The 72,089-nt window shown below is 36.9% G+C and overlaps 1 long non-coding RNA gene across 1 annotated transcript; it reads right to left on the bottom strand.

The window, feature by feature from the left end:
• Positions 1-35,407: 35,407 nt before the first annotated feature.
• LOC149822407 (uncharacterized) lies at positions 35,408-52,621 on the bottom strand. The gene is made up of 3 exons (XR_016425981.1): positions 52,035-52,621; positions 49,718-49,849; positions 35,408-35,680 (listed from the first exon to the last, which is right to left on the bottom strand). It is a non-coding gene; the product is annotated as an uncharacterized LOC149822407 (long non-coding RNA).
• Between the last annotated feature and the right edge of the window lie 19,468 nt (positions 52,622-72,089).

Here is a 72,089-nt window from a genome sequence, read left to right as displayed (position 1 = left end):
CTCAAAACTCGATGTGGGCCCACTCAGTTGGCACCATATCCAGAGGAGTTATGACTTGGTTAGAACCCTATGCCATTTCAAAAATTCTAATTTTAAGATTGCTTTTGAAAATCATTTTGAAAACTCCTTCAATTTCAAGTTTTAAAATCGCTTCTTGAAAAACTCAAGTAGGGCCCACTCGGGGTGGCGCCATATTCGAGTAAGTCAGGGCTAGACTAGGGTTAGTCAGTGTCTTGGTTAGTGTTAGGGGTTTAGAAGAGTTAATATCATTTTGAAAACCCATTTTGAAGTTTAGTTTTTAAAGGTTTTTAAAGGTTTTTAAAAAACCAAATGTGGAAGATGCCAAGTGGCATCACATTTGGGGGTTTTCTAAGTTTAGTTAGGGGCTAATTAGGGATTAATTAGAGTACCACCTAGGCTATAATTCTCCAAAAAATCATTTACCTTAGTGGATTTATTAGAAAGAATCCTGAAAAAATGAAAAACCTCTTAATTAACCCTAATTAAGGAGGTTTTGAAAACCTATAAATAGGGGACTTCAAGAGGTCAAAAGGGGCTCTTTTTCTCTCAAATTTTCGTGGCCTCTCTCTCCTCTCCAGCACCTCCACCTTCCTCCATTGCAGCTGCAGCCCCAAGGTGAGTTTATTTAATATTATTTTATTATTATTTTATTAGTTTTTATGATTTTTCAATAGATTTCACCATGGAAACTCTTGTGTTCATGGATTTAACCATGGATTTCATCCAAGAACCCCAAAATCGACCCAAGAAGATGATCTAACTCAGTTTGAGGGTGATTTCAAGGATTCTAATCCATTAGAATTGATGAGAGGTATGTTTTTCATGTTCTTAACCGACGAAACGTGAGATTTACCCGTTAAATGGGTTAAATCCATGATTTCAAAGGTGAAAGCAAATTCCAGCCATTGATTCCCTGTATTTTATTTATTTATTTTTTTTATCCATGTTTATTACACGTTTTCCAGCATAGAAATCATTTGTATTTACTGTTTTATGGTTTATTTTATTGTTTTACATTAATTAATGCATAGTTTTTATAGTTTCTTAGATTTCTGTGTGTTTTAGGTTTAGAACAGTAAAGATAATGTTATTTAGGATTTAAATACTTGTTGTTTATTTCTGGTTTTTTTATATGTGAAGAATGCATATGTGATTGATCTACTGTAAAAAAATCAGAGATTTTGGACTTCGGGAACCCTGTCAGAAAAATCAGACATCAAGTCGGGTTTTTAAAACTTTAAAATCGTTGTTAAAATCAGGAAGGTAACTTGTTGTGATGATATTTTTCTCATCCTATAGCCGATTTTAGATCTGTAAAATGCCATGGATTCACATTGATTAGATATGTCTACTGTGAAATTTTCAAAATTTTGTATTATTGTTTAGTATTTTTCCTCTGTCAGAGACTCTGATTTTCAATTTAAAACTCGTTAGGGTTTTCCAAAACCCTAATCAGACTTGTGTTGTTTATAAATCCCAAACTACAGATCCGATTCATGATCTGTAAAAAGTGAGTATTGTTATTTTTTTGTCAACTGTGCATTGTTAAAATCTCAAATATTTTAAATGAGTACTGATATTTAGCCCAGAATTTTCAATTGAAAGTATCAGTTAGGACCAAAGTTAAAATCAATATATTCAAGTCTGGATTGTCGGATGGGTATCTCCCTGGTTTTAAACGATTTTTCAGATCTGTAAAAAGGAAAAGTTCTGTTTTTCTGTCTATTTAGTCTTTGTAAAATTTCATAGATTTCCATGAAAATTTGAGCTCTGGTTCGGGTCTTGGACTGAGACTGGTTGGTGAACTAGGTCAAAAATAGCATATTTTTAGGGTTTGATGCTATTTTCGGATTAATTTAATGCCAAAAAAAAATAATTTATAATTCTAATTTGATATTAGGGTTATAACAAGTGCAGGTACCAATTTTGAGGATTTTTGGAATCTGATTGATGGCTGAATTAAGCAAATTGCAAAACAGGGCACCCGAAGAATTCCAAAACACTGCAAAAATCACAAAATTTGTGATATTCTTGGATTTTCGTGTATAAGCATATATTTTTAGGGTTTAATCATGTTCATAATCATATTAGGATACTTTAGGTTAAATTTGATGTTAATTTGATTTCATTTAGTCCTTAAAACCCAAGTTTTTACCAAAATCTATTTCAGAAAACCCTGATTTCAAGGCCATAGTCTTGCTATCAGGGGAAATTTGGTCATTTGACCTCAATTTCGAAATCCCTAACCTTAGTTTTCATGTGTTAAAGTATGTCATATCATATTTTAGCCTAGTTTATTTGCATTTGAATTTCAAAACTTGCATTTTACCAAATATCTTTCTGAAAGCCCTAATTTCAAGGCCATAGTCTTGTTATTAGGGGTATTTTGGTCATTTTGACCCCAATTTCGAAATTTCATATCTTATCTTCCTTATTCATTCATATTTATTTCATACTTTATCATTTTGATTTAAGGGAATCATGGCAAAAAGGCTTATATCTAGCAAAATCCAGCAATTTCCTGATATTGCTGGATAAATCTAGAAAAGCCAACATATCATCACTAACAAAGTTTTCTAGTTTTGCAGATACATTGAAGACTTTATTTTTCATGTATTTAAATTTCAATAGTGATGTAAACTAAATTAAACTTTGGAATAAGAATTTACATTTCCTGCTTAGCTTAGGCAGCATTGCATATAGTTTGTTTTTTTAAATAATGTTAATGTGTGATGGATGATGATTCATGCATATTCAAACTCACTATGGTCTACACGAATGGCACATACACTAGCTTTTATGAAGTTTATAAACTTGGTGGAATTTGTATTTATGGCCATAGTCAGAATACGAATGATACCCAGATTTATGATTTTCACATTAGCCACATTCAGCCTACACTCTTAGGCTAATTTCAAAATGCACTGCATTTCTCAAAAATACAAAAAGTTTTTCCAAATTCCTCAAAATCATATTCATTCATTTCATGAATTTGACAATTCCAATTCCAATTCAAGTTCCAAGTCAAAGGAATCAAATTCTTCAAAATTTCCTAAGTCTTATTCAAAATCGATTTTCTCAAAATATGGATTTGCCAATGATATTTCAAGTATTTCCCAAGTTCCAAATTCGATTTTCTAAGTTAGATTTTCAATTTCAAAGTTTGAATTCAAAGAAATCGAGTTTTTCAAAGTTATTTCACATTTCTCAAAATCGATTTTCACAAAATCCTTATATTTCTTCAGACGTCGATTTTCACTTTCTCAAATACAGCATCTCAAAAATAATTCACAATTTTCAAAGAGTTTATTTTCCAAGAATCTTCCAAATATTTTCCAATCTTTGAAGCAAACATCATGTTTTCAAATGTGCATTTTTAGAAATTCATAGCACATGCCTGATTCTTTGTGCATTTAGGAATTAGAATATGGTTTAGACAAGTTGAACAAAGCAAAGCATTTGATTGATCCTTGGTTCAATTACCCCTGGTAAAGGCGCCAGGAACGGTTGAATCTCGTACCGACAGGCGAGTCCCATTCTTCGGAATAATCCCACATTTTAAAAACGGAGGCGAGTTATTTTCAAAATCTTTTTCAAAGGTCAGTTTGATTTGCAAAAGTAAAATTTTGCGATGATAATAGGTTTGGCGACCGTGATGGGACCTGTCTTCGTCTGATCAATCTAATGCTTTGCTTAGTTCAAATTGTCAAAATCGTGTTCCATGGAATGTCAGCTTTGCTTTATGATATCATGTGAACCTAGGAGCCTAGACCTGAACCTAGCTGACATGGAATGCATATAGACTAGGTATGGTTTGGTAGGACCATATTGAGGAGAATTATTCATGCTCACATAGACTTAGGTCTAATACAACACTCCTCAATTTAGGAATTGTATGAAAACAATGTTTGCCTCTTCAAATATTTCAAAATTCTATCTCTTTAGGACTTAGAGCCTTCTGTTTGATTGCATGTGCTCATGTTTTCAAAAACCACCCCCACCTATATTGTCCCGGTCTTCACGTTGCTAGGCTTTCTTCCAGAACAATAGTTCGGGACAAGGCCTCACAACTGGGCCACCTATTTGGGTGAAAACCCCCCTGCCATGTACCAAGGGCCATAGTCCAACGTATATCGGCAAGTGCTCAAGGATGTTGGAAAACTTGAACCTAGAACCGGAGGAATTGATTTTATGCCACGTACATCGAGCCTTGGCTTGAGTATATAGGCATAGCATGATTGGACACAGATGATCTGAACCTTAGAGTTAGGATTAAAGTTCTACAGCTATTTCAAAATTTGTGCATCTAGAGTCAGCTTTTAGGGAATGTTGTATGTGCATACTTGTTGTAATTGAATGTGTTATAGTCATTTCTTTGTTATTTTCCCAATTTTCTAAAATACTGGACGATTTCCAATCCATGTCCATATACTGTCCATGTTTTAAACCCTGGACGATTTTCAAATGCTCCATTTTATGAAATATTTCTTTATATTTCATTAAACCCTGGACGATTTTCCAAATTTCCCTTAATTTCCTTCAAAACCCCAGGTGATTTTTCATCCTTTTCTCTCTTCTGGATCTTGAATTTCTGCTTCATTTTATCCTGCCTGCATTTTCAAAATCTCTATATTTTCCCAAGTCTTATTCCAATTTTCTATGTCTTCCAGTCTGATGGCATCCAGTCAGCTTGATTCAGTCTTCCCTGAGGGTCACATCTCCTACGAGGTGCGACAAAGTCTCCCAGAACATCGAGTCCTCAGCATCGGATCCTTCTTTCCCCGGTGGTACTATTCATGGCTCAAGAACTTCTATCGTATGTTTTCGGACCATTTGGATGATTGTGGATTGGAACTAGCGTCCGCAGTGGGAAAGCAGACAGTCAACGACAATTTGATCCATGCACTAGCAGAGCGGTGGAATCCGAGCACTTCTACCTTCTGGTTTCCATGGAGCGAGATGACGTTGTTGATAGATGAATTTTCAGAAATTATGGGATTACCTGAGCCAACTGGACAGCCTGGAGATCCATTGGAGAAGCAGTTTCTGATTAATGTCAAGGGTCTGGACCCTAAAGATGCTTTAGATCGCATTACAGGACGTAAGTCTTGGTCTTTGATTGAAGAAGATGGAAATGAATATGTGAGCCTGCTCAAAATCTACAAACAGTATGGGACATTTGTGGAAGTCAGTTCCTTATCTCGAACAACTCGAGATAGAATTCAACATGCGATGGTTCTGTGCACGGTGGGATTAGCTTTCCTTCCCGATGGACGGAATTATATGGATAGCAGAATAGTTCAGCTTCTAAGGAGATGGGGAAGTCAACAGACCAACCGCCTCTCGATAGCCATGGCCGCACTCGCTTTTCTATACCGAGGGTTGACCCGTTTCACACTCGAAGAATCTATTCTAGTCGAAGGGTGCACTTATGCATTCCAATCCTGGTTCCTCCGGCATGTGCCAGCTCGAGCCAGCTCATTCAGATATAATGGTGAAAAGCTTCTCCCAGTTGCTCGTTACCGGTTCTTGATCGACAACCTTCAGGAGGAAGAAGTCGTATGGGACTACTTTGATCGTCAGGAATCACCACCCAGATACATATACACTTATGACAAGCGGTTCAGGCTACTTGGCCCCTTCTTCTGCGCATACTACCATCCAGAGCGGTGAGTCAAGCAGTTCTCTCAGAGACAAAAACGTGTAGAGATTCGTCCACTATCAGGGGTCTTGCCAGAGTTCGATCTCACATCAGATCAGTGGTCCGGAGCATACCATTCTGCCAGACATGGTTGGGATTCTTTTGTTACTCTCACTATTTTTCCTGGTCCTCGTGTGTCCTCTGATTATCAGGAGTGGTGGAAAATTGTTCGCCCCCCTCCCCTTTGTCAAGTTTATTATTAATAAAATCATGTCTTTTTCCTTCAATAAAATTCCTTTAATTTTCATCTTATATTGGTTTGACGACCTCGCCTAGGTAACAAGGCATATTTTTCAGTTGTTTATTTTTGCAAAGAAATGACAACACAATTGTCATAATCCCAACGACGACTCAATCCCTAGTAATGGGATACTCTTTCAATTGTCTACCAAAATTCTCAATAAATATTTTCCCCAATCAGAATTTCTTTCAGAAGCCTAACCATCAATTCTGCCCTGCAGAGAGCGTTAGTGACAATTCAGAGAGCATCTGCATCCTTACATGGTTCAGAAAAAGGTCCGGCAGAAAAATTACACCCGTTCAGCGTATCAGTTACTCACCAGCCTCAGAACAGGAAATGGCCTCTTCAAGATCTGTCAGAAACAAAAATCAGCAAGGCAATGATGATGTTGATCCCCAGATGTATGTCATGTTTCAAAAGATGATGAGTAAAATGATGGTCGAGAAAGCAGAGGTCAATTCTGGTAAAATATCTAGCAAGAAGAAGGCTAAGGGCCAAACACTGAAGAAGCAGTCGATGATATCCAAGAAACATATCCAACCTAAAGATACATCTGATGAATCAGGATCGGTAGGTGACACCGATGAAGAGTATGAAGTTCAGCAAGCACTTCAAAGATTCCCTCATAGACAAGGGACATCCTATAAATTGAAAAATCAAGCAATGGATCCAGTCCGAATACAGCTGAAGGAAATGGCCAAGATGATTAAAGATTTGCAAGCTCATGACAAGGGAAAGAAGGTCTTCAGGAGCAAAGATTTCCATGATGGCATCACCTCCGTCTAGAATAATCAAGATTCAGAAAAGAAGACAAAACTCACCTTCTTCGTTGATGCCAATCGCAGTGATTGCAAAAATAACAAAGGCAATCATACAAGTCAGAAAGAGAAATCTTTAAAGCAGAGTGAAAATTTGAGTCAACAGAAAGAGAAGAAAAAGCATGACGGTTGGGGTTACGATCGCGAATTCACTCCTCTAGATCAGCCTCTCGAAGAGGTCCTTGAATACATGCTGAGCAAAGGAATGGTTAAGCTTCCAAGAATTGCTAATCCTCTGGTCGCCCTAGGGAAATGGAAAGACCGCTTCTACAAATTCCACCAAACAATGGGGCACGATATTGAACATTGTTTCGTCTTTAAGAATATCGTCCAAGATTATATCGACAAGAATTTCTTTGTTAAGGGTGAGAAAGAATACCAGTCGACTGTCTTTGCCAAGTCCCAACAGAAATCAAGCACTCGGCAAGAGGTACAACATGATGATCGAAATCAGGACCGCAAGATGGCCCCTTTGGATCAAATATTTGAAAGTTTTTTGGAATACATGCTCGCAAAAGATACAGTAAGATCTCCGAAGACTCATTCCACATTTTCTACTAATTCCACCAGAAATAGCAATGGACACAACAAAAGAGGGGATAGAAAAAATCATGCGGGAGGCTCAGGAAACCCAAACCCAGAGAGAAATGACCTCGCGAGTCGAAAGGATAAAATGGATAAGCGAAATGGCAACTCTTCCTCAAGTGTCCAATTAGAATTAAAATTCCAAGGAAAATCAAAGCATGATGGTTGGGGATACGATCGCAATTTTACTCCCTTAGAACAGCCACTGGAGCAAGTTTTGGAATATATGATAGCTAAAGGGACGGTTAGACTCCCCAAGATAGCGGATCCTGCTGTGACCATGGGAAGGTTTAAAGATCAGTTCTGCAAATTTCACCGGACAATGGGTCACGACACCGAGTACTGCTTTGTCTTTAAAAATATTGTTCAAGACGGCATTGACAAGAATCTCCTCGTTGAAGATGGAAAGAAGGACCAATCATCCTGATCATGCTTTCCCTCAATCATTCCAGAAATTGATAACATTAGTGCTTTTCCAATTTATTGTCTTGTTTTTATGGGAGGATACAATCCCGTTTGTCTTTCCTTGATTTGTCACTTTCCTTCAATGCATCAATAAAGCTGTCTATTTTTCCCGCAAGCTCGGTGCCACCTTTTATTCTTCTTCTCTGTAAAATGTTCTTTCATGAAGAATGATCTCTTCAGAGTCTCTCCTAAATCAATCAAAAGTCAGTTGTCTTGTCACCTTCAGAGAACGTTCTTCGAACATTAATCATTTATCCTTTTGTTCAAAATCTTCTTCCCCCATTACACTGGGGCATTATTTTGAAAATTGGCTTCAAAACTCTCTGTATGCAGGCAGGATCAAATAAATCTCTCATTTTGCATGCATGCACATCCATTTACATCATTTTGCATTCATTTGCATTTGCATGCATTCATTCACATTCATCTGTATTCGTCTGCATCAATTTGCATTGAACCACCCATTCAGGATAAGGGATAAATCCTGAGACCCCGGCAAGTCGTCCAAGTCATCGTCAATTGATGACCCTTCAAAACCCAGTGCTCGTACTGGTAATCTTTTAAAACCCAGTGCTCGTACTGGTAACCTTTTAAAACCCAGTGCTCGTACCGGTAATCTTTTAAGATCCAATGCTCGTACTGGTAATCTTTTAAAACCCAGTGCTCGTACTGGTAACCTTTTAAGACCCAGTGCTCGTACTGGTAACCTTTTAAAACCCAGTGCTCATACTGGTAATCTTTTAAAACCCAGTGCTTGTACTGGTAATCTTTTAAAACCCAGTGCTCGTACTGGTGATCTTTTAAAACCCAGTGCTCGTATTGGTAATCTTTTAAAACCCAGTACTCGTGCTAGTAATCTTTTAAAAACCTAGTGCTCGTACTGGTAATCTTTTAAAACCCAGTGTTCGTACTGGTAATCTTCCAAAATCCAGTGCTCGTACTGGTACTCTTCCAAAATCTGATGCTCGTACTAGTTGAACTAGTCCCAAATGTCATTTTTATACTTATCAACTTTTCTTTCCTTTAAATGTCTTGAATTGGTCTAGAAGATTCGAGTTTCGATTCAAATCTTCTTCCAAATCCAATTTAGAATTTGTCTAGAAAATCCAAGTCCCGACTTGAATTTTCTTACAAATCCAATTCGTATAATTTTCTTTCCTCCAGATTCTAGACTTGGTCTAGAAGAGTGAAGTTCTGATTCGAATCTTCTTCCAAATCCAATTCAGAATTGGTCTAGAAAATCAGAGTTCCGACTCGAATTTTCTTTCAAATCCAATTCACTTGGCTTTCCTTTAAAAGTTTGAACTTCTACTCAAACTTTCCTGCAAATTTGGCAATTGGTCTAGAAGATCCGAGTTCCGACCCGAACTCTCTTTCAAAATCCAATTCATCTAGTTTTTCCTTAGAGACTTGAATTTCGATCTTCCCTCAAACCCAGTTTAGCACCTGGTCCATTCAAAGCTCACAAGTTTAATGATTCCTTCTTAAACTATGATCCTTAGGTTAAATCCCTAAGGAATTGATAGTTCGTAGGTCAAACCCTTGCGAAACCAATATGATTTGTAGGCTGAACGCCTGTCAAACCAATATGACTCATAGGTTGAACCCCTTTGTGAACCAAAAGTTCTTCTCAACCCAGTGGTTCTTAGGTTGAACCCCTTTCGAACCAGTCTCATTCTCAAAAATTTGATTTGTAGGTTGAATTCCTATTGATCCCCAGTTCTTAGGTTGAACCCCTTTGGAGCAAATCTCACTTTCAAAAATTTGATCTGTAGGTTGAAGTCTTCCTGATCCAATATTCTTTACAGTCCTTAGGTCGAACCCCTTTCAGATTGGTATTTTTCATAAATGTGATTTGTAGGTTGAAGTCCTCCTGATCCGCGTTCTTAGGCTGAATCCCTATTGAACCCATGTCATTCCCAGTGAACCAATGTCGTTCTCAATAGAACCAATGTCGTTCTTAGGCTGAATCCCTATTGAACCCATGTCGTTCCCAGTGAACCAATGCCGTTCTCAATTGAACCAATGTCGTTCTTAGGCTGAATCCCTATTGAACCCATGTCGTTTCCAGTGAACCAATGCCGTTCTCAATTGAACCAATGTCGTTCTTAGGCTGAATCCCTATTGAACTAATGTCGTTCTTAGGCTGAATCCCTATTGAACCCATGTCGTTCCCAGTGAACCAATGCCGTTCTCAATTGAACCAATGTCGTTCTTAGGCTGAATCCCTATTGAACCCATGTCGTTCCCAGTGAACCAATGCCCTTCTCAATTGAACCAATGTCGTTCTTAGGCTGAATCCCTATTGAACCCATGTCGTTCCCAGTGAACCAATGTCGTTCTCAATTGAACCAATGTCGTTCTTAGGCTGAATCCCTATTGAACTAATGTCGTTCTCAATCGAACCAATGTCTTTCTCAATCGAACCAATGTCGTTCTTAGGATGAATCCCTACGGAACCCATGTCGCTCCCAGTAAACCAATTCTCAATTTCGATCTCCAGGTCATCCAATATCCTATTTCCAATTTCTGAGTCTCTATTTTGGGGAAAGAAGAGGAGAATCTAGCCACGGATGTGTCATTTAGATCTCAAGTGATTTCTTTCACCAAGGATTTCAGGAATATTTTGCCAATTTGTCATGAAAAATAGTTGTTGATCTCAAAATCTTTACTGCATAAAATTGTACCTCAGAATACCTTTAGTATTACTTCTAAAAGGACAAAGCTTTTGTGAAAAAGGATTCAAAATTCAGAATCTTTCTATTGGCCAACCAAAAGGATGAAGAATAAATCTGCGATATGGCCAGCAAAGAAAATTCAATGTTGTTGCAAAGCCATGAGTGATTGATATTGATCGCAGTCAATGGCACACTTTTTAAGATCATTCTTGGAAAATAAAAGCAGTCGAAATATCCTGAGTGATACAGAAAAATTCACTCAATCTCCATGTCTCCTCAATCACCTAAGCTGCAATTAAATATCTGCAAAAGGGATCTCTCAACTGTCGTCAAGATGAAGGCGAATTAGATGAGTCGACCCCCGGGGCCAAAGAAGATTTGGATCATCTCCAAGATGACGGAGTTTGTGACAGATCCTTCCAGGGAAAGTCCAGATCATCGTCGAGATGAAGGCGAGTGTGATGGACCTACCGACAAATCCTAAAAGATATTTAATTTCTGCTATCATCAAGAGATTCCCAACCAATGAGCCAATAACCGTCAATATAATCCCTAAGAGAAAAGAAGGATCAGAACATCTCTGAGATGAAGGAGTTTCTGACGTACCCTTCCAAAAAAATAAAGAGAGAAAAAGCTAGGACATCTCCAAAATGAAGGATGATGTAATTCTCGAAAAATCCAAGAGAGCTCCAATTCTGTTAAAAAGAGAGTGCAGAAAGATCATCATGAGAAAAGAATCCCAGGATATCAGACTGCCGAATCTATCAAGAATCTTCTTTAACTTTGTGAAATTCTTTTATCAATATTCTTTCACCAATAGCTCTCGCAATATCAAGAATACTTTCTTTTCCGTCCATATCAAGGAAATTGATAGCTTCCTTGAAAGAAAGCCAATCACAAGCAATTTGAATTTGAATCTTGATTCTACGGAGTTAAGCCCAGTCGGAGGTAATACTTCAGGTAGAAAAGAGGGAATACTTTCAAAACAATGTGCATCATTTTCAATTATTTTTGAATCAACAACAATTTTCAACATTTTGACAATATTTTCTAGCTATCCTGACATGAAGTGAGAACTTGATGTTTATTTTGATGTATCCAGGCGTTGTTGTTATCCCTTTTAGGATCGGATGATGGGAGTTGTCCAAGATCCTTTCCTTCTTGTTTTAATCTGAGTGCCTGGGCTCTCAGATTTGCACACTTCCCTGTGCTCCCCACTGTCCCACCATAGACAGTTCCCGTTCAGGTTAAGGGTTAAACCTGAATTTTTTGCAAAAAGGTCATCTGTCTTAAAAGTCATTCAGTCTCAGCGATGAGACGTCCAAGATCAATCCCTTTTCAAGCTTTAGGGAACCCCCCTTTCTTCCTTTTGCAAACCCCTCTCGGATTTATTGTGCAAAATTCGAAGGTCCCATCATGGTTTCTTCATTCGAGGACTCCGTATATCGTCCCCTTTCAGGTTAAGGGTTAATCCTGAGCCTCATTTTTCCACGAGGTATCGTCCCCTTTTAGGTTAAGGGTTAAGCCTGAGCCTCGTTTTTCCATGAGGTATCATCCCCTTTCAGGTTAAGGGTTAAGCCTGAGCCTCGTTTTTCCACGAGGTATCGTCCCCTTTCAGGTTAAGGGTTAAGCCTGAGTCTCATTTTTCCACGAGGTATCGTCCCCTTTCAGGTTAAGGGTTAAGCCTGAGCCTCGTTTTTCCACGAGGTATCGTCCCCTTTCAGGTTAAGGGTTAAGCCTGAGCCTCGTTTTTCCACGAGGTATCGTCCTCTTTCAGGTTAAGGGTTAAGCCTGAGCCTCGTTTTTCCACGAGGTATCGTCCCCTTTCAGGTCAAGGGGTTAAACCTGAGCCTCATTCTGATGAGGTATTTCATTTGTCGTCCCATCCAGGTTAAGGGCTAAGCCTGAGCCTCATTTTGATGAGGTGAATCTTCTTCTTTATTCTTTATGCTATATCTACCACCATCATTTGAACTAATTCTTTCATACCCAGTCAAATTCATCTAACTGAGGCATGTTTATAGTCTGAATTTGGTGTGTTTTTCTTTGCCACTAAGCTCGACTTACAACCAGCTTAGTAGCAAAGAGGGGCATCTGTAAACACCCCAAATTTTCACCCTTATCTAGTGCTTACATTTCATGTGTCATTGCTTATCATTGCATGAATTCAGCATATCATTGCATTGCATAGCATAGCATTGCATGTCATTACATCTCATCTTCGAGATCCAACACTCCTGTTTTCAAAACATTCAATCCAGAGTTGAATTTTAAAACTTTTCTTTCAAAAATCAATTTTAAAACCTGTGTTTTTAATCAACATTGTGTCATTTGCCAACCCCCAGGACCTTATATTTTGAAGTATTTTCTCAGAAAACAATCTGGATTCATTTCAAACTCAATTTCAATTGATTTCAATTCTCAGATGAGACCCATTTAGGTGGTGTCGCTTCTGGATTCCTTCACTTATCAAAAATCTTAGAGTCCTAATTGAATCAGGACTCTTTTTTCAGAGTCTTAGTCGGATCAAAACTCTACTTTTCACTACTTTTTTACCTGTCTTTGAAGAAAACCTTTTAAAAATCTTCTGTTTTGGCCAAAATCTCAGAGTCCTGGTTGGATCAGGACTCTTCTTCAAGAGTCCAGTCGGATCAGGACTCTTCTTCAGAGTTTCAATTGGATTGGGACTCTAATCTTTTACAGCTATTTTTATCTATTTTCAATCAAATCTTTTAAAATCTTTCAAAATGAGTCAGAAACTCAGAGTTTTAGTCAAAACAGGACTTTGTTCAGAGAGTCCTAGTTGGATCAAGACTCTGATCCTGATTTCAATTTTGAGAGAATCTTTCAAAAATCTTTCAATCTACCAAAACTATTACACTTTTATCAATAAATTTCAAAATTCTGAGGTTTTATCTCAGAGTCCTGATCAAATCAGGACTCTACCCCAGAGTCCTGATCGAAGTAGGACTCTATCCAAAATTGATTTTCTCACTTCATTTTCACTAGTTTTAAAAAAGCTTTGCTTAAATTTCATCATTTACTTATCAGAAAACCAAAATTTTTTAGAGTTCTGATCGAATCAGGACTTTTTCTCAGAGTCCTAATCAGAACAGGACTCTGAACCAAAACTTCAATTTCATCCCATTTTAACTGTTTTCCAAAATTCTCTCATTTGTTTTATTAGAAAATCCAAAAATCTGAGAGTCCTAGTTCAATCAGGACTCTGTTCTCAGAGTCTCAGTTGAATCAGAACTCTGTTCTATTTCAATACTTGTCATTGTTTACATTGTTCTTTCGTCTGTTTTTCAGAAAATACCAAAAAATCTAGAGTTTCAGTCCGATCAGGACTCTGTCCCAGAGTCCTAGTCCAGTCAGGAGTCTGTTTTGAAGTTTGTTTTTACTCCATTTTTTTTATTTATTTCCATTTGTTTTCAAAAATTAGGTCATTTTGTAGAGTCCAGTTAATCCAGGACTCTATTTCAGAGTCCTGATTGAGTTAGGAGTCTAACCCTGACAGTATTTTCTGACTTATTTCATCATTTTTGATAAAATCTTTTCAGAAACTTCTTCATTTGGCTTTTAAAAACCAAAATCACAGAGTCCTAAAAATTCAGGACTCTAACCCAGAGTTCCAGTTCGCTTGAGACTCTATTTTCAAAAGTCTTGAATTTCAAATACTGATTTTAACCCCTTTTCAAAACCATTTTCAGTGTTTATTTCAAAATTTTTCAAAACTCGATGTGGGCCCACTCAGTTGGCACCATATCCAGAGGAGTTATGACTTGGTTAGAACACTATGCCATTTCAAAAATTCTAATTTTAAGATTGCTTTTGAAAATCCTTTTGAAAATTCCTTCAATTTCAAGTTTTAAAATTGCTTTTTGAAAAACTCAAGTAGGGCCCACTCGGGGTGGCGCCATATTCGAGTAAGTCAGGGCTAGACTAGGGTTAGTCAGTGTCTTGGTTAGTGTTAGGGGTTTAGAAGAGTTAATATCATTTTGAAAACCCATTTTGAAGTTTAGTTTTTAAAACTAGTGTTTTTAAAGGTTTTTAAAGGTTTTTAAAGGTTTTTAAAAAACCAAATGTGGAAGATGCCAAGTGGCATAACATTTGGGGGTTTTCTAGGTTTAGTTAGGGGCTAATTAGGGATTAATTAGAGTACCATCTAGGCTATAATTCTCCAAAAAATCATTTCCCTTAGTGGATTTATTAGAAAGAGTCCTGAAAAAATGAAAAACCTCTTAATTAACCCTAATTAAGGAGGTTTTGAAAACCTATAAATAGGGGACTTCAAGAGGTCAAAAGGGGCTCTTTTTCTCTCAAATTTTCGTGGCCTCTCTCTCCTCTTCAGCACCTCCACCTTCCTCCATTGCAGCTGCAGCCCCAAGGTGAGTTTATTTAATATTATTTTATTATTATTTTATTAGTTTTTATGATTTTTCAATAGATTTCACCATGGAAACTCTTGTGTTCATGGATTTAACCATGGATTTCATCCAAGAACCCCAAAATCGACCCAAGAAGATGATCTAACTCAGTTTGAGGGTGATTTCAAGGATTCTAATCCATTAGAATTGATGAGAGGTACATTTTTCATGTTCTTAACCGACGAAACGTGAAATTTACCCGTTAAATGGGTTAAATCCATGATTTCAAAAGTGAAAGCAAATTCCAGCCATTGATTCCCTGTATTTTATTTATTTATTTTTTTTATCCATGTTTATTACACGTTTTCCAGCATAGAAATCATTTGTATTTACTGTTTTATGGTTTATTTTATTGTTTTACATTAATTAATGCATAGTTTTTATAGTTTCTTAGATTTCTGTGTGTTTTAGGTTTAGAACAGTAAAGATAATGTTATTTAGGATTTAAATACTTGTTGTTTATTTCTGGTTTTTTTATATGTGAAGCATGCATATGTGATTGATCTACTGTAAAAAAATCAGAGATTTTGGATTTCGGGAACCCTGTCAGAAAAATCAGACATCAAGTCGAGTTTTTAAAACTTTAAAATCGTTGTTAAAATCAGGAAGGTAACTTGTTGTGATGATATTTTTCTCATCCTATATCCGATTTTAGATCTGTAAAATGCCATGGATTCACATTGATTAGATCTGTCTACTGTGAAATTTTCAAAATTTTGTATTACTGTTTAGTATTTTTCCTCTGTCAGAGACTCTGATTTTCAATTTAAAACTCGTTAGGGTTTTCCAAAACCCTAATCAGACTTGTGTTGTTTATAAATCCCAAACTACAGATCCGATTCATGATCTGTAAAAAGTGAGTATTGTTATTTTTTGTCAACTGTGCATTGTTAAAATCTCAAATATTTTGAATGAGTACTGATATTTAGCCCAGAATTTTCAATTGAAAGTATCAGTTAGGACCAAAGTTAAAATCAATATATTCAAGTCCGGATTGTCGGATGGGTATCTCCCTGGTTTTAAACGATTTTTCAGATCTGTAAAAAGGAAAAGTTCTGTTTTCCTGTCTATTTAGTCTTTGTAAAATTTCATAGATTTCCATGAAAATTTGAGCTCTGGTTCGGGTCTTGGACTGAGACTGGTTGGTGAACTAGGTCAAAAATAGCATATTTTTAGGGTTTGATGCTATTTTCGGATTAATTTAATGCCAAAAAAAATAAATTATAATTCTAATTTGATATTAGGGTTATAACAAGTGCAGGTACCAATTTTGAGGATTTTTGGAATCTGATTGATGGCTGAATTAAGCAAATTGCAAAACAGGACACCCGAAGAATTCCAAAACACTGCAAAAATCACAAAATTTGTGATATTCTTGGATTTTCGTGTATAAGCATATATTTTTAGGGTTTAATCATGTTCATAATCATATTAGGATACTTTAGGTTAAATTTGATGTTAATTTGATTTCATTTAATCCTTAAAACCCAAGTTTTTACCAAAATCTATTTCAGAAAACCCTGATTTCAAGGCCATAGTCTTGCTATCAGGGGCAATTTGGTCATTTGACCTCAATTTCGAAATCCCTAACCTTAGTTTTCATGTGTTAAAGTATGTCATATCATATTTTAGCCTAGTTTATTTGCATTTGAATTTCAAAACTTGCATTTTACCAAATATCTTTCTGAAAGCCCTAATTTCAAGGCCATAGTCTTGTTATTAGGGGTATTTTGGTCATTTTGACCCCAATTTCGAAATTTCATATCTTATCTTCCTTATTCATTCATATTTATTTCATACTTTATCATTTTGATTTAAGGGAATCATGGCAAAAAGGCTTATATCTAGCAAAATCCAGCAATTTCCTGATATTGTTGGATAAATCTAGAAAAGCTAACATATCATCACTAACAAAGTTTTCTAGTTTTGCAGGTACATTGAAGACTTTATTTTTCATGTATTTAAATTTCAATAGTGATGTAAACTAAATTAAACTTTGGAATAAGAATTTACATTTCCTGCTTAGCTTAGGCAGCATTGCATATAGTTTGTTTTTTTAAATAATGTTAATGTGTGATGGATGATGATTCATGCATATTCAAACTCACTATGATCTACACGAATGACACATACACTAGCTTTTATGAAGTTTATAAACTTGGTGGAATTTGTATTTATGGCCATAGTCAGAATACGAATGATACCCAGATTTATGATCTTCACATTAGCCACATTCAGCCTACACTCTTAGGCTAATTTCAAAATGCACTGCATTTCTCAAAAATACAAAGAGTTTTTCCCAATTCCTCAAAATCATATTCATTCATTTCATGAACTTTCCAATTCCAATTCCAATTCAAGTTCCAAGTCAAAGGAATCAAATTCTTCAAAATTTCCTAAGTCTTATTCAAAATCGATTTTCTCAAAATATGGATTTGCCAATGATATTTCAAGTATTTCCCAAGTTCCAAATTCGATTTTCTAAGTTAGATTTTCAATTTCAAAGTTTGAATTCAAAGAAATCGAGTTTTTCAAAGTTATTTCACATTTCTCAAAATCGATTTTCACAAAATCCTTATATTTCTTTAGAAATCGATTTTCACTTTCTCAAATACAGCATCTCAAAAATAATTCACAATTTTCAAAGAGTTTATTTTCCAAGAATCTTCCAAATATTTTCCAATCTTTGAAGCAAACATCATGTTTTCAAATGTGCATTTTTAGAAATTCATAGCACATGCCTGATTCTTTGTGCATTTAGGAATTAGAATATGGTTTAGACAAGTTGAACAAAGCAAAGCATTTGATTGATCATTGGTTCAATTACCCCTGGTAAAGGCGCCAGGAACGGTTGAATCTCGTACCGACAGGCGAGTCCCATTCTTCGGAATAATCCCGCATTTTAAAAACGGAGGCGAGTTATTTTCAAAATCTTTTTCAAAGGTCAGTTTGATTTGCAAAAGTAAAATTTTGCGATGATAACAAGACTCCAAGTTAGTTGAGCATCGCCTTGTATTGAAGCCAGATTGCAAACCAATCAAGCAGAAATTGAGAAAGATGGATCCTCGAGTGGCACCGCAAGTTAAAGAAGGACTTGAAGAATTATTAAAAGCGGGATTCATTCAGACCATTGAATATCCAGACTGGTTGGCGAACATCGTGGCAGTTCCCAAAAAGAATGGCAAAGTCCGGATTTGTATTGACTTCAGAGATCTAAACAAAGCCACCCCAAAAGATGATTATCCACTCCCCAACATCGATCTTCTGATCGATAGCACGGCAGGCCATGCCATGTTCTCCTTTATGGATGGATACTCAGGCTATAATCAGATCAAATTGGCCGCTCGTGACCAATCCAAAACTTCCTTCACCATGCCTTGGGGTACGTTTTGCTATACGGTCATGCCATTTGGGCTCAAGAATGCTGGGGCGACCTATCAGAGGGCCATGGCAGTTATCTTTCATGACCAGATACACAAGAACATGGATGCCTATGTAGATGATATTTTGGTCAAATCCAAAGAGGGAGAGGATCATCTTGATGCTCTCGGCCAAGTCTTTGAAAGACTTATTCTATACAAATTAAGACTCAATCCACAAAAATGCATCTTCGGAGTGGAGTCAGGCAAGCTGCTTGGTTACATGATCAGTAAGAAAGGCATAGAAGTGGATCCTGCCAAGGCAAAGGCGATCATTGATATGCCGCCTCCCACTAATCTTAAAGAGCTGCGAAGTCTTCAAGGTCGTATTCAGTCAATTCGACGTTTTATCTCCAATTTGGCCATGAGGTGCGAACCCTTCAATCACTTGCTGAGAAAAGAAGTGAAGTTTGAGTGGGGACCAGAATGTCAGCTCTCATTTGAGCGCATCAAGCAGTATCTTCTCAATCCACCAGTTCTGAAGCCACCAAAACTGGGAAAGCCGCTTCTCTTGTATATCTCTGTCAACTATAATCCTTGCGGAGGATTTCTTGCACAGTACGAGGAAGGCAGCCGGATAGAGCATGCCATCTACTACATCAGCAAGACCTTCATCGATTATGAGAAAAGATATTCTCAGATAGAGAAGACATGTCTAGCCTTAGTATGGATGTGTGTGATCATCGCAAAAATTTTCCTCTCTTGTGGTTTCTCTCTCTTCCTTCTCTTTTCCTTTTCCAACCTCTATTTTCCTCCTTTTTGAAGGGAGAAGAATAAAAGAAAGAAAAAGAAAGAGAAAAGAAAAGAAAAGAAAGAGAGAGAGAAGAGGAACTTTTTTGCGGGTTTTCACTTGACCTTAATTTGAAAAATATTTAAAAATTTAACTCGCCTCCGTTTTTGAAAATGTGCGGGAAAAATGAAGAGATGGGATTCGCTCGTCGGTACGAGGTTTGATCGTTCCTGGCGCCTTTACCAGGGGTAATCGAACCAAGGATCGAATCTATGCCTTTTGCTTTGCCTAAATATAATCTAAGAATTTATCCTAACTCTAAATGCACAAAGAATCATACTTGTGCAATGCAAGAATGTATGCTCTTTTGAAAATTGATTTAGAAATTTTCAAGTATTCTGAGATGAACTTGGTAAAGGAGTGAAGAAATGATTTAATCTAACTTAGAACTTGAGATAGATCAGAGGAGTTCTAAGTTTTTGAAGTAAATCAGGATTGGAAGAATAAATGAGAAAGAATGACTTGAAGCTTTGAAATGAAAGGAAATGAAATTTCAAAGTAAAAAATGGACTTTGAATTTGAATTTGAATTTGAATTTAGGAAAGAAAATGAATACTTGAGATGGAATTGAATTTGGATTTTTAAGTTTGGAATGGATCTGAGATAATCAAATGGTATTTAAGAATAAAAATGGATTTAGGAAGTTCAGATGAGATGTGAAAATGGATTTGGATTTTGAATGGAATTTGGAAATCAAGATGGAATTTGAATTCAAAGTCTGAATCTTTAAATAGGGTTTGAATCTGAAATCTGAGATTGGAATTGGATTCGAAATTTGGAAATTGAAATCTAAGATGGATTTAAATTCTGAATCCTAGAATAGATCTTGGATCTGAAATCTGAGATAATTGGGTTCTGGATCCTAGAATGGATTTGGATCTGAAGTCTGAGATCCAAAGTGAAATTGGATTCTGGATCTTAAAATAGATTTGGATCTGAAGTCTGAGATCCAAGGTAGAATTGGACTCTGGATCCTAGAATGGATTTGGATCCGAAGTCTGAGATCCAAGGTGAAATTGGATTCTGGATCCTATAAGGAAATTGGATCTAAAGTTTAAGATCCACAGTGAAATTGGAGTCTGGATCCTAAGGGGGAATTGGATCTGAAGTCTAAGATCCAATTTGAGTGTTGAATCCTGGATCCTAAAATGGATTTGGAGTTAAATTCAGAAGATGAATCAAGAACTTCCAAGTTTAATTTGAACTTGAAAAATGAAATTTAGAATTTGAATATACAAACGAATTTCAAAGTCAAATTAGACCTTGAATTTTTTAATTTGGAATTTAGAAGATGAATCAAGAGTCTCAAAGCTAAAATTGAACTTTGAGTTTGATTAGAGTTTTGAATACAAAATGAATTTGGAATTTCAAAGTCAAATTGAACTTTGAAATTTGTTTTGAATTTGAATACAAAAATGACTTTGAAATCTCAAAGTTAAATTGAACTTTGAGATTGAAAATGAAATTGAATTTGAAAATGAAAGGATGAATTGGATTTTTATAAGAATTGAAGATAGATAAAGGAAGATATTTACATCACTTGGAGTTTTTGAAAAAGGAATTTTGAAAATATGATGCAGTTTTATCTAAAATGATGAATGAACTTGAATTTTTTGAAATTTGGATTTTGAAAAGCTATTTCATTCTTTAAATGAATTAAAATAAGATTGAAAATATAACACATCCTTGACTATGGTCATTGAATGTATTATATAATAATCTATATTTGAATTCAGGTGAAGAATAAAACACATTTGGTGCTTTTATAGAATTTAAAATAAAATTAATTCTCAATATTCCCTGACTATGGTCATTGGTATATATTTTGGATTAATTTTAAGTTAAATTCTAATAAAAGAAGAAAATATTTAAGGAAAATGTGATGAATTTTGAAAACAGATCCAATGTGGATCCAGTGTTATTTCATAAAAGATAAGAATGCTAAGTCTTGTTTACATCCTGACTATGGCCATTGATGTAAATCATCCACTCAGAATTAATTATCTTTTATAAAATGATGCACGTGCCATTCGTGTTTCATCATTGTGAGATTTAAAAAAAAAAAAGCATGAAAATAAACAGTTTATGATATTTACAATGTTCATTTATTCTATCTAAAACAGGAAAAGCAAATTTTCATTAATATATAATTATTACAAATTTTTAGATAAAAAGCTCCTAACAATCGCTATGTATTCCTGCAAAGACAAGGTTAATATAGAATAACATGCTAAGAAGGTGGAAGATATTATGGTAGAATTGGCATACTTATAACTGAGTGTGACATCTACTTCTAATGAAAGAAATATACATATATGCATACTAGTGAGATAAATACACACGAATATGCATATCAAAACAGGAAAACATGTATGGAAAGAGCATTTACAAGCAATACTTATACTAATGGGATGGTGTGCATGTATGTCTAAGCCTGATGTGAATGCCTTATGTTAGATGGAATGTGATAGGAGAAACCAATGGGAATAGGACGCTGATATACACTACCTACCAATGCCTATACTGACCCATCGTGCATGCAACTGATATTCTGATTTCAATAGACAATACATGCTAAACTCATGCACCGACACTACCTTACCCAACATTGATGCACTGTTAGTCCAGATTTACTGACATAATCTTACCCCTTAATTATATCTATTTGAACTCTCTAATGCATAATATCTAATGTAGACTAATACATGTTGCTTGATCAATGACTTATCTATGCACTGATGCAGACTTGCTAACCCACTGACTATTAATACAGATTAACCGTTATACACTACATGATGCCAACACACTAACTGTTAATGTATAGGCTGACTGCAAGAGGCCACCCAACACAATCTGTATCAACCTTCAATGCTTAGCACTGATTCGTTTATTCACAGGCATGCAGGTTACTTAATGCTCTACTTCCTAACTTAGAGAAATCATAATGGGGGTCATATATGATAAAAAATATTAGATATCAAAACACAGATATAACACATTACAAATCTGCTACCAAACTCAAACGCAGCCATTCCTTGTAGCAACTGCCATATGCTCCATTGGAAGCCAGTTACCAAATTCCTTTTGGAAAGGCCATGCATTTATATGAAGTTCAGTAATAATTGGATTGTTTTAACAATGGTCATTGATGATTCCTGTAACTAAATAATCATGTCCCTTGAATGAAAATTTATAGAAGTATCCATGGTGATGTTCAAGAGAATATTACATACCATATTTACATTTCTGGACTTGCTGCAGCCCATGCTAAAGATTGGTTGTACTGACCTTCCTCAGATGAAATCCTTGAATTAGAGTACTCGATAATGAACTTGCCACCTTTTATGCTTGTAACGTCAACACAGTAAATCGTATTCTGCTCTTCCTGATTTTGAAGAGAACCAGCATCGAATATAGACAAGATAACAAGGTGATCTTCGAAAGCTCCTCTTTGAAATTCCCTTCAACACCTAGATGGCGATGTGGCGGATGTTATGATTCCTTTCCCACTACCCGATGTGGGTCCCAGTTATATAATCCCCATTCTGGACCAAACCTGTGTGCACCCAGAAATTATCACTCCCCAAATCATAAGAAAAAAAAGAAAAGAAAAGATGTACAGGAGGATAAACAAGATGATGAGTGACTCTGAGACTCCTTCATTTCAGCATTGGAATTCCTAAAGGGTTAGCTCCAACAATGCCTCACATCTTGCTGATATGGCTACTGGAGTAACTTTAGCAGCAGGTTCCTTGTATTTTTGTCATTCTCACTTGTTCTCCCAGAATTCAAAATAAATCAGCAGCGGCTGGAGCATTGCTTATCAAAGTATGTAGCAGGGGGAGGAATGATACATATATAGGTGAAAACATTGTGGTGTAACAGGGGAACAAATGCAATAAAAAAAAATATGTAGAGATGTAGAATGAAGTGCTAGTATGACAGTGGATGGATGCCATTCGGTTGGGTGATATAGTATATAGAAAATGAAGCACAAAGAATATAGATTAACGTGCAAGCACAAAGAAAAGACCTGCTGAAGCCAATGTCCCTGTAGTATGAGCAACATATGCTAATTTAGCTGATTGACTGAATGACAATCGCTGGAACCAATTCAGAAGAGCCCACTAGATTTGTGGGTTGATTTTAGCAATCACAAGCAATTTAATATTTCAACCAGCATGACAGATGATGAGGCGAATGGGTATATGCTTAGATGGGTTGCTAGTGAGATGGAAACTATACATTATGAAGGTATGGCAGCTAGTTAAACAAAGATGTAACGACAATTAAATAAAATAAAAAAATGGTGAGGTGTAAGTGGTGAGGGCCAGATAGCAAGTAGACATAGGGAATATCAGCTAAACCCAGATACAATATTCAATTATTCCATAAAAACACACCAGATATGGAAATCAATCACCTGATCTATTCAAACACTCGACCTGTCAATTGATAAAAAAAAAAATGCACCAGATATGCTAAATTTTCTCAACAAAACTTGCTAGATATCAGAAGATTACCTGAGGACCAGCCAATGAAAAATGCATCAATCAACGCAATTGATCCGCTGTAGATATTCATTGACATATAACCTGAATGTGCTTAAACGACATCACCTGTATAGTCCTTCGTAACAGTCCACTGATGAATGATTTTCTGGCAACAGTGAATCGACTTATTCACAGCAGATAGACTGGTTGCTGCAAAATGGTCACTGCCCAACAAGACCAACTTGACTCCAGCAAATCTGAAGTTGTACATTGCTCCATCTGTACTGTATCACCAGAATCGGTTTCCTCAATCCATCATTCAGATTCGAGGTTCAAGTCTTCCTCTTGTTCCCACCTCACTTTTTTTTATTCCATTCTTTTACCTTCTCAATGGACGTTTATGATCTATGATGTAGTGCCGATCGTTAGTGCTGAATAGGCCATTGAGGTTGTCATACACCGGGCGGTGATAAGGTTATCACTGTTTATGGACTACTGAAATTCGATAAAAGAAAAGGGAAATAGAGGGGGGAGAGCATAAAATAAAGCTGCTGGAATCAAGGATCATAATATTAACAGAAAATCAAAAATGGAAATAAAATTGAGAACTAGCAGGAATAAAAATATGGAAAACTGAAACATGTAAAGCAAATACATTGATCCAATATTCCATAAGGAGAACGAACTGAGGATTTTATTGCTGCATCATACGACTCATCGGCAGATGGGTATTCAATCCCCATCCACCTCATCTGAATAACATATAACCAGAGGGGATTTATAGGAAAAACAATTATGAGAAAGAGGGAAATGTAAATGAACAAATACAGTCATTATAAATTCGATGCTATTTAAAATGAGAAAATCAAAACATAGATGATACTTGAAATAAATAATAGAAAAGAGCAGGGGATCGGATGATGAAAATGACATTTTGAAAACAGACATTTAACCAAAACCAGGGAGATTTTAATAAACGTAAGAAGGAAATGTCGGAATAAATATTCCATTGCTGTTGCACATGGGTGGGTTGATGTTGCACAGGCAACTCAACGTCACCCATGGTGCGTTAATGGATTTAAAAAGCAAGAAAATCAAAGAGGGAAGAAAAGTTTACAGAGGAGAAGAAAACATACTTACCTGTAATGGCGGAGGTAGTCGACTTGTTATTTGAAGACTTGCATTTGAGGAGAAGCAGAGGAGATAGGAGGGTGAAGGAGAAGAAGAAGAAGAAAAAAAAAGAAGGAGAAGAAGGAGTATGGTGGGGTGAAATGCGGTCGATACATGAAGAGGAGGGCAATGGGGAGGTGAAAACGGATCCCTCGAGGAGACGCCCTTTGCCCATTTTTAAAGAGGATCAAGAGGAGTCCAGAAGAGGCTTCCGTTGCCGATGGATGGAGGAGAGAGGTTGAGGTTGTTGAAGATGAAGGGTTGGATGGAGAGAGAATGGAGGCTGAGAATGGGATCATTCTGGAAGCACATGGGTCCTTCCGGCGGGGAGAATGAGAGATGAAGGAGAGAGAGGGCGACCGCTGTTCTCCTCTTTTTCCTTACGAAGGAAAACCCTAAAAGACAAATTTATGAAAGGGCCCCTTTGTTTTTAGGATTTTTACAAAGAGGGGGCTCCCTCAAAAAGAGATTTTCACAAAAGTGTTTTTCAAAAATGAGGTTTTTAGTAAAACTCATTTGTTTTTCTCGTGATTTTTTCAATTATTTTTCATTTTTTTGTATTTTTTGGAAGAAAATTTTAAGACTTTACGAGAAAACAAAGATTAAAATACTAATTTTTTTGTATTTTTCTGAGAAATATTTACAAAAGTGTTTTTCCGAGAATTTCAGGCCATTTTGGGGAAAATTCTTCAGAAGAATGGGTTTTGACCCAAGTTTTGAGAAAATGTTCGAGTTTTGAAACTCGAATCAATAAATACAACGCAATGGATCCAAACAGATACCGGACGAACTGTTTGAGCTTTTCTAGAAGTTATTTTTGGAAATTTTAAGAATTTGATTTAAAATTGGATAATGAAGCTCAGATTTGATTTTGACAATGGATCCGGGTCCAAAATTGAGTCAAATATATAAAATGAATTTAATTTTAGCAAAATTTGAGAAATAAAATGGAATTTAGATTTAAAGCTGACTCAATTACCCAGAATGTGGGGTCAGGGGCAAAAAGGGGAATATTTACAATATTTTGAAAATTTTGGGGTGTTCACAGATGCCCCTCTTTGCTACTAAGTCGGTTGAAAGCCGAGCTTAGTGGCAAAGAAACACTCCAAATTTTGAAAAATGCCCCAGTCAGCCGATCTGAGCTGGGTGTGGAAGAATTATGGCTTTTTAAGCTTAAAATCCTCATCCTGAATGGTCCTGGGGGGGGACGAAATCCTCGGAAATGATATGACTGAATAATAGAGATGAGGAAATCGTGATTGGACTTTTGGGCGAAGATCCCGAAATGATGAAAGATAAGAATTTAGATCAAGTCTCGAGGGCGAGACAAGGTCAGCCTTTTGAATGACTCAGGTTTAGCCCTTAACCTGGATGGGACGAAGATATATATGATGACCTTGATGGGACATTTTTGGCAAATGTCTCATGAGATGAAGCTCGAGTAAGATCAAAGCATGGATTCCTCGATGTGAAGAACCATGATGGGACTTGGAAGGAAACACCTCGTCGAAACGAGACTCAGGTTTAAACCCAAACCTGGAAAAGGAAGATACCTCGAGGTACGAGGTTCAGGCTTAACCCTTAACCTGAAGAGGACGACCATACGAAATCCTCGAGTGAAGAGACCACGATGGGACCTTCGGAGTTTGGACGAACAAATCCGAAAGGGGTTTGCGAAAGGAGGAAGGAAATGGGAATCCCTAAAGCTTGAAAAAGGGATGAACTTGGACGTCTCATAGCTGGGACAAAATTAGCTTTTGAATTTAATGACCTCTCGCAGGGAGTACAGGTTTTGACCCTTAACCTGAGTGGGAACAACCATACGGATTTCTTGAAACCGTGATGGGACAGGAGAGATATTTCATCTGAGTGAAGCAACTCTTCTGGAAATGTGAGAGATGGAAAATAAGGAGATGTGAGACAAAATGAAGGATGAATAAGGTAACAGGAGGTGAATCTTTCGATGGGGTGAAAGATGAATAAGGCGAACCCTTTATCAAGGAGACGAATCTCTTGACAAGGCAAAAGATGGAACAAGGCAAATCCTTTGGATAGGAGAAGGTGAGAGCGAAATATGAAGATGACGATAAAGATGGCAATAGTAAGGAGAAGGTGAAAAATATGAAATATGAAGATGGCGATGAAGATGGCAATCCTTTTAGCAAGGAGAAAGTAAAATATGAAAATATGAAGATGGCAATAGTAAGGAGAAGGCGAAATGTGAAATATGAAGAAGGCAATCCTTTTAGCAAGGAGAAAGCAAAATGTGAAATATGAAGAAGGCAATCCTTTTAGCAAGGAGAAGGCAAAATGTGAAATATGAAGAAGGCAATCCTTTTAGCAAGGAGAAGGCAAGATGTGAGATATGAAGAAGGCAATCCTCTTGGTAAGGAGAAGGCAAAATGTAAGATATGAAGAAGGCAATCCTCTTGGTAAGGAGAAGGCAAAATGTAAGATATGAAGAAGGCAATCCTTCTAACAAGGAGAAGGCAAGTCTCTTGACAAAGCGAAAGACGAGGAAGACGATCATTTAATCAAGGAGAAAGGCAAATCTTTTGACAACGCAAAAAGACAGGGAAGGCAATCCTTTTATCAAGGAGAAGGTGAGTCTTTCGACAAAGCGAAAGATGGAGAAGGCTATCCTTTCATCAAGGAGAAGGCGAGTCTTTCGACAGAGCGAAAGACGAAGAAGGCAATCCTTTTATCAAGGAGAAGGCGAGTCTTTCGACAGAGCGAAAGACGAAGACGACAATCCTTTTATCAAGGAGAAGGCGAGTCTCTCGACGGAGCGAAAGACAGAGAAGGCAATCCTTTCATCAAGGAGAAGGCGAGTCTCTCGACGGAGCAAAAGACGAAGAAGGCAATCCTTTTATCAAGGAGAAGGTGAGTCTCTCGACAAAGCGAAAGACGAAGAAGGCAATCCTTTCATCAAGGAGAAGGCGAGTCTCTCGACAAAGCGAAAGACGAAGAAGGCAATCCTTTCATCAAGGAGAAGGCGAGTCTCTCGACAAAGCGAAAGACGAAGAAGGCAATCCTTTCATCAAGGAGAAAGTGAGTCTATCGACAAAGCGAAAGATGAAGAAGGCAATCCTTTAATTAAGGAGAAGGCGAGTCTCTCGACAAAGCGAAAGACGAAGAAGGCAATCCTTTTATCAAGGAGAAAGGCAAATCTTTTGACAATGCAAAAGACGGGAAAAGGCGATCCTTTTAATCAAGGAGAAGGCGAGTCTCTCGACAAAGTGAAAGACGGAGAAGGCAATCCTTTTATCAAGGAGAAGGCGAGTCTCTCGTCAAAGCGAAAGATGGAGAAGGCAATCCTTTTATCAAGGAGAAGGCGAGTCTCTCGTCAAAGCGAAAGACGGAGAAGGCAATCCTTTTATCAAGGAGAAAGCGATTCTCTCGACAAAGTGAAAGACGGAGAAGGCAATCCTTTTATCAAGGAAAAAGGCAAATCTTTTGACAATGCAAAAGACGGGAAAAATCGATCCTTTTAATCAAGGAGAAGGTGAGTCTCTCGACAAAGCGAAAGACGGAGAAGGCAATCCTTTTATCAAGGAGAAGGCAAGTCTCTCGACAAAGCGAAAGACGAAGAAGGCAACACCAAAATGTATCAAAACAGACATCAAGTTCTTATTTTTCATTAGGAAAGCTGAAAAAATATTGCCAAAGTGATAAATTTGTAGTTGTTTCAAGGTGATTGAAGGTGAGCGCTTTCGGAAAATGTTCCCTCTTCCACCTAGAGTATTACCCCCAACTAGGTTAACTCTATAGAATCCAGGATCAAAGTCAAATTTTGTTGTTGATTTTTCTTCAAGGATGCTATCAATTTCCTTGACATGAAAGGAAAGGAAATATTCTTAGCTTCATAAAAGTAATTGAATGAAAAGATATTGAATGAAGAATTTTACATAGATAAAGAAGATTCTTTGCAGTTTGATATCCTGGACATTTTCCCATGATGATCTTTTTGCACTCTTTTAAGTCATAGGGCTTTCTTGGTCTTTTTACATCATCCTTTATTTTGGAGATGTCCTAACTTTTCTCTCTTTTTCAGGGAAGGGTACGTCACAAACTCCTTCATCTTGGAGATGTTCTGATCCTTCATTTATCTCAGGGATTATATATGATGGTATTGGCTCAAAGGTCTTTAGATGATAGCTGGAATCAAATATCTTTTAGGGTTTGTCGGTAGGTCCATCACATCCGCCTTCATCTCGACGGTGATCCGAACTTTTCCTGGAAGGATCCGTCACAAACTCCGTCATCTTGGAGATGTTTCAAATCTTCTTTGGCCCCGGGGGTCTACTCGCTTAATTCACCTTCATCTTGACGACAATTAAGAGATCCCTTTTGCGGATATTTGATTTGCAGCTTAGCTGACTTGAGGAGACATGAATTGGGTAGGTTCTTTTCAGACTGCCCAGGATATTTCCACTGTCTTACTGCCAAAGAATAATCTTTAAGAATGTGCCATAGCTATGATCAATATCAGCTCATTTATGACTCTTCTACATCATTGAATATTTCCTTTACCGGTCATGTCGAAGATTTTTCTTCATCCTCTTGGTTAACCAACAGAAAATTTGGAGTTTGAGCCTTTCTTCATAGAAACTTCACCCTTTTGGAAGGAATACTTAAGGAGATTTGAGGAAATTCTTTATGTAATAAAAGTTTGAGATCAACAACTATTTTATGGCAATTTGGCAAGATATTCCTGAAATCCTTGATGACGAAACCTTTGCTTAACATCGAATTTTGATAATATCAGTGGGATTCTTAAGAAGAATCCAACATGAGGCTGAATTCTGAAGGTAAATGTAAATTTAAAGTTCTGAAGGCAAGTTTGGCATAAAACTGGGTTTTGAAGGTAAGCCTTTGAAAAAGTATCCAAATCAGGACTCAGATTCTACAAGGAAAACAGGGAAATTCGAGTTAAAACTCGAGTTTTCAAAGGAAAACTGGAAGGTTCGAGTCGGGGCTCGAATCTCAAAGGAAAGCTTGAAAATTCATTTATTGAAGGCAAGAAAACTCGAGATAAAACTCAAATCTTCGAAGGAAAGCAGGAAGGTTCGAGTCAGGGCTCGAATCTCAAAGGAAAACTTGACAGTTCATTTATTGAAGGCAAGAAAACTTGAGACAAAACTCAAATTTTCGAAGGAAAGCAAGAAAAATTCGAGTCAGGGCTCGAATCAAAACTTTGAAGGTTTATTTATTGAAGGCAAGAAAACTCGAGATCAGACCCAAATTTTCGAAGGAAAACAGGAAAATTCGAGTCAGAGCTCGAATCTTGAAGGAAAACTTGGAAGTTTAGATTTTTTTTGAAGGAAAGAAGACTCGAGCTAAGACCCAAATCTTCAAAGGAAAGCTGGAAAATTCGAGTCAAGGCTCGAATCTGAAAGGAAAACTTGAAAGTTTTATTTATTGAAGGAAAGAAGACTCAAAACTCAATTTTTCAAAGGAAAACCGGAAAGTTTGAGTCAGGGCTCGAATCTCAAAGGGAAACTTGAAAGTTTTAGATCTCGAAGGAAAAGAAGACTCGAGTTAAAACCCAAATCTTTGAAGGAGAGTTGGAGAGTTCGAGTCAAGGCTCGGACCTTGAGGAAAAAGTAGGAAGTTTGAACCAAAACTCGAATCTCAAAGGAGAATTGGATAGAAATTGATGGAAGATTGACAGAATTTGAGGAAAATTGAGGAAGGATTGTGACCTCAGGGCTAACTGATCGGTCAGCCAAACACTAGCACGAGTGCTAGGCTTACCTGTATGAGTATTGAATTTTTCAAAAAAATGCCCCAGTGTAAGTACTGGGTTTTCTGATGGAGATTTGAAGAAAAAGGGGACACCGACATTCTTTAAGATATTTGAGATTTGAGCAAGAATGATTGTCGGTGTTTTCAGGATTTTTCCTTATCCTGAAGGGGAAATGGAATAGACTTTTGATGAGAATTTAGAAAGGAATGATTCAGGTTTACCCCTTAACCTGAAAGGGGAGAAGAATAAAATTTATAAAAATGGAGAAGAAGAAAAGAAAGAAATTTTGAAAATTTATTTTAGAAAAGAATTTTCACAGGTAGCATTGTTGCTCCTATGAGGGGTTTCAGGATTGTCCCTTATCCTGAATGGGAAAAAAAAAGGATAGAATTTAAGAAAATTTAATGAAGAGAAATTGATATAAATCTAGCAAATCAATAAAGATTGGCAAAACTTGTATTTACAAAAGAATCCTCATAGGTAGCATTGTGGCCCATACGAGGGGTTTCAGGATTTTCCCTTATCCTGAATGGGAACACCTCGGACAACGAGGGTCAGGTTTATCCCTTAACCTGAGCGGGAAAAAGAATAAAGGAAATACCTCATGGGAAAGAGGCATCAGGTTTATCCCTTAACCTGAAAGGGTACACCTCGGACAACGAGGGTCAAGTTTATCCCTTAACCTGAGGGGGAAAAAATAAAGGAAATACCTCATGGGAAGGAAGCATCAGGTTTATCCCTTAACCTGAAAGGGTAACAGATTGATAAAATTTAATGGAATTGAGGAAATATTGATAAACTTGATAAAAACTTGATAAGATTGATATAAACTTGAATAAAATATGGATAAAATGAATGAAACTGATAAAGATATCAAAATTAACAGAAGATTTACAAGATTTGAGAAAAAAGGAGTTTTTCTGATCCTGCCTGCATATGGGATCTTGAAAGAAAAATGTTTATTTAAAAGATAAGTGAGAAATCATTTTGGGGAAGAAAATCCACCATAAGAAGAATGATCAGTGCGAGATCTGATCCTTTAAAAAGGGAATCATCATGAGAGATCATCATGTGGTTTGATTTCGAAAATAGTGGTTTAAAAACCAAGTTTTGAAAAAGAAAACAAACACAAGAAGACAAATGGTTTTCAAAACCTAATCTGGAAAAGGAAAAATCAACATGTTAGTTTATTTAATAGGGATTTAGATAAAAAATATTTGAATCTTTTTGAAGACTTTTGAAGAAATTTTTTAGTTTTTTTACGATTTTGAAAATCCTCATAGATAATATCATTTCTCTCATGATGGAGGAAAACAAGTTTTGAAAAATAAATGACAAGGATTTAAAAATTTTGAAAAATAGCAGGCAGGATTGTGATCATCGCAAAATTTGTCCTCTCGTAATATTCTCTCTCTTCCTTCTCTTTTTCCTTTCCTACCTCTATGTCCTCCTTTTTGAAGGGAGAAAAACAGAAGATGGAAAGAGAAAAGAGAAGAGAAAAGAAAAGAAGAGAGAAGAGGAATTTTTTTGCGGGTCTTACTTGACCTTGATTTTGAAAATATTTTGAAATAACTCGCCTCCGTTTTGAAATATTTGCGGGGAAAACTGGGAGACGGGATCCGCTCGTCGGTACGAGGTTCGACCGTTCCTGACGCCTTTACCAGGGGTAATCGAACCAAGGGTCGAATTAATGCCTTTTGCTTTGCTAAGAAATTATCTAAGAATTTATTCTAAGTTTTAAATGCACAAAGAATCATGCTTGTGCAAATGCAAAGATGTATGCTCTTTTTGAAAATGTTTTGAAGAATTTCCGAGTGAATCTGATAAAGTGAAGAAATGATTTCTAACTTAGAACTTAAGATTTAAAGTTCTAAGTCTTTAGAATAATCAAGAGCTTGGGAAAATAAATCTGGATTTTGAAAAAATGATTTTGAAGTTTTTGAGGTAAAAGGAATTTTCAAAAGTCATAAATGGACTTTGAATTAGAAATTTGAATTTGGATGAATATTTGGAATGGAATTGAATTCTATCTTTGAAATTTTGATTTTTAGAAGGAAAATGGGGAAAATAGATTTGAGAAATAGAATTTGATTTGAAAGTTGGAATTTCAAGATGAAATCCGAATCCAAGATCTGGATTCTGAATAGAGTTCAAAGTTGAAATTTGAATTTAGGATCCGAAATGGGAACTTGATTTGAAATCTGAAATGAAGTAGAATTGGTTTTAAGAATTGGAATTAAAGTGGAATTTGAATGGAACTGGATTCAAGGTTTGGAATCCAAGATGGTATTTGGATCTGAAATCTGAGATCCAAGATAGAGCTGGACTCTGGACCCTAAGATGGGATTGAATCTGAAATCTGAGATCCAAAGTAGAATTGGATTCTGGATCCTAAAATGGATTTGGATCTAAAGTTTGAGATCCAAAGTAGAGTTGAGTTCTGGATCCTAAGAATTGGAATTTGGATGTGAATCTGAGATCCAAAGTAGAATTGGATTCTGAATCCTAAGAATTGGATTTTCGATCTGAATCTGAGATCCAAAGTAGAATTAGATTCTGGATCCTAAGAATTGGAATTCGGATCTGAATCGAAGATCCAAAATATAGAATGGGGATCTAGATCCTGTGTGGAATTAAGATCCAAAGGTGGATTTGAACTTTGAACCCTAAGATGGAATTGGATCTGAAGTTTTGAATGGAATTAGATTCAAGATTTGGAATCCAAGATGACATTTGGATCTGAAACCTAAGATCCAAGATAGGGTTGGACTCTGGATCCTAAGATGGAATTGAATCTGAAGTCTGAGATCCAAAGTAGGATTGGGTTCTGGATCATAGAATGGAATTTGGATCTGTAATTTGAGATCCAAGGTAGAATTGGATTCTGGATCCTAGAAGGGATTTGGATCTGGAGTCTGAGGTCCAATGTAGGGTTTGGACACTAGATCCTAAGATGGATTCAGATCTGAAGTCTGAGATCCAAAGTGAGATCGGATTCTGGATTCTAAAAGGGAATTGGAGTTCAGAAGATGAATCAAGAACTTCCAAGTTTAAATTGAACTTGGAAAATGAAACTTAGAATTTCGAATATACAAATGAATTTCAAAGTTAGATTAGACTTTGAATTTTGAATTTTGAATTTGGAATTTAGAAGATGAACCAAGAATCTCAAAGTTAAATTGATTTTTGAGTTTGATTGGAGTTTTGAATATAAATTGAATTTAAAATTTCAAAGTCGAATTGGACTTTGAAATCTGTTTTGAATTTGAATATAAAGAATGACTTTGAAATCTCAAAGTTAAATTGAACTTTGAGATTAAAAATGAAATTGAATTTGAAAATGAAAGGATGAATTGGATTTTATAAAAATTGAAGATAGATTGAGGAAGATATTTACATCACTTGGAGTTTTGAAAAGGAATTTTTGAAAACATGATGCAGTTCTATCCTATATGATGAATGAATTTGAATAAGTTTGAAATTGGATTTGAAAATCATATTTTATTCTTCAAATGAATTTAAATAAGATTAATGATATAATACACTCCTGACTATGGTCATTGAATGTATTATATAATAGTCATATCTAGATTCAAATGAAAGATAAAATACCTTTTTGGTGCTTTTATAGAATTTAAAATGAAATTAACCCTCAATATACCCTGACTATGGCCATTGGTATATATTTTGAGTTAATTTTAAGTTAAATTCTGATAAAAGAAGAAAATATTTTAGGAAAATATGATGAATTTTGAAAATGGGTCCAGTGTGGATCCAATGTTATTTTGTAAAAGATAAAAATGTTAAGTTTTATCCACACCCTGACTATGGCCATTGATGTGGATCGTCAACTTAGTATCAATTACCTCTTACGAAATGATGCACGTGTCATTCGTGTTTCCATTTGTGAATTTTCAGAAGTAAAGGAAAATGATGACATAAATGATATTTACATGCTCATCCATTCTAATTTAGAACTGGAATATAAAATTCTTATCATCATCTAGTTATTACAAGTCTGAATTTGAAATTTGAAACTACAATTTTTAAGCTAAAAAAAATAGAAATAACGTTTTCCATACTTTTCCTGCAAAACAGGGTTAGCCAAATGCAAAATTTATGAAATATAGATGAGGATGTAAAAAGGCATACCTTTTGTCCTGCTGGTGCGTGAACAAGTTTTTTTTTTTTACCTAGTGTCTAAATGAAAAGCACAGATCGAGGATGACATATTGAATCACGAACCAGCATCTTTTCCACACAGTTAAGCATCACAAGCACAGGCTGATAAATGGAAAATATATCTACAGGCATCTAAAATTGCATCTTAAAAAGGTAGTATAAGAAAACAACAGAGACCAACAAAATTCTTGACAGCAGCATCCATGTCCCTGCTGAGGAATGAAAAATATTAGGCATATGAATCACTTTCTTTAAGGATGCACGATAGAGAAATAAGGCTATCCAGCATGAGTTTGATGTGGTTGTGGCAGTCTGTCTCTCATTGGAGATATTTCATAATCCAATATGGAAATAATTGACTTCCAAACGCTTGTATCATCCAGCATCCATCAGTTTTTTTTTTGTAATGTGCACCCTTGAATGGCAAAACCACCCATGAGAAATTTCAAATAGCAGAAAACATGAGCAGCACAAAGAGCAACACTGTTTTGACTGGACCAACTAAAAAAAATGCATTGTCATATAGGAGGCCTTGATCATTCTTAAGGGCGCCAGTATAAATTTGTGTAATTGGCCTCATTAGAATAAAATGAGGTGAACATGACAAAGACCAGGTTTAACGATGCCTCCAATAAATCCTGGGATATAATTGTACAACATCTATATGCATGCAAAACACCTAAGATTCCTTTATCTCTCGGGTATATTTAATGAACAAAATATTTTGGAACATTGCACTAGACTTTCATAATACATACCAAAGAAGAAAAAAAAGAACATAAACAAAATCACAAGTTATCAAATGAGCCTTGGGGGTTTCTCCCATGTGATCAAGTGTGTAGAATACTTGATCGTTTTCAGTCGTAGGCATTCCTTTACAAAATAGAGATGTATCTACTCAGAGACTTTGACCCCATGTAAATAGATGCGTGCAGAATCTGCAGATTTAGCAGGTAACACTGTTATCTCATATTTATTCCGTGCCAAAAATCAAGCATAACAACAAAATTTTCAAAAGCAACAAAATCTTCAGATTGATATTCAAAAACATGTTAAACTCTTGCTGGAAGACAAAAGTACCAATGTAAGGGTTACCATTATTATCTGACAATGATACCCAAACCTTCAGTCACAAAGATACTCCATCTTCATTTTAGTACCATATCCATTTATACATTAGGTGTATAGGAAATGTTCAAAAAAATGGTTGATCCCCATACCGATGGGCATATCCACGTGACATAGCCTACATATAAATACTGCAAAATGGCATAAAAATATAATCCTTGTATTTGGTAACAACCTAAGCGTACAAACAATCATGTCTATAATAGTAGAAGTTGAGCAAAGAAAAAGTAAACAAAAGTGTGCTTAATACAAGAAATTGGCACACTAAGAAAACAAAACCTTTGACACCCTGACACCATTTAGGATATATTCAACAATGATATACTCATGATTGGTTCACTTACAGATACAAAATAGCTTGATCAGAAAAGTTGACACCAGAGGTTACCCCTAATTTGCCTGAAAAAAGAAACAGGGGGTGTTCGGCTGAAAACAACGTTTTTGTGTTTGGTGTTGCCTCTGGATACACGATAAATTGATGATAATGGAATCATAAAATCAATGCGCAAGGAAATATCCACTGGAACATAGCAGAAGATTATTACTGAATCAAAAACCATGGAAAAAGAAATAAGAGTCAAACAGTAGTAACTGACGAAGAACTTTACAAGAGAGAACAAGAGGGATTTTGGAAGCTTCAAAGTTTTGAGAACTCAACTCATACACAAATTTGTACACAACATATCCAGTGGTATAACGTTATTAGGCATGTCCTTAGCCTTACTTAGCTCATGTGACTTATCGTGGCTTGTAACATAGTGTGTCATGAGCCTGAAGATGGAGTTTTAGCCTGTCATTTGTTCTTAAGTTTCTGCCCATACTCGAGCTCCATCCTTTTGGCTCTTGTGGCGAAAGTTGCACAACGTTTCGTGGTTTCGCTATAAGGTAGATCTTGGAATGAGGCACGGCAAACAGGTATTAAACTTTCCCTAAATCGGGGAGATTCAAACAAAGAATTTACAGGAAAACAGAGGAATAAAGTGATGATTTCATTGATATTATATTGGAATATGGCCATCCTTGTTACTGTAGCAGCAGGTGATTGATCTTGCTATATGCAGATCAATCTCACCTGCAGTGCTTTTTGACGAAAAAGAAAAAAATGGAAAAACAGTATCAAAACATTAAGATTAAATTTCAGTAAGAGAGAGAAAAAAAAATCAAAATACAAAGGGGAAAATACCTCGACGGGCTCCTGGTAGGATTCTGCAATGCCTTGTCCCCCCTCTCCAAATGGATATTAGCGTAATGGAGCACCACGACTGCGTTGCTGAGACTGAGCCTCCTTTGATCCTGATTACGCTGTCAGATTGAAGGGAAGAGAAAGAAGAGGGAGGAGAAGTGGATGCTTGACGGTGAATGATCTGAAGAAGAAATGTCGATCTATGGAAAATGCTTTGATTGAGGAAGATGTATTTGCTCTTGCCTTATTGTTGCAGGGAGGGTCAATTTCCCTTTCCCCTTTGCTGCAGGATTACTGGAGCCGATTGAACTCCTGATGGTTGCAGGGATTAGCTCCTCCAACGTTGCAAGGAGAGTCGATTCCCTTCAGCGTGGCTTTGCAAGATTGGCGTGAGAGAAGGCTGGATTGCTGAAGGTGAGGAAGATGCAATACAGAGGTGAAGAAGCGGTGGGATCCCAAGGAAAGGAAGAAGATCGGAAAAAGCAAGTGGAGGGGTGAAAAACGGGTGGAAAAGAGGGTCTCCTGAGTCCCTTCTTAAGGAGGAAGAGGAAGCTTCAGGAGGGGGTTTGTTAGAGATGAGCGGTTCGGGAGGAAGAATGGAGGGCGATCGGTGGAAATGGAGGGGAGATACCAGAGTGAGGGAGGCGGCTCTCTTTTCCTTTTTCTCATTCACGAAGGGTTTTCAAAAACCCTAAAAGAGGATTTTGCATAAGACCCCCTCTGATTTTGAGTTTTTACAAAAAGGAGCTCTCAGGGCTTTTTAGCAAAAATTTGACTTTTAAAGTTTAAACTAATTCATTTTTTTCTCAAAATTTTTCCATTTTTTTGGTTTTTGGTGTTATTTTTCCATTTTTTTGTATTTTTAAGTAGAAAACCTAAGATTTGTGAGAAAATAAGGATTAAAACTAATTTGTTTGTGTTTTTGCAAATTATTTACAAAAGGGAATTTTTCTGAGAACTAAAAGCTATTTTGAGAAAAATTGTTCAGAAATGGGTTTTGATCCGGATTTTGAGGAAATATGGATTTAAAGTACTGGATTCGGATCCAGAGTTGATTTTGAATATATCAATATGGATTTTAATTCAGAAAATCTGAAGAATGATCAAAATTTAGCTTTTGGTTTTCTCAGAAAATGAAACCAGGGGCGAAAAGGTCATTTTTACCAATTTTTGAAAAATTTGGGGTGTTCACAGATGCCCCTATTTGCTACTAAGCCGGTTTAAAGCCGAGCTTAGTGGCAAAGATAACACTCCAAATTTTGAAAATGCCCCAGTCAGCAGATCTGAACTGGGTGTGGAAGAATTATTTTAAAATCATGGCTTTTCAGGCTTAAAACCTTACCCTGAATGGTTTTGGGGGGATGAAATCCTCGAAAATGATGTGATTGAGTAAAAGATGAGGAAATCGTGATGGAACTTTAGATGGAAATTCTGAAATGGTGGAAAATGAGAATTTTGATCAGGTCTCATGGGTGAGACCAGATACTCTTATCGGAATGATTCAGGTTTAGCCCTTAACCTGGATGGGACGAAGATATATCAAGATGAATCAGATGAGGAAAGGAATACATGAGGACCTTGATGAGACATTTTGAGAAATGCCTCGTGAATTGAAGCTCGAGTGGAATCCTATCCTGGATGGATATACAAAGCATGGGTTCCTTGACGGGAAGAACCATGATGGGATTGGAAGGAAACATCTCGTCAAAACGAGGAATCTCATTGGAACGAGTCTCAGGTTTAACCCAAACCTGAAAGGAAGATACCTCGCGAAGCGAGGTTCCGGGTTAATTCTTAACCTGGATAGGAAATCTACCATACGAATTTCTCAAACGGAGAAACCATAATGGGACCTTTGGAACTTGGATGAACAAATCCGAAAGGGGTTTTTGCGAAAGGAGGAAATATAGGGTTCCCTAAAACTTCGAAAAGGGGAAGAAATTGTGCGTCTCGTTGCTGAGACTGAAATAGCTTTTGAAATTTATGATCTCTCGTAGGGGGTTCAGGTTTGACCCTTATCCTGAGTGGGGGAAATCTATCATACAGGTTTCTCAAAAATGGAGAAAGCACGATGGGACCTTCGGAATTTGGACGAACAAATCCGAGAGGGGTTTTTGCGAAAGGAGGAAATATAGAGTCCCTAAAGCTTCGAAAAGGGGAAGAAATGGTGTGTCTCATTGTTGAGACTGAAATAGCTTTTGAAGTAAATGATCTTTCACAAATGGTTCAGGTTTGACCCTTATCTTGAGTGGAGAAAATCTACCATATAGGTTTCTCAAAAATGGAGAAAGCATGATGGGACCTTCGGAATTTGGATGAACAAATCCGAAAGGGGTTTTTGCGAAAAGAGGAAATATAGGGTCCTTAAAGCTGTGAAAAGGGGAAGAAATTGGGCGTCCCATTGCTAAGACTGAAATAGCTTTTGAAATTAAATGATCTTTCGCAAATGGTTCAGGTTTGCCCCTTATCCTGAGTGGGGGAAATCTACCATACAAGTTTCTCAAAAATGGAGAAACCATAATGGGACCTTCGGAATTTGGACGAACAAATCCGAAAGGGGTTTTTGCGAAAGGAGGAAATATAGAGTCCCTAAAGCTTTGAAAAGGGGAAGAAATTGGGCGTCTCATTGCTGAGACTGAAATAGCTTTTGAAATTAAATGATCTTTCGCAAATGGTTCAGGTTTGACCCTTATTCTGAGTGGGAGAAATCTACCATACAGGTTTCTCAAGAATGGAGAAAGCACGATGGGACCTTCAGAATTTGGACGAACAAATCCGAGAGGGGTTTTTGCGAAAGGAGGAAATATAGGGTCCCTAAAGCTTTGAAAAGGGGAAGAAATTGGACATCTCATTGCTGAGACTGAAATAGCTTTTGAAATTAAATGATCTTTCGCAAATGGTTCAGGTTTGACCCTTATCCTGAGTGGGTAATCCATAAGGAATTCGTTAATGAGAAAACTGTGATGGGACAAGAAGAGATACTTTTTCTGAGGCAATTCTTTTTGGAAAATATAAACAACGCTAGGTTGCATCAAAAATGAATATTGAATGTTTATTTAATTCTTGGAATAGCTAGAAAATTTTGCCAATAAGATAAAATCATAGTAGATTCAGACGCTTCTAAATGTGCATGTATGTGCAAAGATATTCCCTCTTTTACCTAGAGTATTTCCTCCAGTGAGGTTAACTCCTCGGTTTTAAGAGTCAAATTAAAAAATTTAGCACTGATGATTTTCTTCAAGGAAGCTATCCATTTCCCTGATATGAGAATAAAAGAAATATTCTCAATTTCATAAAAGCAGGAAATGAAGAGATATTGATACAAGAATTTTGCATGAGAAAAGATGACTTCTGGCAACTTTGGCAGTTTGATATCTGGGTGTTTTCCCTACGATGATCTTTTTTGCACTCTTTTTGAGTCATTTGGGCTTTTACATCATCCTTCATTTGGACGAGTCCTGACTTTTCTCTTCTTTTTTTTTTTTTCAGGGAAGGGTACGTCACAAACTCCTTCATCTCGGAGATGCTCTGATCCTTCTTTCTCTCAGGGATTGTACATGATATTGGCTCAAAAAGGTCCTTAGATGATAGCTGGAATCAAATATCTTTTAGGGTTTGTCGGTAGGCTCATCACATCTGCCTTCATCTCGATAGTGATCCGAACTTTCCCTGGAAGGATCCGTCACAAACTTCGTCATCTTGGAGATCTTTCAAATCTTCTTTGGCCCCGGGGATCTATTCGCTTAATTCACCTTCATCTTGATGACAATCGAGAGATCTCTTTTGTGGATATTTGATTGCAACTTTTAAACGAAAATGAGAAGATATGGGTTGAGTGGATTCTTTTTATAGCTCAAGATATTTCCACTGCCTGATAGCCAGAAAGTCATTTTTAAACATGCGCCATAGCCGAGATCAATATCAATTCGCTTCTGGCTTTTCAACATCATTGAAGATTTCTTTCATTGATCATATCGAGGACATTTCTTACATCCTTTTGGTTGATCAACAGAAAAAGATTTGAATTTTACCTCTTTTTCGCAAAAAGTTTCACCTTTTGGAAGGAAATACAGGAGGTAATCTAAGAAAATTCTTTTTGTGCAGTAAGAATATTTAGAATCAACAAATGCTTTTAGCAAATTGGCAAAGTTTTCATGAATTCTTTGTGAAATAATTACTCAATATAGATTTTGATGAGACCTTGAGTCGCAATCTCTTGATTTTGGAAATACATGACCAGCAAAAGCTGGAACCTTTGAAATACATGACCAACAGAAGCTGGAACGTTTGAAATACATGACCAACAGAAAGCTGGAACGTTTGAAATACATGACCAGCAGAAAGCTGGAACGTTTGAAATACATGACCAGCAGAAAGCTGGAACGTTTGAAATACATGACCAGCAAAATCTGGATCTTTTGGAAATACATGACCAACGAAAGTTGGATCTTTTGGAAATACATGACCAGCGAGATGCTGGATCTTTTGGAAATACATCAGATTTAAGTCAGAACTTGAATTTTGTAAAAAGGAAAGAATTTGATCAGAACACTGAATTTAGAAGGTTACCGATGCGAGGACCGGATTTTCTAAATGAGCTCAACATATGATTGAAAATTTTGAGAAATAGCCAGTGCGAGGACTGGGTTGGGAAGATGAGCTAGGAAAGTAAAATTTTGATGAAAGATTCTGAATTCAATGGACCGCCACATCCTAACTGCGTGTGGTCTGTTTTCAGGATTTATCTCCTTATCCTGAACTGGGAAGAAAGGAAAGAAATACCTCATTAGCAGGAGGCATCAGGTTTATCCCTTAACCAGAAGGGGATAGGAAGAAATACCTCGTTAGCAGGAGGTATTAGGTTTTATCCCTTAACTTGAAGGGGATACAGAGGAGAAACCCGAGCTGGGATTCAGATAAAAGAGAAACCTGAGTTTTAAAAAACTCGAATTTTTGAAGAAATGATTGATTTCCAATGCGAGGATGGGATTCAAAAGGAAGTCCTGGTCGGAACTCAGAACTTCGAACGAAAAATAATAGAAGAAAAACCCGAGTTTTGAAACTCGGTTTTCTAAAGAAATGATTGATTTCCAATGCGAGGATTGGATTCAAAAGGAAGTCCTGGTCGGAACTCAGAACTTCGAACGAAAAATAATAGAAGAAAAACCCGAGTTTTGACACTCAGTTTTCTAAAGAAATGATTGATTTCCAATGCGAGGATTGGATTCAAAAGGAAGTCCTGGTCGAAACTCAGAACTTCGAAAGAAAAATAATAGAAAAAACCCTAGTTGAAACTCGGTTTTCTAAAGAAATGATGGATTTCCAATGCGAGGATTGGATTCAAAAGGAAGTCCTGGTCGGAACTCACAACTTCGACTGGAAATAATAGAAGAAAAACCCGAGCTGGAACTCGGATTTCCAAAGAGATGAAGGATTTCCAATGCGATGATTGGATTCAAAAGGAAGTCCTGGTCGGAACTCAGAACTTCAAACGAAAATAATAGAAGAAAAAACCAAGCTGGAACTCGGATTTTCAAAGAGATGAAGGATTTCTAATGCGAGGATTGGATTCAAAAGGAAGTCCTAGTCGGAACTCAGAACTTCAAACGAAAATAATAGAAGAAAAACCCGAGCTGAAACTCGGATTTCCAAGGAGATGAAGGATTTCCAATACGAGGATTGGATTTAAAAGGAAGTCCTGGTCGGAACTCAGAACTTCAAACAAAAATAATAGAAGAAAAACCCGAGCTGGAACTCGGATTTCCAAGGAGATGAAGGATTTCCAATGCGAGGATTGAATTCAAAAGGAAGTCCTGGTCGGAACTCAGAACTTCGACTGAAAATAATAGAAGAAAAACCCGAGCTAGAACTCGGATTTCTAAAGAAATGATGGATTTCCAATGCGAGGATTGAATTCAAAAGGAAGTCCGAGTCGGGACTCGGAACTTCAAATGAAAGAATAGAGGGAAGAAGCTCGAGTGGAAACTCGGGTTTTGACAAAAAGTTTTAAATCAAGAGATTGAGTTTTAGAAATTTGTCAGTGCGAGGACCGGACCTGGGATTGAGAATGACCATTTTAGAGGACTAAATTTATTTGCATGTGATCTGATTGCCCCCTTATCTCGACTGGGAAAAAAGAATTGATGAGAAGAGATAGAAATTGATGGAAGATTTGACAAAAGAGAAGAATCAAGGAAATTTTATGCAAAGAATCTTTGTAAAAGAATTCTCACAGGTAGCATTGTTGCTCCTATGAGGGGTTTCAGGATTATCCCTTATCCTAAATGGGAAGGAATAAAATTTGGGCAAAAAGTTTGTGAAAAGCTTTGATAAAGAATTGGAAGAATTAAAACTTAATTAAGAAATAAAACTGATAAAATTGAATGAAGAAAAAGATTTAGCAGAGATTAATGAAGCTTTTAAAAGAAAAAGACATTCAGGACTATCCCTTATCCTGAAGAAAGAAGGACCTCGTAGGATGAGGTTTTAGGTTTATCCCTTAACCTGAAGGGGGAAAGAAAGAAAGAAGGCAAAAGAAATACCTCATGGGAAAAGAGGCATCAGGTTTATCCTTTAACCTGAAAGGGTAATTTTTGAAATAAGAATTAATAAGGATTAAGAAAAATGGATGAATAATAAAAATGAATAAAGATGGATAAACAAAAGGTTGATAAAGGTTGAGAAAAAAAGTTTGATCCTGCTTGCATGTGGGATCTTTAAAATGAGAGAAGAAGATGAGAAAAATCATTTTTGGAAAGAAGGTTTAACCACGAGAGCTAATCTTTGAAAGGGGATCATTCATGAGAGATCATCATGAGGATTAATTTTTTTGAAGCAATGATTTGAAAATCAATTTGTAGAAAATATGATCAACACGAGGGTTGATATTCGAATGCAATGATTTAAAATCAATTTTTTTAGAAAAATATGATCAACGCAAGGGTTGATCTTTGAATGCAATGATTTGAAATCAATTTTTAGAAAACATAATCAACACCAGGATTGATCTTTGAATGCAATGATTTGAAATCTATTTTTTAGAAAATATGATCAACACAAGGGTTGATGTTTGAATGTAATGAAATCAAATTTTTGGAAAATGAGATCAACATAAGGGATTGTTCTTTGAATGCAATGGTTCAGAATCAGTATAATTAACATAAGGATTGATCTTTTGAAATGTAATGTTTTGAAAACCAAATTTTTAGAAAATATGATCAACACAAAGGTCGATCTTTGAAATGCAATAATTCAAAATCAATATGATCAACACAAGGGTTGATCTTTGAAATGCAATGATTCAAAATCAATTTGTAGAAAAATATGATAACACAAGGGTTGATCTTTGAAAAAGGTTGTAATAAAATATTTGAACTAAGATTTTCATGGTTTTTGAAAGACCCTCATAGGTAATATCATTTCTCTCATGAATGATGTCAGGATTGTCCCATATTTTTGAAAAAGAAAAAGAATTTAATGCCCCAATATAGCAAAAAGAAGGAAGTATTGAATATCAGAAGATATAAAGAAAATCGACATTTCATTGATAAGCAAAAGTTGATAACAAAACTGGATATTTACAAGTATTTTAACTAAAAGAAGTCACAAAGACTGGGCTGACTTGCCCCTACAAAGTGACTGACAGAAAGGGATGAAAGCGAAAAACTCTTGGCATTCTCAATTCTCTGAGTAGTATGGAAATGGTTCGGGCGGAACTGCTATTTGGTCTTCTCCTTCCTCTGGTACTAGAAGCTCTTTATCAATGTAGTCCTGTACAATGTTTTTGAGGACGAAGCAACGCTCCGTGTCATGCCCCCTCGCTCGATGAAACTTGCAAAAGCGATTCTTCCATTTCTCTTTGGTGACAGAGGGATCATCCTGCTTTGGGAGTTTGATCATTTCTTTCTCGAGCAGGTATTGGAGAACTTCTTCGATCGGCCGACCTAGAGGGGTAAGCTGACGATCATAACCCCAACCTTCATGCTTTGCTTTCTTCGGCTTGTTTGGCTTCCGCTGAGCACTGACCCCTATCTGGCAACTAGACTGAGCTTGCATGTTTAGGAGATCCGGATGTTTTTCTACTTCATTTTTGATGAAGAGATTCTTATCAAGGCAATCCTGAACGATATTCTTGAAGACGAAGCAATGCTCAGTGTCATGCCCTGTTACTCGATGGTATCCGCAGAACTGGTCTATATATTTTCCCATGACTGTGGAAGGGCTGGCGGCTTTTGGGAGCCTGAGTAATCCACTAGACAACCTGTATTCGAGGACTTTGTCAAGCGGCTCATCTAAAGGAGTGAAATCTCGACCCTTGCTCCAATCCTTGCGCTCTGGTTCTTCTTGCTTCTTGCCTTTTCGCTGAGGATTGTATTGAAGAGGTCTATCATGGTTTTCATAATATTTCCCAATCTGGCTTTTATGCTCTCTCAAGTTGTTGCCCTGGTTGCCTTGGTTGCTGCCCCTGCCCGCTTTAGAGTTTTCTGCACTGATATGGCTGCGTTCATTTATGGGAAAGGTGACAGGTGCCTTTCCTTTTGTGGGAGCTTTTCCACAACTGACTTCAGCTTGCTCGGATAATATCTCCAGCATCATCTTTTTGAACAACTGATATATCGCAGGATCCATCTCACTCTTGCTGTCCTGAACTCCTTCTCTGACAGACTTTCGAGAATCCATTCCTCGCTTTCGGCTTCTAACTGGGATGTTAGAGCAGTGTAATCTCTGAGCTTTGCCCGACTCAACTGATAGTGTTGATGCTCTCTGTAGAGTATAAATGGGTCTTTTTAGAAAAGATCTAGGAAGAAATTTTAATAAAGGAGGAAATCATAATCTAAAGAATGAAAACATCCCATTACGAGGGATCGGGTTGTCACCAAATTTTGCGACAACCGCACTATTTTTCTGAAAAAGGATAGACAAGTAAAATGTGAATAAAGATAAATTTTGAAAAGGACATGTCTTGACAAAAGATGTTTTATTGTAAATGAGGGTAAGGAATAGAATATAGAAAGAAGAAAAATTTTGAAGAATTGCAGGCAGGATCAAAAAAAGAATTAGAAGAGATTAAGAGAAAAAAAAAGGAAAATACACCTGGGTTTTAAAATAAAGAGGAAATTTTGAACAATATATACCCAGGGTTTTGAAAAATGTAGGAAAAATATCATACAATCATAGATATACAAACAAAGATGCACAAACAACACTCCCTAGAGGCTGACCCTAAATGCAATATTTTGAAATGGCTTGTAGGACCTTAATCCTATCTCTAGGGTTCAAATCATCTGATTCCAATCAAGATATGCCGATATACCCAAGCCGAAGCTCAAAGTACGTGGCGTAGAAGTATTCCTCCGGTTCTAAGGTAACGGCTTCCCAACATCCTTGAGCACCTACCGATATACCTCGGACTATGGCCCTTAGGTACGTGGTAGGGGGGCGCGAACCCAAATAAGTGGTCCAGTTGTGAGGCTCTCTCCCGAACTATGGTTCAGTGAGACAGCCCAGCAACATGAAGACCGGAACAATGTAGGTAAGGAGGTTTTCAAAATATGCTCAACATGCAAGAAATAAGATGTCTCTAATGCAAGTCCTAAAGAGATAGATTAAAATGAAGAGAAGCATACACTTGCATACATTGTTTTGCATTCAATCCCTAGAATTGAGGAGAGTTGTATTTAAGACCTAAGTCTAATGTGAGCATGGAATAATCTCCTCAATATGGTCCTACCAAACCATACTTAGATCCTATATGCAATGATGTCAGCTTAGGACAAAATCTAGGCTCCTAAGGGTTGCATGAAAAATGTAGCTGACATTTTGAAGGAATAAGGACTTAGATAATGTCAAAGCAAAAGAAAAGGCATAATTCGACCAGACGGAGACGAGTCCCATCTCGGTCGCCAAACCTGTGATCATCGCAAAATTTGTCCTCTCGTAATATTCTCTCTCTTCCTTCTCTTTTTCCTTTCCTACCTCTATGTCCTCCTTTTTGAAGGGAGAAAAATAGAAGATAAAAGAGAAAAGAGAAGAGAAAAGAAAAGAAGAGAGAAGAGGAATTTTTTTGCGGGTCTCACTTGACCTTGATTTTGAAAATATTTTGAAATAACTCGCCTCCGTTTTGAAATATTTGCGGGAAAAACTGGGAGACGGGATCCGCTCATCGGTACGAGGTTCGACCGTTCCTGGCGCCTTTACCAAGGGTAATCGAACCAAGGGTCGAATTAATGCCTTTTGCTTTGCTAAGAAATTATCTAAGAATTTATTCTAAGTTTTAAATGCACAAAAAATCATGCTTGTGCAAATGCAAAGATGTATGCTCTTTTTGAAAATGTTTTGAAGAATTTCCGAGTGAATCTGATAAAGTGAAGAAATGATTTCTAACTTAGAACTTAAGATTTAAAGTTCTAAGTCTTTAGAATAATCAAGAGCTTGGGAAAATAAATCTGGATTTTGAAAAAATGATTTTGAAGTTTTTGAGATAAAAGGAATTTTCAAAAGTCATAAATGGACTTTGAATTAGAAATTTGAATTTGGATGAATATTTAGAATGGAATTGAATTCTATCTTTGAAATTTTGATTTTTAGAAGGAAAATGGGGAAAATAGATTTGAGAAATAGAATTTGATTTGAAAGTTGAAATTTCAAGATGAAATCCGAATCCAAGATCTGGATTCTGAATAGAGTTCAAAGTTGAAATTTGAATTTAGGATCCGAAATAGGAACTTGATTTGAAATCTGGAATGAAGTGGAATTGGTTTTAAGAATTAGAATTAAAGTGGAATTTGAATGGAACTGGATTAAAGGTTTGGAATCCAAGATGGTATTTGGATCTGAAATCTGAGATCCAAGATAGAGCTGGACTCTGGACCCTAAGATGGGATTGGATCTGAAATCTAAGATCCAAAGTAGAATTGGATTCTGGATCCTAAAATGGATTTGGATCTAAAGTCTGAGATCCAAAGTAGAGTTGAGTTCTGGATCTGAATCTGAGATCCAAAGTAGAATTGGATTCTGAATCCTAAGAATTGGATTTTGGATCTAAATCTGAGATCCAAAGTAGAATTGGATTCTGGATCCTAAGAATTGGAATTCGGATCTGAATCGGAGATCCAAAATATAGAATGGGGATCTAGATCCTATGTGGAATTAAGATCCAAAGGTGGATTTGAACTCTGAACCCTAAGATGGAATTGGATCTGAAGTTTTGAATGGAATTAGATTCAAGATTTGGAATCCAAGATGACATTTGGATCTGAAACCTAAGATCCAAGATAGGGTTGGACTCTGGATCCTAAGATGGAATTGAATCTGAAGTCTGAGATCCAAAGTAGGATTGGGTTCTGGATCATAGAATGGAATTTGGATCTGTAATCTGAGATCCAAGGTAGAATTGGATTCTGGATCCTAGAAGGGATTTGGATCTGGAGTCTGAGGTCCAATGTAGGGTTTGGACACTAGATCCTAAGATGGATTCAGATCTGAAGTCTGAGATCCAAAGTGAGATCGGATTCTGGATTCTAAAGGGGAATTGGAGTTCAGAAGATGAATCAAGAACTTCTAAGTTTAAATTGAACTTGGAAAATGAAACTTAGAATTTCGAATATACAAATGAATTTCAAAGTTAGATTAGACTTTGAATTTTGAATTTTGAATTTGGAATTTAGAAGATGAACCAAGAATCTCAAAGTTAAATTGATTTTTGAGTTTGATTGGAGTTTTGAATATAAATTGAATTTAAAATTTCAAAGTCGAATTGGACTTTGAAATCTGTTTTGAATTTGAATATAAAGAATGACTTTGAAATCTCAAAGTTAATTTGAACTTTGAGATTAAAAATGAAATTGAATTTGAAAATGAAAGGATGAATTGGATTTTATAAAAATTGAAGATAGATTGAGGAAGATATCTACATCACTTGGAGTTTTGAAAAGGAATTTTTGAAAACATGATGCAGTTCTATCCTATATGATGAATGAATTTGAATAAGTTTGAAATTGGATTTGAAAATCATATTTCATTCTTCAAATGAATTTAATTAAGATTAATGATATAATACACTCCTGACTATGGTCATTGAATGTATTATATAATAGTCATATCTAGATTCAAATGAAAGATAAAATACCTTTTTGGTGCTTTTATAGAATTTAAAATGAAATTAACCCTCAATATACCCTGACTATGGCCATTGGTATATATTTTGAGTTAATTTTAAGTTAAATTCTGATAAAAGAAGAAAATATTTTAGGAAAATATGATGAATTTTGAAAATGGGTCCAGTGTGGATCTAGTGTTATTTTGTAAAAGATAAAAATGTTAAGTTTTGTCCACATCCTGACTATGGCCATTGATGTGGATCGTCAACTTAGTATCAATTACCTCTTACGAAATGGTGCACGTGTCATTCGTGTTTCCATTTTGGAATTTTCAGAAGTAAAGGAAAATGATGACATAAATGATATTTACATGCTCATCCATTCTAATTTAGAACTGGAATATAAAATTCTTATCATCATCTAGTTATTACAAGTCTGAATTTGAAATTTGAAACTACAATTTTTAAGCTAAAAAAAAAAATAACGTTTTCCATACTTTTCCTGCAAAACAGGGTTAGCCAAATGCAAAATTTACGAAATATAGATGAGGATGTAAAAACCCATACCTTTTGTCCTGCTGGTGCGTGAACAAGTTTTTTTTTTTTACCTAGTGTCTAAATGAAAAGCACAGATCGAGGATGACATATTGAATCACGAACCAGCATCTTTTCCACACAGTTAAGCATCACAAGCACAGGCTGATAAATGGAATAAAAAGGTAGTATAAGAAAACAACAGAGACCAACAAAATTCTTGACAGCAGCATCCATGTCCCTGCTGAGGAATGAAAAATATTAGGCATATGAATCACTTTCTTTAAGGATGCACGATAGAGAAATAAGGCTATCCAGCATGAGTTTGATGTGGTTGTGGCAGTCTGTCTCTCATTGGAGATATTTCATAATCCAATATGGAAATCATTGACTTCCAAATGCTTGTATCATCCAGCATCCAGCATCCATCAGTTTTTTTTTTTGTAATGTGCACCCTTGAATGGCAAAACCACCCATGAGAAATTTCAAATAGCAGAAAACATGAGCAGCATAAAGAGCAACACTGTTTTGACTGGACCAACTAAAAAAAATGCATTGTCATATAGGAGGCTTGATCATTCTTAAGGGCGCCAGTATAAATTTGTGTAATTGGCCTCATTAGAATAAAATGAGGTGAACATGACAAAGACCAGGTTTAACGATGCCTCCAATAAATCCTGGGATATAATTGTACAGCATCTATATGCATGCAAAACACCTAAGATTCCTTTATCTCTCCGGTATATTTAATGAAAAAAATATTTTGGAACATTGCACTAGACTTTCATAATACATACCAAAGAAGAAACAAAAGAACACAAACAGAATCGCAAGTTATCAAATGAGCCTTGGGGGTTTCTCCCATGTGATCAAGTGTGTAGAATACTTGATCGTTTTCAGCCGTAGGCATTCCTTTACAAAATAGAGATGTATCTACTCAGAGACTTTGACCCCATGTAAATAGATGCGTGCAGAATCTGCAGATTTAGCAGGTAACACTGTTATCTCATATTTATTCCGTGCCAAAAATCAAGCATAACAACAAAATTTTCAAAAGCAACAAAATCTTCAGATTGATATTCAAAAACATGTAAAACTCATGTTGGAAGACAAAAGTACCAATGTAAGGGTTACCATTATTATCTGACAATGATACCCAAACCTTCAGTCACAAAGATACTCCATCTTCATTTTAGTACCATATCCATTTATACATTAGGTGTATAGGAAAAGTTCACAAAAATGGTTGATCCCCATACCGATGGGCATATCCACGTGACATAGACTACATATCAATACTGCAAAATGGCATAAAAATATAATCCTTGTATTTGGTAACAACCTAAGGGTACAAACAATCATGTCTATAATAGTAGAAGTTGAGCAAAGAAAAAGTAAACAAAAATGTGCTTAATACAAGAAATTGGCACACTAAGAAAACAAAGCCTTTGACACCCTGACACCATTTAGGATATATTCAACAATGGTATACTCATGATTGGTTCACTTACAGATACAAAATAGCTTGATCAGAAAAGTTGACACCAGAGGTTACCCCTAATTTGCCTGAAAAAAGAAACAGGGGGTGTTCGGCTGAAAACAACGTTTTTGTGTTTGGTGTTGCCTCTGGATACACGATAAATTGATGCTAATGGAATCATAAAATCAATGCGCAAGGAAATATCCACTGGAACATAGCAGAAGATTATTACTGAATCAAAAACCATGGAAAAAGAAATAAGAGTCAAACAGTAGTAACTGACGAAGAACTTTACAAGAGAGAACAAGAGGGATTTTGGAAGCTTCAAAGTTTTGAGAACTCAACTCATACACAAATTTGTACACAACATATCCAGTGGTATAACGTTATTAGGCATGTCCTTAGCCTTACTTAGCTCATGTGACTTATCGTGGCTTGTAACATAGTGTGTCATGAGGCTGAAGATGGAGTTTTAGCCTGTCATTTGTTCTTAAGTTTCTGCCCATACTCGAGCTCCATCCTTTTGGTTCTTGTGGCGAAAGTTGCACAACGTTTCGTGGTTTCGCTATAAGGTAGATCTTGGAATGAGGCGCGACAAACAGGTATCAAACTTTCCCTAAATCGGGGAGATTCAAACAAAGAATTTACAGGAAAACAGAGGAATAAAGTGATGATTTCATTGATATTATATTGGAATATGGCCATCCTTGTTACTGTAGCAGCAGGTGATTGATCTTGCTATATGCAGATCAATCTCACCTGCAGTGCTTTTTGACGAAAAAGAAAAAAATGGAAAAACAGTATCAAAACATTAAGATTAAATTTCAGTAAGAGAGAGAAAAAAAAATCAAAATACAAAGGGGAAAATACCTCGACGGGCTCCTGGTAGGATTCTGCAATGCCTTGTCCCCCCTCTCCAAATGGATATTAGCGTAATGGAGCACCACGACTGCATTGCTGAGACTGAGCCTCCTTTGATCCTGATTACGCTATCGGATTGAAGGGAAGAGAAAGAAGAGGGAGGAGAAATGGATGCTTGACGGTGAATGATCTGAAGAAGAAACGTCGATCTGTGGCAAATGCTTTGATTGAGGAAGATGTATTTGCTCTTGCCTTATTGCTGCAGGGAGGGTCAATTTCCCTTTCCCCTTTGCTGCAGGATTACTGGAGCCGATTGAACTCCTGATGGTTGCAGGGATTAGCTTCCTCCAACGTTGCAAGGAGAGTCGATTCCCTTCAGCGTGGCTTTGCAAGATTGGCGTGAGAGAAGGCTGGATTGCTGAAGGTGAGGAAGATGCAATACAGAGGTGAAGAAGCGGTGGGATCCCGAGGAAAGGAAGAAGATCAGAAAAAGCAAGTGGAGGGGTGAAAAACGGGTGGAAAAGATGGTCTCCTAAGTCCCTTCTTAAGGAGGAAGAGGAAGCTTCAGGAGGGGGTTTGTTAGAGATGAGCGGTTCGGGAGGAAGAATGGAGGGCGATCGCTCGAAATGGAGGGGAGATACCAGAGTGAGGGAGGCGGCTCTCTTTCCCTTTTTCTCATTCACGAAGGGTTTTCAAAAACCCTAAAAGAGGATTTTGCATAAGACCCCCTCTGATTTTGAGTTTTTACAAAAAGGGGCTCTCGGGGCTTTTTAGCAAAAATTTGACTTTTAAAGTTTAAACTAATTCATTTTTGTTCTCAAAATTTTTCCATTTTTTTGGTTTTTGGTGTTATTTTTCCAATTTTTTGTATTTTTAAGTAGAAAACCTAAGATTTGTGAGAAAATAAGGATGAAAACTATTTTTTTTGTGTTTTTGCAAAATATTTACAAAAGGGAATTTTTCTGAGAACTAAAAGCTATTTTGAGAAAATTTCTTCAGAAATGGGTTTTGATCCGGATTTTGAGGAAATATGGATTTAAAGTACTGGATTCGGATCCGGAGTTGATTTTGAATATATCAATATGGATTTTAATTCAGAAAATCTGAAGAATGATCAAAATTTAGCTTTTGGTTTTCTTAGAAAATGAAACCAGGGGCGAAAAGGTCATTTTTACCAATTTTTGAAAAATTTGGGGTGTTCACAAGGATCAAAAAGATTTTTAAGGAATCAGAAAAAAAAGGCAATACACTTGGGGTTTCAAAAGAGGAAATTTTGAATAATATATACCCAGGGTTTTGGAAAATATAAGGAAGATACATATACATATACATATATAATATCATTCAATCACAGACATACAAGCGAGGATGCACAAATAGCACTCCCTAAAGCTGACTCTATATGCAATATTTGAAATGGCTTGTAGGACCATAATCCTAACTCTAAGATTTATATCATTTGATTCCAATCAAGGTACGCCGATATACTCAAGCCGAAGCTCGAAGTACGTGGCATATAAGATATCTCTTCGGTTCTAAGGTAATGGCTTCCCAACATCCTATAGCACCTACCGATATACCTCAGACTATGGCCCTTAGGTACATGGTAGGGGGGCGCGAACCCAAATAAGTGGTCCAGTTGTGAGGCTCTCTCCCGAACTATGGTTCAGTGAGACAACCCAGCCACGTGAAGACCGGAACAATATAGGTAGGGATGTTTTCAAAATATGATCAACATGCAATAAAATCAGAAGGTTCTAATGCAAGTCCTAAAGAGATAGATTTAAATAAAGAGAAGCATACACTTGCATACATTGTTTTGCATTCAATCCCTAAAATTGAGGAGAGTTGTATTTAAGACCTAAGTCTAATGTGAACATGGATAATCTCCTCAATATGGTCCTACCAAACCATACCTAGATCCTATATGAAAATAATGTCAGCTTAGGACAGAGTCTAGGCTCCTAAGGTTTGCATGGAAATGTAGCTAACAAAGGCACAAATTCGACCAGACGAAGACGGGTCCCATCTCGGTCGCCAAAACTGTGATCATCGCAAAATTTTTCCTCTCTTGTGGTTTCTCTCTCTTCCTTCTCTTTTCCTTTTCCAACCTCTATTTTCCTCCTTTTTGAAGGGAGAAGAATAAAAGAAAGAAAGAGAAAAGAAAAGAAGAGAAAGAGAGAGAGAAGAGAAACTTTTTTGTGGGTTTTCACTTGACCTTAATTTGAAAAATATTTAGAAATTTAACTCGCCTCCGTTTTTTAAAATGTGCGGGAAAATGGAGAGATGGGATTCGCTCGTCGGTACGAGGTTCGACCGTTTCTGGCGCCTTTACCAGGGGTAATCGAATCAAGGATCGAATCTATGCCTTTTGCTTTGCCTAAATATAATCTAAGAATTTATCCTAACTCTAAATGCACAAAGAATCATACTTGTGCAATGCAAGGATATATGCTCTTTTGAAAATTGATTTAGAAATTTCCAAGTATTCTGAGATGAACTTGGTAAAGGAGTGAAGAAATGATTTAATCTAACTTAGAACTTGAGATAGATCAGAGGAGTTCTAAGTTTTTGAAGTAAATCAGCATTGGAAGAATAAATGAGAAAGAATGACTTGAAGCTTTGAAATGAAAGGAAATGAAGTTTCAAAGTCAAAAATGGACTTTGAATTTGAATTTGAATTTAGGAAAGGAAATGAATACTTGAGATGGAATTGAATTTGGATTTTTAAGTTTGGAATGGATCTGAGATAATCAAATGGTATTTAAGAATAAAAATGGATTTAGGAAGTTCAGATGAGATTTGAAAATGGATTTGGATTTTGAATGGAATTTGGAAATCAAGATGGAATTTGAATTCAAAGTCTGAATCTTTAAATAGGGTTTGAATCTGAAATCTGAGATTGGAATTGGATTCGAAATTTGGAAATTGAAATCTAAGATGGATTTGAATTCTGAATCCTAGAATAGATCTTGGATCTGAAATCTGAGATAATTGGGTTCTGGATCCTAGAATGGATTTGGATCTGAAGTCTGAGATCCAAAGTGAAATTGGATTCCGGATCTTAAAATAGATTTGGATCTGAAGTCTGAGATCCAAGGTAGAATTGGACTCTGGATCCTAGAATGAATTTGGATCCGAAGTCTGAGATCCAAGGTGAAATTGGATTCTGGATCCTATAAGGAAATTGGATCTGAAGTTTAAGATCCACAGTGAAATTGGAGTCTGGATCATAAGGGGGAATCGGATCTGAAGTCTAAGATCCAATATGAGTGTTGAATCCTGGATCCTAAAATGGATTTGGAGTTAAATTCAGAAGATGAATCAAGAACTTCCAAGTTTAATTTGAACTTGAAAAATGAAATTTAGAATTTGAATATACAAACGAATTTCAAAGTCAAATTAGACCTTGAATTTTTGAATTTGGAATTTAGAAGATGAATCAAGAGTCTCAAAGCTAAAATTGAACTTTGAGTTTGATTAGAGTTTTGAATATAAAATGAATTTGGAATTTCAAAGTGAAATTGAACTTTGAAATCTGTTTTGAATTTGAATACAAAAATGACTTTGAAATCTCAAAGTTAAATTGAACTTTGAGATTGAAAATGAAATTGAATTTGAAAATGAAAGGATGAATTGGATTTTTATAAGAATTGAAGATAGATTGAGGAAGATATTTACATCACTTGGAGTTTTTGAAAAAGGAATTTGAAAATATGATGCAGTTTTATCTAAAATGATGAATGAATTTGAATTTTTTGAAATTTGGATTTTGAAAAGCTATTTCATTATTTAAATGAATTAAAATAAGATTGAAAATATAACACATCCTTGACTATGGTCATTGAATGTATTATATAATAATCTATATTTGAATTCAGGTGAAGAATAAAACACATTTGGTGCTTTTATAGAATTTAAAATGAAATTAATTCTCAATATACCCTGACTATGGTCATTGGTATATATTTTGGATTAATTTTAAGTTAAATTCTAATAAAAGAAGAAAATATTTAAGGAAAATGTGATGAATTTTGAAAACGGATTCAGTGTGGATCCAGTGTTATTTCATAAAAGATAAGAATGCTAAGTCTTGTTTACATCCTGACTATGGCCATTGATGTAAATCATCCACTCAGAATTAATTACCTCTTATGAAATGATGCACGTGCCATTCGTGTTTCATCATTGTGAGATTTAAAAAAAAAAAAAAGCATGAAAATAAACAGTTTATGATATTTACAATGTTCATTTATTCTATCTAAAACAGGAAAAGCAAATTTTCATTAATATATAACTATTACAAATTTTTAGATAAAAAGCTCCTAACAATCGCTATGTATTCCTGCAAAGACAAGGTTAATATAGAATAACATGCTAATAAGGTGGAAGATATTATGCTAGAATTGGCATACTCATAACTGAGTGTGACATCTACTTCTAATGAAAGAAATATACATATATGCATACTAGTGAGATAAATACACACGGATATGCATATCAAAACAGGAAAACATGTATGGAAAGAGCATTTACAAGCAATACTTATACTAATGGGATGGTGTGCATGTATGTCTAAGCCTGATGTGAATGCCTTATGTTAGATGGAATGTGATAGGAGAAACCAATGGGAATAGGACGTTGATATACACTACCTACCAATGCCTATACTGACCCATCGTGCATGCAACTGATATTCTGATTTCAATAGACAATACATGCTAAACTCATGCACCGACACTACCTTACCCAACATTGATGCACTGTTAGTCCAGATTTACTGACATATTCTTACCCCTTAATTATATCTATTTGAACTCTCTAATGCATAATATCTAATGTAGACTAATACATGTTGCTTGATCAATGACTTATCTATGCACTGATGCAGACTTGCTAACACACTGACTATTAATACAGATTAACCGTTATACACTACATGATGCCAACACACTAACTGTTAATGTATAGGCTGACTGCAAGAGGCCACCCAACACAGTCTGTATCAACCTTCAATGCTTAGCACTGATTCGTTTATTCACAGGCATGCAGGTTACTTAATGCTCTACTTCCTAACTTAGAGCAATCATAATGGGGGTCATATATGATAAAAAATATTAGATATCAAAACACAGATATAACACATTACAAATCTGTTGCCAAACTCAAACGCAGCCATTCCTTGTAGCAGCTGCCATATGCTCCATTGGAAGCCAGTTACCAAATTCCTTTTGGAAAGGCCATGCATTTATATGAAGTTCAGTAATAATTGGATTGTTTTAACAATGGTCATTGATGATTCCTGTAACTAAATAATCATGTCCCTTGAATGAAAATTTATAGAAGTATCCATGGTGATGTTCAAGAGAATATTACATACCATATTTACATTTCTGGACTTGCTGCAGCCCATGCTAAAGATTGGTTGTACTGACCTTCCTCAGATGAAATCCTTGAATTAGAGTACTCGATAATGAACTTGCCACCTTTTATGCTTGTAACATCAACACAGTAAATCGTATTCTGCTCTTCCTGATTTTGAAGAGAACCAACATCGAATATAGACAAGATAACAAGGTGATCTTCGAAAGCTCCTCTTTGAAATTCCCTTCAACACCTGGATGGCGATGTGGCGGATGTTATGATTCCTTTCCCACTACCCGATGTCGGTCCCAGTCATATAATCCCCATTCTGGACCAAACCTGTGTGCACCCAGAAATTATCACTCCCTAAATCATAAGAAAAAAATGAAAAGAAAAGATGTACAGGAGGATAAACAAGATGATGAGTGACTCTGAGACTCCTTCATTTCAGCATTGGAATTCCTAAATGGTTAGCTCCAACAATGCCTCACATCTTGCTGATATGGCTACTGGAGTAACTTTAGCAGCAGGTTCCTTGTATTTTTGTCATTCTCACTTGTTCTCCCAGAATTCAGAATAAATCAGCAGCGGCTGGAGCATTGCTTATCAAAGTATGTAGCAGGGGGAGGAATGATACATATATAGGTGAAAACATTGTGGTGTAACAGGGGAACAAATGCAATAAAAAAAATATGTAGAGATGTAGAATGAAGTGCCAGTATGACAGTGGATGGATGCCATTCGGTTGGGTGATATAGTATATAGGAAATGAAGCACAAAGAATATAGATTAACGTGCAAGCACAAAGAAAAGACCTGCTGAAGCCAATGTCCCTGTAGTATGAGCAACATATGCTAATTTAGCTGATTGACTGAATGACAATCGCTGGAACCAGTTCAGAAGAGCCCACTAGATTTGTGGGTTGATTTTAGCAATCACAAGCAATTTAATATTTCAACCAGCATGACAGATGATGAGGCGAATGGGTATATGCTTAGATGGGTTGCTAGTGAGATGGAAACTATATATTGTGAAGGTATGGCAGCTAGTTAAACAAAGATGTAACGGCAATTAAATAAAATAAAAAAATGGTGAGGTGTAAGTGGTGAGGGCCAGATAGCAAGTAGACATAGGGAATATCAGCTAAACCCAGATACAATATTCAATTATTCCATAAAAGCACACCAGATATGGAAATCAATCACCTGATCCATTCAAACACTCGACCTGTCAATTGATAAAAAAAAAAAATTGCACCAGATATGCTAAATTTTCTCAACAAAACTTGCTAGATATCAGAAGATTACCTTAGGACCAGCCAATGAAAAATGCATCAATCAACGCAATTGATCCGCTGTAGATATCCATTGACATATAACCTGAAGGTGCTTAAACGATATCACCTGTATAGTCCTTCGTAACAGTCCACTGATGAACGATTTTCTGGCAACAGTGAATCGACTTATTCATAGCAGATAGACTGGTCGCTGAAAAATGGTCACTGCCCAACAAGACCAACTTGACTCCAGCAAATCTGAAGTTGTACATTGCTCCATCTGTACTGTATCACCAGAATTGGTTTTTTCAATCCATCATTCAGATTCGAGGTTCAAGTCTTCCTCTTGTTCCCACCTCACTTTTTTTTATTCCATTCTTTTACCTTCTCAATGGACGTTTATGATCTATGATGTAGTGTCGATCGTCAGTGCTGAATAGGCCATTGAAGTTGTCATACTCCGGGCGATGATGAGGTTATCGCTGTTTATGGACTACTAAAATTCGATAAAAGAAAAGGGAAATAGAGGGGGGAGAGCATAAAATAAAGTTGCTGGAATCAAGGATCATAATATTAACAGAAAATCAAAAATGGAAATAAAATTGAGAACTAGCAGGAATAAAAATATGGAAAACTGAAACATGTAAAGCAAATACATTGATCCAATATTCCATAAGGAGAACGAACTGAGGATTTTATTGCTGCATCATACGACTCATTGGCAGATGGGTATTCAATCCCCATCCACCTCATCTGAATAACATATAACCAGAGGGGATTTATAAGAAAAAACAATTATGAGAAAGAGGGAAATGTAAATGAACAAATACAGTCATTATAAATTCGATGCTATTTAAAATGATAAAATCAAAACATAGATGATACTTGAAATAAATAATAGAAAAGAGCAGGGGATCAGATGATGAAAATGAAATTTTGAAAACAGACATTTAACCAAAACCAGGGAGATTTTAATAAACGTAAGAAGGAAATGTCGGAATGAATATTCCATTGCTATTGCACATGGGTGGGTTGATGTTGCACAGGCAACTCAACGTCACCCATGGTGCGTTAATGGATTTAAAAAGCAAGAAAATCAAAGAGGGAAGAAAAATTTACAGAGGAGAAGAAAACATACTTACCTGTAATGGCGGAGGTAGTCGACTTGTTATTTGAAGACTTGCATTTGAGGAGAAGCAGAGGAGATAGGAAGGTGAAGAAGGAGAAGAAGAAGAAAAAAAAAAAAGAAGGAGAAGGAGTATGCTGGGGTGAAACGCGGTCGATACATGAAGAGGAGGGCAATGGGGAGGTGAAAACGGATCCCTCGAGGAGACGCCCTTTGCCCATTTTTAAAGAGGATCAAGAGGAGTCCAGAAGAGGCTTCCGTTGCCGATGGATGGAGGAGAGAGGTTGAGGTTGTTGAAGATGAAGAGTTGGATGGAGAGAGAATGGAGGCTGAGAATGGGATCATTCTGGAAGCACATGGGTCCTTCCGGCGGGGAGAACGAGAGATGAAGGAGAGAGAGGGCGGCCACTGTTCTCCTCTTTTTCCTTACGAAGGAAAACCCTAAAAGACAAATTTACGAAAGGGCCCCTTTGTTTTTAGGATTTTTACAAAGAGGGGGCTCCCTCAAAAAGAGATTTTCACAAAAGTGTTTTTCAAAAACGAGGTTTTTAGTAAAATTCATTTGTTTTTCTCATGATTTTTCCAATTATTTTCCATTTTTTTGTATTTTTTGGAAGAAAAATTTAAGACTTTACGAGAAAACAAAAATTAAAATACTAATTTTTTGTATTTTTCTGAGAAAAATTTACAAAAGTGTTTTTCCGAGAATTTCAGGCCATTTTTGGGAAAATTCTTCAAAAGAATGGGTTTTGACCCAAGTTTTGAGAAAATGTTCGAGTTTTGAAACTCGAATCGAGAAATACAACGCAATGGATCCAAACGGATACCGGACGAACTGTTTGAGCTTTTCTAGAAGTTTTTTTTGGAAATTTTGAGAATTTGATTTAAAATTGGATAATGAAGCTCAGATTTGATTTTGACAATGGATCCGGGTCCAAAATTGAGTCAAATATATAAAATGAATTTAATTTCAGCAAAATTTGAGAAATAAAATGGAATTTAGATTTAAAACTGACTCAATTACCCAGAAAGTGGGGTCAGGGGCAAAAAGGGGAATATTTACAACATTTTGAAAAATTTGGGGTGTTCACAATGTGTCAGAAGTTAAGACATTATCTGATGGCCTCAGAGATCAAAATTATGTCAAGACTTAACCCTCTCAAATACATCCTTGAACAACCTTTCCTCACTGGACGGATTGCAAAATGGCAAGTCCTCCTGATGCAGTACGATTTGTAATATGTTTCTTAGAAGTCAGTCAAGGGTCAGTCCATCGCAGATCAGTTGGCAGATTTCCCGTTGACAGAAGAGATCAAAGCAGAAGATGATTTCCCTGACTATCGTATTTGCAGTATTCAGGAATCCCCAATTTGGACTCTATTCTTTGATGGAGCCCGAAATATGTCTGGTATAGGAATTGGGATCTTGCTAATCACTCCTGAAAAGGAGATGCTCCCTTGTTCCCTCAAACTCGGCTTCCAATGTACTCATAACATGGCCGAGTATGAAGCTCTAATACAAGGCCTCAAAATTTTATAAGACTTTGATGTCAAGAGAGTACATGCCTTTGGCGACTCATTGCTCGTTATAAGCCAAGTTAATGCTGAATGGCAAGTCAAGGATTCAAAGTTAATCCCTTATCAAAAGATTGTCTTAGCTCTTATAGGCAACTTTGAATAATTTCAGCTTAATCATGTCAAGAGGTAATACAATCACATAGCAGATGGCCTAGCATGTTTAGGCTCCATTCTATCTTTTAAAGACAGTGAGTCCTGTCGTTCATTCAAAATAAGCAGACTTGATCAACCTGCCTACATCCCAGCTGAACAAGTGAACCAAGCCACTCAGAAAGAGAAGCCTTGGTACCAAGACATCAAAAACTTCATCGAAACTGGTAAATTTCCAGCAAAAATGCCAAGAAAGGAGCAACACGCGGTTCAACGCATGTCAGCCCATTATTTCATCCTAGCCGATACTCTTTATCGCCGTGGATTCAGTTCTGAGTACGCCAGATGCTTAGATAAGGATGAAGCCATGGAAATTGTCCGAGAGGCACACGCAGGGATTTGTGGTGGCCACATCGGCTACCAAATTCTCGTCAAGCAGATTATCCGGGCGGGGTATTATTAGAAAACCATGCAGCGGGATTGCCATCAATTTGTAAGGAAATGCGTCAAGTGTCAAATACGCGCACCTTCCATTCATGCGCCAGCCGCATACTTGCAATTCGTGGTCTCTCCTTGGCCCTTTTCGATGTGGGCCTTCGATGTAGTTGGCCCGATCACTCCTTCGGCTTCTAATGGCCACCGATACTTCCTCGCAGCTACAGAATACTTCACCAAATGGGTCGAAGTCGTAACTCTGCGAACGGTAGAAGGCCGACATGTGGTCTCATTTATCCATAAGAATCTTCTTTGCCGTTTTGGCATCCCACATGATATTGTGTCAGACAATGACAGCCATTTCAAGAATGAGAAGATGAAAACTTTCTGCTCGAAGTTCAGGATTCATCACCACTTCTCAGCTCCCTATTATCCTCAAGGGAATGGCCAGGCTGAGGCCACCAACAAAATTTTGATCTGCATTCTAGAAAGAACAGTGGAAACAGGCCGCGATTGGCATGAGAAGATGCACGATGCACTTTGGGCATACCGAACCACCACTCGGACTCCAACCAATGCTACTCCTTCAGAGCTCGTCTATGGAACAAAAGTAGTGTTACTTCTCCATGTTCAGAAGCCTGCACTCAAGTTTACATCGCTCATCGAGCTTCCGCTTGATCAGTATCAGCAGCAGAGGTTAGTACAACTGGATCTATTAGATGAAAAAAGGCTCAAGGCAGCAGAACACGCTCAGGCCTATCGTCAGAGGATAGCTCGTTACTACGGCAAATCAGTTATTGAGAGAAGATTCTGAGTCAATGATCTTGTGCTCAGATCGACAACACATCTCAAGCATCGACCGAAGGGCAAGTGGTCACCCAATTGGGAAGAGCCTTATGTGGTTAAAGAAGCGCTGCCCCGCAATTCCTATCGTCTGATCAACGCAGATGGAGTGGAACTGCCCGATCCGATTAATGCTCTATATTTGAAAAGATTTTACACTTGAATTGTTCATCATAGCCTTTTGTACTCTTCAAAAGTCTTTCAATAAAGCAATAATCTTCTGTTAAGTTCTCACATCCTTCCCTGATACTGGGGCATTTTATTTTGATCTATATTTATCTTCCTTCATCATAATGCAGGCAGGATCAGACAAATCCTTTCCTAAAAATCTTACCAACTCTTTGCTAACGTTGGTTATCTTTATTAAATTGCGTTCATTTCATTCTTTTTTTCAAATTTTATCAGTTTATTGTCAACTTTATCAATTTGTCAAGTTTTATTAAGTTTTATCAAATTTTATTCCTTTGTCTTTAAGAAACCCCTTCAGGTTAAGGGATAAGCCTGATGCCTCTTTCCCATGAGGTATTCTCTTTATATTTTCCCCTCAGGTTAAGGGAAAAACCTGACCCTCGTTGTCCGAGGTGTTCCCATTCAGGATAAGGGATAATTCTGATACCCCTCATAGGAGCATCGCTGCTACCCGTGAGAATTCTTTTTCAAAACGAATTTTCAAAAAATCTATTTAAATTCTTCTCCATTCTTATAAATTTTATTCTTCTTCAAGATAAGGGATAAATCTGAATTATTTTTCATAAATTCTTCAATTCATCTCCAAATTTTGTTCTATGTTTTCTTAGGATAGGGGAAAATCCTGAAGTCATCACAAATAAATTCGGATCTTAGGCCACTTTGGGTCAAGGATCTCGAATGAATCTCTCATCTCGGTCGTCAAAATCTATTCATGCTTTTGTCAATCCTTCGAGTTCCGACTTCCGGGTTGGAATCGTTTCCTTCCCATCTGAGTTCCGACTCAGGATTTCATTTTTCCATTTTATCATTATTTTTCTTAAAAATCGGGTTCTGACTCGGATTTTCCTTTTTGTATATTCTTACTTTTGAAGTCTCAAGTTCCGACTTGAACTTCCTTTTGAATCCAACGTTCGTGTTAGACAAATCGTTGTTTTGAGAATTCGAGTTTTTCAAACTCGATTCTCATTCATTTTTCTTATATTTAAAAACCGGGTTCCGACTCGGATTTTCCTTTTTGTATATTCTTATTTTTGAAGTCTCAAGTTCCGACTTGAACTTCCTTTTGAATCCAATGCTCGTGTTGGACAAATCGTTGTTTTGAGAATTTGAGTTTTCAAACTCAATTCTCATTCCATTTCCTTATATTTAAAAAACCGGGTTCCGACTCGGATTTTCCTTTTGTATATTCTTATTTTTTAAGTCTCGAGTTCCGACTTGAACTTCCTTTTGAATTCAATGCTCGTGTTGGACAAATCATTGTTTTGAGAATTCGAGTTTTCAAACTCAATTCTCATTCATTTTTCTTATATTTAAAAACCGGGTTCCGACTCGGATTTTCCTTTTTGTATATTCTTATTTTTGAAGTCTCAAGTTCCGACTTGAACTTCCTTTTGAATCCAATGCTCGTGTTGGATAAATCATTGTTTTGAGAATTCGAGTTTTCAAACTCGATTCTCATTTCATTTTCTCATATTTAAAAACCGGGTTCCGACTCGGATTTTCCTTTTTGTATATTCTTATTTTTGAAGTCTCAAGTTCCGACTTGAACTTCCTTTTGAATCCAATGCTCGTGTTGGACAAATCGTTGTTTTGAGAATTTGAGTTTTCAAACTCAATTCTCATTCCATTTCCTTATATTTAAAAAACCGGGTTCCGACTCGGATTTTCCTTTTGTATATTCTTATTTTTTAAGTCTCGAGTTCCGACTTGAACTTCCTTTTGAATTCAATGCTCGTGTTGGACAAATCATTGTTTTGAGAATTCGAGTTTTCAAACTCAATTCTCATTCATTTTTCTTATATTTAAAAACCGGGTTCCGACTCGGATTTTCCTTTTTGTATATTCTTATTTTTGAAGTCTCAAGTTCCGACTTGAACTTCCTTTTGAATCCAATGCTCGTGTTGGATAAATCATTGTTTTGAGAATTCGAGTTTTCAAACTCGATTCTCATTTCATTTTCTCATATTTAAAAACCGGGTTCCGACTCGGATTTTCCTTTTTGTATATTCTTATTTATGAAGTCTCAAGTTCCGACTTGAACTTCCTTTTGAATTCAATGCTCGTATTGGACAAATCGTTGTTTTCAGAATTCGAGTTTTCAAACTCAATTCTCATTTCATTTCCTTATATTTAAAAAATCGGGTTCCGACTCGGATTTTCCTTTTGTATATTCTTATTTTTGAAGTCTCGAGTTCCGACTTGAACTTCCTTTTGAATCCAATGCTTGTGTTAGACAAATCGTTGATATGAGAATTCGAGTTTTCAAACTCAATTCTCATTCATTTTTCTTATATTTAAAAACCGTGTTCCGACTCAGATTTTCCTTTTTGTATATTCTTATTTTTGAAGTCTCAAGTTCCGACTTGAACTTCCTTTTGAATCCAATGCTCGTGTTGGACAAATCATTGTTTTGAGAATTCGAGTTTTCAAACTCAATTCTCATTTCATTTTCTAATATTTAAAAACCGAGTTCCGACTCGGATTTTCCTTTTTATTCTTATTTTTGAAGTCTCAAGTTCCGACTTGAACTTCCTTTTGAATCCAATGATCGTGTTGGACAAATCATTGTTTTGAGAATTCGAGTTTTCAAACTCAATTCTCATTTCATTTTCTCATATTTAAAAACCGGGTTCCGACTCAGATTTTCCTTTTTGTATATTCTTATTTATGAAGTCTCAAGTTCCGACTTGAACTTCCTTTTGAATCCAATGCTCGTATTGGACAAATCGTTGATTTGAGAATTCGAGTTTTCAAACTCAATTCTCATTTCATTTCCTTATATTTAAAAAACCGGGTTCCGACTCGGATTTTCCTTTTGTATATTCTTATGTTTGAAGTCTCAAGTTCCGACTTGAACTTCCTTTTGAATCCAATGCTCGTGTTGGACAAATCGTGGTTTTGAGAATTCGAGTTTTCAAACTCAATTCTCATTTCATTTTCTTATATTTAAAAACTGAGTCCCGACTTGGATTTTCGCTTCTGTACATCCTCATTTTCTCAAAATTTTGACTTGAATCTCCTTGTCAATCTAATGCTCGCATTTGGATCGGAGTTCTCCTTGAAACTCCCCTTCAGGATAAGGGATAATCCTGAAACACCGACAATCATTCTCGCTTAAATTCTCAAGTATCTTTGAATGTCGGTCTCATTTTTTTTAATTCTCCTTTTGAAAAACCCAGTGCTCGTGCTGGTGTGCATTTCGAAAACCCAGTGCTCGTACTGGTGTGCATTTTCGAAAACCCAGCGCTCGTACTGGGGCATTTCTTTGAAATCCAGTGCTTGTGTTGGTACACCTAGCACTCGTGCTAAGTTGCTTGGCTGACTGATCAGTTAGCCCTCCAGGTTCAGTCTTTGTACTAACCAATCATCATTACTCAAGTCTTAAATTCTCAATTTCAACCTTCAGGTTATCATTTTACCAAAAATCAATCTTTTCTTGCGAAGGACCCTCTTCAGGGAGAGTTCGAGGGAGCTCGTTCCTTTCGCATGCAACCATCTTCCGTTCGCAAGAAACCCTCTTCTAGGGAGAGTTTGAAGGGACTCGTTTTCTTCGCGAACAGTTTGCAAAACAACAACCAGCTTTACACAAAAGAACCCTTTTTCCAGGGAGAACTTCGACGGAAGCTCGTTTCTTTTGTGGCCCTTGTTTTTCTGATCTTTGGCCAACCCCTTCACAGAGGACCCTCTTCTAGGGAGAGTGTGATAGACTCGTTCCTCTGTGATACTTTCCCAACTTTGTTTTTCGACCGCCTTTCCATAAGAGAAGCCTAGAGATAGGGAGTTTTGACGAAAGCTTAATTTCTCTTCGAAAGTTCTGTTTTGCAAACACCTCCTCTTTCAGGGAAGAGAGGAGTATTTCCAACTACCCATTCAGGTAAGGGCTAAGCCTGAGTCTCTCTTTTTGGGGAAAAAGAGAGGAGAATTTTGTCACGGACGTGTCGATTCGATATCAAGCGATCTCTTTCATCAAGGATTTTAAGAATATTTTGCCAATTTGTTATCAAGTCATTTTTGGATCTCAAAATTTTCATCATATAAAGAACTACCTCAAACTACCTTTAGTATTATTTCCAAAGGAGCAAGACTTTTGCGAAATAAGAACTGAATTCAAGCTTTTTTTGTTGGTCAACCAAGAGGATGAAGAAAAAATCTTCGATATGACCGGCAAAGGAAAATTCGATGATGTTAAAAAGCCATAAGTGAACTGATATTGATCATAGCTATGGCACATTCTTAAAGATCATTCTTCTGGCAGTAAGACAGTGGAAATATCCTGGGCAATAAGAAAAGAACCTACCCAATCCATATCTGCTCAGTCAGTCAAGCCGCAATCAAATATCCGCAAAAGAGATCTCTCAATTGTTGTCAAGATGAAGGCGAATTAAGCGAGCAGACCCCCGGGGCCAAAGAAGATTTGAAACATTTCCAAGTTGACGGAGTTTGTGACGGATCCTTCCAGGGAACGTTCGGATCACCGTCGAGATGAAGGCGGATGTGATGAGCCTACCGACAAACCCTAAAAGATATTTGATTTCTGCTATCATCCAGAGATTTCAACCCAAGAACCAATGTCATCAAGCATAGTTCCTGAAAAAGAAAAAGAAGGATCGGAACATCTCCAAGATGAAGGAGTTTGTGACGTACCCTTCCCCTGAAAACGAGAGAAAAGTCAGGACATCTCCAAAATGAAGGATGATGTAAAAGCTCAAGAAAGTCCCATGACTCAAGAAAGTGCAAAAAGATCATCATGGGAAATGCCCAGGATATCAAACTGCCCAAAAATGTCAGGAATCATCTTTTTCTATGTGAAATTCTTTTATCAATATCTTTTCACTCAATTGCTTTTATGAAGCTAAGAATATTTCCTCTCTTTTCATATCAAGGAAATTGATATCTTCCTTAAAGAAACTCAACAGCAACAAAATTTGAATTTGACTCTTGATTCTACAGAGTTAGCCCAATTGAAGCTAATACTCTAGGTAAAAAGAGGTGATATTTTCATGCACAATTCAATCATGCTGAATCAACTACAATTTTGACATCTTATTGGCAATATTTTCTCATTATCCCAAAATGAAGTGTGAACTTAATGTTCGTTTTGATGTATCCTGACGTCATCCCTCCGTAGGACTGAAAAGTCCTTTCCTTTCGTCTGATCTGAGCGCTCTCAGATTCGCACACTTCCCTATGTTCCCCACGGTCCCACCATAGACAGTTCCCGCTCAGGATAAGGGTTAAACCTGAACTTTTTGCAAAAGATCTGTTATTTTCAAAAGCTATTTTCAGTCTCAGCGATGGGGCGCCCAAGAACAACCCCTTTTCAAGCTTTAGGGACCCCCATTTTCATCTTTTTGCAAAAACCCCTCTTGAACTTGTTGTGCAAAGTCTAGAGGCCCATCACAGTTTTCCTCGCTACTCGAGGATGCTGTATCCATTTAGGCTAAGGATTAAACCTGTTACCTCGCTCCTCGGGGTATCTCTCAAAACCTTCTGCGAGAGGTCGTCTGTTTTTAGAAAGCTGATTTAGTCTCAGCAATGAGACGCCCCAGATCATCCCTTTTTCAAGCTTTAGGGAATTCCTTGTTTTTCTCTTCTCGCAAACCCCTTCTGGATTTGTTCGGCCAAAGTCCGAAGGTCCCATCACGGTCTCTTCATCCGAGGATTCAGTATGGTCGTCCCTTTCAGGTTAAGGGTTAAGCCTGAACCTCGCTCCACGAGGTATCTTCCTTGTTTAGGTTAGGGTTAAACCTGAATCTCGCTCGACTAGATATCCTTTCTAGTCCCACCACGGTCTCTTCATTTAAGGACTTCGTGCGATTCCTCCCCACTCAGGTCAAGGGTTAAAACCTGAATCTCGCTTCGGCGATGCATTTGTTGTCCCATCACGGTTTCTTCACTTAAGGATTCTGTATGGTCGTCCCTTTCAGGATAAGGGTAAAAGCCTGAATCTCGTTCCACAAGATATCTTCCTTGTGCAGGTTTTGGTTAAACTTGAACCCTGTTCTGACGAGGTAATCCCCCCGTCCCATCATGGTTTTTCCCCACAAAGGAATCCACACTCTTTGTATATCCATTCAGGAAAGGATCATACTTGAACTTCATCTCACGAGACATTTTCACAAAAATGTCCCTTCATGGTCCTCATATATTCCTTTCCCCATCCAAGTTATCTTAATATATCTTCGTCCCATCCAGGTTAAGGGCTAAAACCTGAGTCATTCCACAAAGATTGATCTTATCTCACCCATAAGACATGATCAAAAATCTTTCCTTCCATCATTTTGGGGTCTTCGCCCAAAGTTCCATCAGGATTTCCTCATCTCCATCATTCAGTCATATCATTGTCGAGGATTTCGTTCCCCCAAGCCATTCAGGACAAGGCTTTAAGCCTGAAAAGCCATAATTCTTCCACTCCCGGTTCAGATCTGCTGACTGGGGCATTTTTTTTCAAAATTTGGAGTGTTTTCTTTGATACTAAGCTCGGCTTTCAACCGGCTTAGTGGCAAAGAGGGGCATCTGTAAACACCCCAAAATTTTCAAAATCTTTTAAATATTCCCTTTATGCCCCTAAATTCATTTTTTGAGCAAATGAGTCATTTTTAAATCTAAATTCCAGTCCATTTCTCAAAGCTTTACTAAAATTAAATTCATTTTATATGTCTAAATTGATTTCGGATCTGGATCCATTGTCCAGATCCAAATCTGAGCCTCGTTGTCCAACTTTTAAATTAAAATTACAGAAAATACCAAAAATAGTTTTTAAATAGCTCGGACAGTCCATCCGACATCTGTTTGGATCCATCATGTTGTATTTCTCGATTTGAGTGTCAAAACTCGAACATTTTCTCAAAACCTGGATCCAAACCCATTTTCTGAAGAAATTTTCTCTAAATAACCTCGAAAACCTTCTTTTTGTAAATATTTCTCAAAAATACACAAAAATTAGTTTAATCCTTGTTTTGCCATACATTTTAGGATTTTTATTCCAAAAATACAAAAAAATGTAGAAATACCGAGAAAAAAACAAAAAAAATCAAAAATAAATGAAGGAAATTGCAAAAAAATGGTTTTTTGAAAACCCGTTTTAGAAAAATCTTTTATAAAAGACCTCTTTTTGGAAAAAGTAAAAACCCTTGCAAAACTCACAGGTCGAGTTAGGGTTTTGGGGAGGAGACCCTCTCGAGTTTTCTCTCTCTGCCCCGAACCCCCCATGGGCGAAATCTCCTTCTCAAAGCCTCCATGGCTTCCAGCCGCAACAACCAACCCTTCCATCCTCCGTCTATCTGCAACGAAAAGCTCGATCGCCCTTCATCCGCCTTTGCCCTCTTCATTCATCCACCCTCTCCTCCATCACTCTCTGGAAGCATCCATGGCCTCCACCGTCCGATCTTCTTCTTTCCCCGATCGATCAACCATAAACCCTCGATCGCCAACGGCCTGGCACGCTTCGTTTCTCCACCTTCGATTGCCAACGGCGCACAACCTTCTCACCTCAGCCATCGATCTGCAACCGAAGGATGCTCCTTCTCGAACCTTCGTTTTCCCCTATAAGAGGGGTGACGAAAGAGAAAAAGGAGAGGGGAGGAGAAGAAAAAAAAGCGAAAAACAACCTTTCGCGTCGATCTTCACCAGAGCTTTGAGAATCATCCACTTTTCCCCTTTCAACTCCATCCCGGCTCTCATCATCAAGGGCCGACATACCATTCTCTTGTTTTTACTGCCTCGAGTTTTTCTTATCCATTATCAACACCACAACCGCGAAAATCCATCAAGGAAGGAGAAAAGCCCCTCTATCGGTGCCATTCTTTCCAAAAACATCTCCCTGCAAAAGCTGAAGAGTAGCATCCCAAGGCAGGAGCTTCCCATCTCAGAATATCAAACGGTCGGTTTTTCTCCCTTCAAGCCATCGCAGGTCGACCTTCCATCAAGAAGAATTGCAGGTGAATAACTGTGCCTTTTTTTTCCTTTTGAACCTTCCTCAAAAAAAAAAAAAACATTTACATGGTCGTGTGACTGTGGTCACCCTCTAAAGGGGGGGGGGGGGGGTTGAAGATATGAATGAAGGTGAAATCAGGTTCAGTAAAGAGTTCGGATGTCCGAACAATCTCATAAGAATGGAATGACTATTTGCACTTTCCTTTATGAGTTCCTGAGAATGTGATCATCGAAAGGTACCCGGATGAAAGGATCGCATAGTTAAGAATCATGGGCAGGATTCTTAAGTCTTTGGCATTATCTGCAAAAAACCTTTACAGTCACCACAAATTTCACAGAAAATTATCATGCAGTCGGCTGAAGTGCTGGACCTCGGTTTAGGAGGTTTTGTTCCTATCTAGTCCCTATTTCTGGTTTAAATCATCGCAGTCAACAAGGTATCACTAATGAAGCCTAGTTGGTGTTATCCATTCGGAGTAAGAGATGATTGAGCAAAGAGGGCCCACGTCAAGCATGTTTTGAAAAGGTGCCTTTGATTTGGTAAGTTCTAAAAAAAAAAAAAAAAACAAAGAAAACCAATTTTTTTTTTGTTACATTGCGAAATCATTTTTATGGCAAAATGAAGTTCTAATGGCAGTCATTTTTTTTAGCATATCATTTCCATTAGCTTTGAATCTCATCCCTGTACATATTTCCATCTCGGTTTTTCTGCATCTCAGCAAACACTGGGGTCAATGATGTGTCCGCAAGTGATGTCTGCAACTTTGCTAGACTAAGGAAACTTTTTCCTGTGAATTGACGTGCATCATTGCTAAGATCCTTCCTCGATCTCACTGCAATCATCAAAAATCGGCTGGGAGTAGTCTATCTTGACATTTATTATCATATTTTCTTTCACAAAACCTGCTATAGTCATTCATATACAGGTCGTTGCCTGTTTTCAGTCATCGGTAAGATGTGTTGTATGTTATTTTGGGATTTTGAGTTAATTGCCAAAATCAGGTGGTCTTGAATAAAAAGGTAAAGTTAGCTCAATTCTCGTTGGGGCACCAAAGAGGTGGAAAATTCTCCGAGATCATTAATAAAGATACATCCACAGGTAAGGTGACTTCCCTGAAAGAATTCCCATTGACAGGTGCAGTTTTGTCCAGTTTGGCAGCAGGTTGTTCTGTTGAGAGGAATGCCCGATACATCTCTGATAAAGGTGTTGCCTTGACAACATCCCAGGC

The sequence above is a fragment of the Nuphar pumila genome, chromosome 11 (genome assembly GCF_984573655.1).
Source record: "Nuphar pumila chromosome 11, dmNupPumi1.hap1.1, whole genome shotgun sequence".
NCBI lineage: Eukaryota > Viridiplantae > Streptophyta > Magnoliopsida > Nymphaeales > Nymphaeaceae > Nuphar > Nuphar pumila.
The sequence above is the reverse complement of the archived record's forward strand: the minus strand, read 5'-3'. Positions and strand labels throughout refer to the sequence as shown.